Raw genomic sequence first — 65,301 nt, 5'->3', positions numbered from 1 at the left:
TCGACGAGGCGGGCGACGGAGCGGGGAGAGCGGCGGGGCGAGGCGGGCCCCTGCCCGGAGGAGGCGGCGGGTCGGACCGCGGCGCGGCGAGCGGCGGTTCGGCGGCGGCGGAGACACTGGCAGCGGCAGCCGGAGTGTGAGGGCGAGAGCGAGCCGCCGCCGCCGCGGGGGATGACGGGAGCCGTAGTCCGCCCGCCGCGCCCCGCCGCCCGCCGCGCCGCCCCGCGGACTGCAGCTCCCGGCGTGCCCCGCGCCCGCCCTGCCCGCGATGGGGGGGGCGCTGTGCGGAGCCGGCCGAGTCCGGAGAGAGGGAACGGGCGGCGGGGAGGGAGCGAGGGAGGGAGGGAGGAGGGGGCTCCGCGCCCGGCACGGCCCGCGGCGGGAGGAGGGAGGGAGGAGGGAGGGACGCGGATAAGGGGGGGGGGGGGCGGCGGGGGTTGCTCCCCGCCTGGGAGGGGCCGCTCCGCACCCACGAGCGGGTGGAGGCGCGGCGCGGGGGGGAGCGCACGCACGGCGCGCACCGCACACCCGCACCGCGCCGGGGCACCGGAGCCCGCACCCGCAGGGGGAGGGAGCGGAGAGTGGGGGGAGGGAAGAGGAGGAGAAGGAGGAGGAGGAGCGGGCGGAGGCCGGGAGCTGCACGGCGGGCAGCGCTGGACGGGCACCGCGCGGCGGAGAGCGAGCGCGGAACCCGCACCGCACCGCGCACCTCCGCTGCCCGCAGCCCCGCGGCGGAACGGGCGTGGAGTGTCCGAGCGGCCCCGCCCCGCCCCGCCCCGCCGGGCCGACGTGGGCTCGGGCAGCGCGGCCCCGGGGCGGCGGCGGACATGGCGCTCGGGTGTCGCCCCCCACCACACCCGGGGTTCGCCCCGCGGAGGTCCCCGCCGCCCCCCGGCCCCGCGCAGCGCCGTGCGGGGGAACGGCGGAAAGGACGGCGGCGCCGGGGCGGTGCGGAGCGCCTCGCGGTGTACGGGGACCGAGACAGGAGGAGGGCGGCCGAGGCCTCGGGGCTGCGCTCTGCCGCTCGGGAGGGCACTGAGCTCGGGAAGGCCCGGAGGGAGGGAACCGCTCCCGCGGAGTGGGACGATGCGGGTTCTGCCCCGCACCGCACCTCCCCACCGCCTCCGGGCTGCGCGCGGCCCCGTGCGCTGCGGCCGCACGGAGCCGGGACTCCAGGTTCGGAGGCCGGAGCTGCCCCTCGAGCTCCCGAGGCGCTGCCCTATTTGCGTAGCAGTGCCGTTAATGCCTCCCGGTTCGCGGTGCCCCATCCCGCAGCGCTCGGGGTGAGTGGTGCAGGCTCCAGCACAGCTCTGCTCCCGCTGCTGTCACTTGGAAATGGCCCACGCTTCGACATCTCCGGGCTGGGACAATCCATACCCGGGAGCTCTGAAAGGTGCTGCTAAAAAAATTCTGCGGCTCTTCCGAAAAAAAAAAAAAAAAAAAAAAAAAAAAAAACTCGTAAAAAACAGACGCTCCTTAAAAATGGGGAAATCTGAGGAATACGAAGCATCCCCCATGGGATTGAGGTGCTAAAAACTCTACGGGGCATCCTCCATTGGGTGAAACATGAGATCCTGACAGTTCCACGGGACAGCTCCCCCAGGCCCCACCGCGAGCCCCGCTCCCCTCCCGCAGCCCCCCGCTGCTCTGTGCTCCCTGTGCTGTGCACGGGGTTCATCCCACCCCACGTGTCCCCACTGCACAGCACTGCCCGAGGTGGAGCCGTGGCGGCTGGAGCGGCGCTGGGGCTCTGTGCTCGGGGGGCCATTGCTGCGGGGGCTGCTGGGCTTTCTGTGGGGCAATTCCTACAGCTTCAAAGAGTGAGGCTGCATCCACAGCCGGGCAGACGGCTCAGCTCGGTTTTATTGGCGTGCGACAGCAATAAAAGGTGTCAGCTCCCACCGCAGACCCCGCCGTGCCGTTTTCCATCCCAGCTACAGCTACAGAATTATGACTTCTCCCACTGAAACGGCTGCCGCCGCCTCCTCCTCCTCCCTGCATCCCAACCCCTTCATGGCTCTGTGCTGGGAAGGGTGATCCCTGCTCCCAGCTGTGGGCTGTGCTGCTTTGTGCCATCCACGACTACTGCAGGGAGCTCAGACCAGGGCTCGTCCCTGCTGTGTCCTGCAGGAGGTTCATTGCAGGAGGCCGAGGTGACAGTCACTGCACTGCCATATCCATCCTTCTTCCTTGGCCTTAGAAGACACTGCAAAGCAATAGAGGTTTGGGATGCCTGGGACGTGGCACAGCTCTGAGCCTCTCCCTGCTGCAGCTCAGCTGTCTGCTGTCCCATCCCCAGGTCTGGCTTCAAGAGGCACCGAGCGCTCCTAATTGTGATCGCAGACAAAGAGAGCCGGCCTTTGAAGGCTGCACACGCGGCGTCTGGCAGCACGTGCCTGCAGATCTGCCACGCTGCCGGCAGCCCCGGGGACACGGGGAGCTGGAGGTAGGAGCACTGCTGGTGCCCGGCTGTGGGATTTGCCCCGGGCTCTGGGAGCAGCTCCCAGCCCAGTGCCGTGCCCAAAGGCTGACGGCACCCAGCAACGAGCTCCGTGTCGGCCACCATTCACAGTGCTGGCAGCGTGTGGCTGCATGCAGCTTTGTGTCCAGCCTTTGTCTTTAGGGGACATTCGGCCCCATGGGAGGTTTTGGGACCAGCCATGCGTCGGTATCACACTGCTATCCCAGGACTGTCACCCTCATCCCTGCTGGCAAGCATCTCTGTGGATGCAGAGCCCCGAGAGGTACAGGTGGCAGCTGGGGTGCACTTACTGGGGGGATGCAGGGGCTTTCCCCTAACTGCTCAGCTGCCTGGGGACACACGGGGACAAGGGGACATGGGGACACGGGGACACTCGGGGTGTGGGGACAGTTGGATATCTGTCACCTCCAGGACACCCAGCGAGTGACACTGCGGCGCAACCCAAGTGACCCGAGCAGCAGTGACAAGTCTGGTGGCCAGCAGCCCGCATCCCCCCGCCTGCTACCGACCTCCATGAGGAAGCACATTGCCACCACAGGAGCCACACGGGTGGCGGCCGCCTGTCCTCAGGGGGATCGGCACCACTGCAGGCACCAGGGTCCCGGCTCCGGCATCGCAGCGGCAATCTCTCGCGCAGGTTGTGCCGTGCTGGATACGGCATCTCCATGGAAACCCTCCCGCTCAGGCTGTGCGGGCTCGGGAGATGCCATCTCCACGGAAACGCGGGGCTGTGCAGGCCGGGATGCGCGGACCGTGCCTGGATGCTGCGGATAGGGGCTGTCCTGAGCTATGGGGTGACGTGGGATGAGCGGTGCCGCTGCTGCGGCTGGAGGGAGCCCGGGGAGGAGGGGACAGGGATGGCACTGCGGACCCCAGCATGGGGGAGCTCCGCCGTGAGAGGGAGCGGTGCGGGACCGGCTGATGGCCACGGGGGCCCCGTTACAGCCGGGGGGACCCGGGGTTGATGCCGGCAATGCCATAGCATGGGAAGCCGGGGGGCCTCCGGCGGGGGCTGAAATTTCACCCTGAGGAATAGCCCGGATGAAGTACTTTGCAGGTTATTTATAGCCTCCCCTAAAAAAAAAAAAAAAAAAAAAAAAAAGAAAGAAAGAGAGAAAACAACAACAAAACCCCCTTTATTTCTTGACTTTAAATCTGCCTTTTCCATTCATTCCGTTCTCGAGGGACACGCGCAGCCCCGGCACCGGATGGCCAAATCCCCCCCCTCCCCAATCCCTCCAGGAGCTCCCCATGGGGTCTCCACGCCGGGCACGGCCGCTCCGGGCTCGGCTCAGCTCGGCTCGCTCCCTCCGGCCCCGCTGGCAGCTCGGCCGCCCTCACCCGGGCTCCGCGCGCTGTAAACCTGGCTTTGACGTCGCCCGGAAAGTAGGCCAGTAAGAGCAAACTGCAGCCGCTCGCAGCAGCCCTCTCCGGGGACGGCGTGCGCATTAGCAACACCGCTGCTCTCCGGGGGTTCCGCGCTTGGTGGAGGACCGCGGTGTTCTCTCGTCTCGGTGCGTTCGGACTCGCCCGAGCTCCTGGGGCGCTGTGCGGTACCGGCAGCTGCCCGGAGGGATCCCCAGCAGCCCCTTCCTGCAGCGCCTTTGCAGCTCCTGATTTATTTTTTTTTTAATTAAAAAGCGAGCACCGATGTGGCTGCGCTCTGTAGCCTTATTTCTGTGGGGGTGTCGGGGTGATGTGATCTACCCTCGGCACGGGGGCAGCCCGGGGGGGGCTGCACGGGGCACAGTGTCCTCAGCAGTGTCCCCTGCTGCTGCTGGGTCCTCCTGTGACCTCCCCCCCGTCACTCATAGCAATGCTTTCTCCATTTATTTTGGAAGTATTTCCGGATACTGGAAGCCTCAGCCCAACTCCTATCTGGCCATTCCTGGATTAGGCACCGGCAGCCAAAACTCAGCATTGAAGCTGCCTTCAGACTGAGGAGCTGAACGCCAGCAGGTCTGTGTCACTTGCTCAGGTGGGCACAGCCTGTGACAGCCTTTAACTCTGCTCTTCTGCAGGGATCTGAGCACCCTTCAGTCTGGATGGCCTCAGTGCTCCCTGAGACCAGCACCCAGAGGCCCTAACAGTGCCACCATCACCACAGTGCCTCTGCCATGGGGGAGCTGAGAAGGCCCCACGGCCTCTGTGTCCCAGGCAAGACACCCCACCAGGGAGGCTGAGCTGGCTGCAGAGGGGCTGCAAACACCTCAGCCCAGGCACTGCCTTCCCCCTGGCTCCAGGGCATTTCAGGTTTTACTAAAACAAACAAATCCTGTGACATCCCCAGGGGCTGTCAGCAAAGGTTTCCAACAGCATCTGGGGCAGAAAGAAGCTGGGGTTGGACCTGGGGGCACCAGCCCTGCAACAGGATCCTTGGCATCGTGGTATGGAAACAATTGCCTTTTCCTTTCATTTTTTTTTTTTTTTTTCAGCCCTGTGCTGTGTTTCCCAACAACACAACTGCATTCCTGCCCATAGTGAGCTTTAACTAGCAGCCCCAGGGCACTGCATGGGGCTGGTGATGCCCCAGCAAGGGCAGAAGGGCAGCATCCACTCTGTATCCCTCTTACTCCCACATCAGCCCAAAGTGAAGCAGCTTCTCCTTTGCAGTGTGAGACAGCCCAGCATACGCAGGAGTATGGAATGCCACAAGTTGGGTGGACTGCCCCAGGGGACAAGGATATGCCCTCACCCCCACACAGCTGTAGAGGACATGGGGGGAGCCAGCCTGGCTGCAGCACCCAGGCAGGAGGATGTTGCTCCAGTGCCAGGGATGTGGTTCCTCAGAACAGCAGCAGCTCCAGCAGCAGTCCCTCCTTTGCTTGGGACAGGGAGTGTTTCTCCAGCTGGCACAAACAAAGCACACGTGGGAAGAGATAGGAAGGCTCCCAGCCTGCTCCCATTTCATTGTACTGCTGCAGCACAGTGCATGGCCAGCCTCAGGCCTGCAGGGACAACCCTAAGTGCCCCCATTTGAGGAAGACACACATAGCTTAGCTGTGGGGAAGATGGCTATGCTGGGGCAGAGACCCCCACAGAGACCCACTGCTCACCAAACCACTGAAGTCATGAGAGGAGGCAGAAGGCACACAGAGCAAGCTGGAAGTCAATTTAGCCAAGATGAAATTATATATGTAATAAACAAGGTATTAAAGACAAAAACTAGAGGCAGATGAGATCCAGTCTAGCACTGACAGTGCTGCGGCAGTGGCTCCACCTTCTTGCCACGCTCCCCCCCACTCCCAAGCTGCATCCCAGCAGCCTGACCCACAGCAAGCCATTCCCATTACCATGGGATACAGAGGCCTGCCCTGCATCAGGCCCCAAGGACAGGCAGCAGAGCACCAGCTGTTCTGTCCCCAGGGCAGCCACATAGACTGCACACACACGGCAGCCCAGCACTTTTATTGCAGAGTTAAAAAGCCCTAAGACAGAACCAGGAACCTGGGCAGCCCTGGAACACGGCCCCCACCTGCTCCCCAGTGCCACGGGTGTCAGGCCTGGCGCCCACAAGCTATCGAGCTCTCTTGCGGGGGCGGCCAGAGAGCTGCTTATGCTCTTCAGGTGGGGTTTTGAGTGCCAGCTTGGTTCCACTGTCAGTTGTGGCAGCCACGGAGGGGACATCCTCAGCAGAGAGAGGCTGGATGATGTGGCCCGCCCGTGTGACAACACGGGGAGCAGTGAGCTTCTGGAAGGCACGCTGCGTGTTCCATGTGGAGCCCACGGGCGTCCGGATGCACTTCTCAAATTGCTGGTGCCTCTCGAAGGGGAAGGGCAGCTCGCTGACCTGCAGGGAAACAGCAGAGAGGGTGATGCTGCCAGGGACCCGGCCCTGCACTCCGGGGCTGCTTTCGTCCCATGTGGACATTGACTTCCATCGCTCCACGACCTGCTCAGCCCCTCCTCCCTGAAGTCCAATGTTTGGTAAGCCTCAGGACAGCTGATACAAGAGCGCTCAAGGGAATAGGGCTGTAAATTCCACCTCACCCACTGCGTCCGGGGCTGTCAAAACTAAATGGCCCTTTTACAAGCAGGGAAGTTTTGGAAAAGGTTCTGCTCAAAGCCCAGGCCAGCTCCAGCACCCACCTGATGTGCTGCTGCATGGATGTTGCGCTGCTCACTAATGATAACGTGGGGCAAATGCTGGTCCTTCCTGGGAGGGGCTGGGGCTGGCTTGATCAGAAACCTGCCAGACAGGTGAGGACATCAGATGCCGGAGCAGGGCTGAGGCACGTTGCTGCAGCAGCCCATCCACACATACCGTTTTATTTTCTTGTTGCTGGGCTTCAGGCCGGTGCCTCCCCACTCGCCCCAGCCTGGCAGAACCAAGTTCAGCGGCTGTGGCTTCGCAGCCTCCTCTGCTTTGTGCTTCTCCCGATTGAAGTCGGCAACCACGTCATCTCCAGCAAAGGCCTCTGTGATCACTCCTCGCTGGTCAAAGCCACCCTCCTGCAGAGAGGGGAGTTACAGCCCCGCAGCCAGAACGGCCCCCAGCCCAGGACAGCCCCACACTGCTCACCTCCTCCACCATGACTGCAGGTAGGCTGGGGCACTGAGCCTCCCGGAGCTTTCCAGACAGCACAGATTGCAAGCTGATTATTTTCTTCTTGGTTTTTGGCTTCTTGGCAGGCTTGGGTGTAGTTCTGCCTTCCTGCCGACTGCGTGCTGGCTTCTCTGTGCCCACAGTCACTGGCTTCTCCTGCTCTGCTGCAAGCTCCTCAGAGGCCAAAGCCTCAATGTCCTCCATTGTCTGCACATGGTGCAGCTGCTCTGACAGCAAGGGCTCCTCCTGGGCCTGGGGAGGCAGCTCGATCACTGGGCTCACCTGCTCCTCGACACTGACTGGGTGGATGGAGGCATCCCCTGGCAGTTGTTCAGAAACTTCTTCTGTCTCATCAACACCTGCGCATCAAGGGAACAGTGGAGGAACAGCCACCCCATGAACAGGAGAGGGAAGAAAAGGACAGCTGAGTGAAAACACAAACCTAACGACCCATTTTGCTCTGTGACACTGCAGACACCAGGCAGGACTGTGAGCTCCTCACTGTGCTGCTCAGGACTCCCTGGCTGCCGCTGCCGTGCTTGCCGCTTCTGCTGAAAGTCTTGCAGCAGCGCCTCCTCCTCTGACAGCTCCTCCTCATCCTCAGACATCTCCTCCTTGTTCTCTACAGCAACTGGCACTGAAGCATTTCCAAGGTCTTCTGGCACATCAGGCTCCTGGGCTGGGTCACTGGGTTTGCCCAGCATCCAGGGATTTGCTCTGCTCGCTCCCACAGAGACAGGAGGGATGGCTGTGGAAGTGAGGTCCTCCTCGGGCACATCAGCTGGCTCCTCCTCTGGCAATTCCACCCGCACCTTTTGTGTCAGCTCCTTGTTCCTGGCCAGCTGCTCTTGCATAGCCTTGCGGGCCTGGGATGGGATTGAGATGTTTCTAACACAAGCCAGAAACAACGGCCCCCCTTCCTTGCCCAGCTCTCAGCTGTCCTCCCCTTTCCCAAGCTGCATCTCACCTCCAGGTCATACTTGGCCATAATGGCTCGTGAGCGGGCCCATTTCCCCTTGTTCTGGTGCTTGAGACTCATCCGCTCCTAGGGCAGAGGCAAAAAGAAGCATCAGAAAGAACGCTCCCAGGATTAGGGACGTCCAAAGGACGAAGGAGAAGCAAGCAAGCAGCACCTCCATCCGGAGCTGATCCAACTCCTCCAGCTTTGCCAAGGCAGCCTCGGGGTCTGACTTCTGCAGCATCTCAAACTCCTTTAAGGCCTTGCGTCTCTTGCTTTTCTTCAGCACACGATGGTACCTGCAGCACAAGAGCAGACAGCTGAGGAGTGAGATCTGGTACAGGCATGCAGCTTCTGCTTCGGCAAGGGAGCACTGTTTTGTGCAGGAAGAAGCACAGCTTCTCTCCGCTTTCCTCCACCACTCCCAAGCACTGAGCCCCAGATCACTGAGCTCAGCAATGCTATAGCCTTACTTCTTGCTCTTGATCTTCTTCTCTCGACGAGCCTTGGCTTCATAGTAGGACTGCAGGACTCGAGCCTTCTGCAGCTCTGCTCGCCGCCGCTTGGCCTGCCAGGAAACACAGTGCAAGGAAAAGCATGACGGAAGAGGCCTTCAGAGCCAGAGCGCAGCAGAAAGAACCACTCACCTCCTCCAAGCTCATTGCCTGCAGCGAGGCTTTCTCCTGAGGTGTCAGGAGTGGGTCTGTGATGGGCTGCTGTGTTTTGTGGAGCAGACCAAAGATCTCCTGCTCCAGGGGAGTTCGGGGCTGTTGGTGGGACAGAACAGGCAGTGAGACTGGATGAGGCAGAAAAGACTGCAGGAACAAACACCCACACACACCTTCCCATCCTTCCTGATGCCAGAGCAGTCCCCTAGAAGGGCACAAAGAAGCCGAAGTCCCAGGCCCCACGAGAGACAAGGAGAAACCTCTATGCAGACAGAAGGTGTTTGTTGAGCTGGGAGCTTGATAAAGACTGCCCTGACCTGGGAAAGCTCTCCAAGGATGAGTAACTGAGGAGCAACGCAAACTACAAGGGAACTTGTGTTCAACACTAGAATAACCAGAATTTATAGGCACACAGCATTTTGTGAACCAAACCCTTTAACTCGAAGACAAGCAGCTGAGTGCTACTAGCAGGCACCTAGGTCAGGAGAGGGACTAGGAAGCAGGAGGCTTAGCTGATGTGCTGAGCACTAAATAAAAGCAGGGGGGAGAACTTGAACTGCGTCCAAGAGGTGGCAGTGTTGGGCATGTGAGAGCACCCACCTTCCATGCCGAAACCACTTGCTCCAGGGGGGCAACTGCCACAATCTCCTCCTTCAGAGGGAAAACCAACTGCTCTGCACGGCGGTTCTGCAGGACCACTGGTTGCCACTTGCCAACATCTTTAGAGCTCTTGACATAGGCAGCCTCCCTCACAACCTGCAGGTGGGAGCAGGAAGGAAAAAACTTGAGCAGAGAAGCTGATTTGTGGAACAAGACAAGCCAGACAGAATCAGAGAGACACGAAGGGGCTAAAGGGTGCCCCTTAAGGCTGGAATGCCCACAGTGTGCTGCCTGCAGCAGCCCCACATACCCGCTCTGCCTCCTCCTTGCTGAGCGGCAGCTCCACTGCCTTCTTCTGCTTCACTCTGTTGAGCTCCTTCTTCACACCACTCAGGGCAGACCGGGCACGAATGGGCTGCAGGAGCTCAGACAAGACAAGTTTCTCCCCGGCACCTACACGAGACCCTCTGCATCAGCACCACCACGGTGCCACCAAGTAGGGCAGCACCAGGAAGAGGCGCCTTCAGCCCCAAAGCCCAGCACAGCACACCCTGAGAGCTCTCCCTAGCAGACGGGGAGCACCCTCCTCAACAGAGGAGCTAGGAAGGGATCCCACCTTTACAGCTAACGTTGAACTCTGACACCTGTGCACTGGCCTCGGAGCGCTCGGCCAGCTTCCGCCTGTCAGGACGATAAAGTAGGAAAAGTGAAATAACCGCGTGGGAGCGCAGCGTGCCGCCACGTGCTCCTCCCGCCGGGCTGCAGCGGGAGCTCAAAGCCTCACACTCACCGCTTCCGCCCCGTGAGGGCGCTGACCGCCTCCAGGAGCTGCTGGTGCCGCCGCTCGCCATCCTCCTGCTCCCGCCGCACCGGGCACACGGTCAGCGGGGCCGGGCCTAAGCGGATGAGGCCCGGCCCCGACCCCGACTCCGCTCGGTGCCCCTACCGGAGCCCGCGGGGCAGCGGAGCGCCCGGTGCCGTGGAGCACAGCCCCGCGCCACGCCAGCCCCGCGGATCCCGCTCACCTCCTCCTCCTCGCTACCGCTACCCGCCGCCTCGGCGCCCAGCCACTCCTCCGCCATGGCGTCGCAAAGTGCCGTACAGCGCGACGCTTCCGCCCCGCATGAGGCGCCGCATTTCCGCCCGGACCGTGACGTCACGATTGCCATGGCAGCGGGGCACGGGCACCGCCTCGCGGCGGGCGGAGCCGCGGCCGAACGGTGGCGGAAGGCCCGCGCCGCGGGTGGGGCGGACCGCGGGGAGGTGCTCGGTGCAGCGGCTCGACACGACCGCGCGAGAGTGGATTGCCCGTTTCCTTTCTATCCCGTTCTCCTTCGTCTCCTTCCCCGCCCCTCCGAAGGACCCCGGCAGCGCCCGACCCGGCCCCGCCCCCGCCACGTGCCGTGCTCCGCCCTCATCCCCGCCTCCCCTTGTTCGCACGGGAGCGTTGGTAATGGCCAGAGACCGGCACCGCTCCCGACCAATGGGAGAGCGAAGAGGGGAGCGGAGGGGCGGGGCGCCGAGCGGCGGCGGACCAATGGCGGGCGCGGCCGCTCCCACAGCGGCGTCGCGGGGCGTGGCGGCCCCTCCCGCGGCGCTGAGCAGCGATCGGCGCGGCCCGCTCTGGCGCTGCCGACACCGCCTGGGGGTGAGAGGCGGCCGCGCGCTCCCCTCCCTGCTCCCTTCCCTCCTCCCGATCCCTCCGTCCCCATCCCCGTCCCCTATTCCCGCGGGGCGGGAGCCGCGCTCGGTGTGCCCGGGGCTTTCCGCGGCCGCGCCCTCTCCCCCCCAGCACACACCCAACCGCGGGTTGCCATAGCGACAGCCTGAAAAAAGGGGAGGGGGTGGGGTGGGGATGGGGGGGGATGAGGGGTGTCGTCATGGCAACATCCCCCCCCCACCCCTCCGTGCTGAGCCGCCCTCTCCCCGCAGCGCACGGCCCAGCCCAGCCCGGCCCAGGCGGGCCCGAGGATGCCGGGGGCGGCGGAGCGGCAGCGCCCGGCCGAGCGGCGGCCCCGTTGACGGCCCCGCCATGTCGGTGATGGTGGCGAGGAAGAAGGTGGTACGGAAATGGGAGAAACTGCCGGGCAGGAACACCTTCTGCTGCGATGGCCGCATCATGATGGCCCGGCAGAAGGGCATCTTCTACCTGACGCTATTCCTCATCCTCGGCACCTGCGCCCTCTTCTTCGCCTTCGAGTGAGTGCTGGGGGGGAGGAGCAGGGTGGGACCTCCCGACGCCGCGCTGCTGTGCTGGGGGGGCAGGAGGGGCCCCGATGGGGCTTCGTGCCCTTCTTCCCATCGCCGCGACGGGCCCTTGGCTTTGGCTTAGTGGGATGGGTTGGGACCCAACGAGGCATCGATGCAATCTGACAGCAGGGGGGTCAGCGCCCATCCCACCGTCCCGGAGCTGCCGGCAGCGTGTGGTCCGGCCCTGCGGCCCCTACTGGTGGGCTCTGCCCAAGGGATGGGGCCTCCCACCTCCCCAGAGCCCTCTCCTGGGGGGGCAGCCCAAGCTGAGTGCTGATCCCCCTGAAAAATAGACTGTGGCATTTGTTTGGCTGAGTGCTGCTGTAGTGTGAGGGAGCAGGACGGCTCTTTGGCCTGATCAGGAGATGTCAGCTTCAACAACAACAGAACTTTCTTTCTTTGGCCTCCGTTGGCGTGTTTTTGTTGGTCTCAGAGCGGTGAAGTCTTGGTGTTGGGTAACACAAAAGCTCTTTAAGGTAGCAAGGTGAACGGAGAAACCTGTTTGTTCTTCTGGTTGTTCCTCCAAATCAATAGCCTCGGTGCCAGGCTGCCCAGCCCAGGGAAATGGCCTCGGCTTCCTCTGGCCAGGCATTGCCTTCTGTGTTGGAAGCCCCAGGGAGGCTCTCTCACGTCCCAGCCAACGGGCAGTGCCTGCTGTCAGGCCCCAGTTGGGTACCAGATTGGCTTTTCTGCTTAGTCGCCGTGTGGCTTTGGGACGAGCATCACACAGCTGTAACACAAGGTGCTGGGCTCCTGAAATGACTCCTGACTCAGTGTCACAGGTAAGCAATGGCACTGCTTCCTGATGATGTCCTATCTAAAAAAATGGGGCTCAGACTTCCTGCCTTGCAGGAACAATTACTAAGTGTTACTACTCCTGAAACACTTAGTGGCAGAGATAATTGCTCCCGCTCCCTGCAGAGCCTGTCCCCAGTCTGTCCCCTGCTGCAGCTCGTAAAGGAGTTGTGCCCTATGTCCACAGCCCTGCACGTGCTGGCAGTGACAGCGGTGCAGCCGGGAGCAGAATGGTGTGGGGTTGTGCAGGTGAGGGAGAGGTGGAAAAACCCCAAACACCGATGTGATGATCTCAAAGCACCTCAGAGCACGAAGCCTTAACGCTCTCTGCTTGAGTGAGGTGGTTTTGTTATGAAAACGTTGGTGGCTTTTTGAATTTGGGAGTGGAATGAAACGTTGTCTTCCAAACCAGAAACACTCCACAGCCCAGAGAGGTTGAGGATGCCTGGAGGTGTTCAAGGCCAGATTGGATGAGATCCTGGGCAGCCTGGTCTAGTATTGAATGTGGAGGTTGGTGGCCCTGTATGTTGCAGGGGGGCTGGAGATTCATGATCCTTGAGGTCCCTTCCAACCCTGGCCATTCTGTGATTCTGTGTTTCTGTTTTGCTTAGCTGTGCTGTGAAGGCTGTCAGTGTAGTGCTGGAGCCCTGCTTACCCTTTGTGTTATCTGTGTGCATTAGGGTGCTCTACCCGGAGGGCCTTGGCTTTCATCTGTCTGTTTGCTGGGTGTGTTACTCATTCCTTTCAGATCAGATTCTTTGGCATTTGCACTGAAATTCACCATTCCCTCCCCCCCCAAGTTTGTTGTACAATGGACCAATCGGGGTCGGTGGGGTTCGGTTGCAAAGACGAGCAGCCTGCTGCGTGGAGGAGTCCTTTCAGTCCTTGTGTGCTGACTGCAGGGTGCCTCTTTGGAGCGCTTGTTCCATTCAGCTGAATCACTTGCGCAGTCACACCTTGGCTGAGCGAGGCTGGAGGTGCCTGCAGCCAGCCAGCACCGCAGCTCAGTGCTCACGCCGTGCCGCGCTGGCTCCGGTTACAAACGCCGTGCTGTGGATCCGTTTCTGACTGGCATCCCACGTCACGAGATAAGCTGCTCGCAGGAGGAGTTCTCCCCAGCCACCAAATGACAGCCTTTCTGCTTTGGCTGCTGCTGGTGGCTTTTTTTTTTTTTTTTCTCCCCCCAATCTGCCGCATCTCCGCTTCAACAGAGCCAGTGAGCGGGCGTTCCGCTGTTTTTCTTCCCTTGACCTCAAAGCTGCAGATAGGAATGCTGTTAGAGGGGGAGAGGAGGAGGCCCGGAAGATGGATCCAGCTGCTGTACCCAGAGGTTGGCCCCTCCATCCCGATGGAGCAAAGGCACGGGAGCACTGGGCAGCGAGCCCAAGGGCAGATGGCAGCTCCTACTGCTCCCAGGCTGAGCTGCTCCCCGTGGAGTCGATCCCTGATCCATCAGGCCTGCTTCACAGCCGTAACGTGCCGCATAAAACTGTGTTTAATTGGTGTTATTTGAGGCATTGATTGGGTGTGCAGGCTGCTCGGTGTCCAGCTGTGCCCGTGGGGTTGGATGCAATGGGAGGGACAGGTGAAACCCTGCTGGAATGGCTTTGGGAAGGACGGAGGCATAGAGCGTCCCCTCTGACTGTGCAGCTTTCTCTGCTGTTTGCTGGTGCCCTTGCAAGGGCTGTCCTGCAGTAACAGGCACCCACTTCTCTTTTTCTTTTGTCTTGAGCTGTTCAGCACAAGCAGTCACCGGTTGTAAATGTTACAGCAAGATAGTGCCCGCCATGCCAGGCTCCTGTCTGTGGGAAGGGGCTGCTGTTTGCTTTTCTGATAACCAAGCTCGTTTATCTTTATGGCTTTTTTCTACATTCTTAGCTATGTAGAGATTAAAACGTCTTTGTTTTTTGATAAGTTGAGAAACCTGAGCTGACCCTTCGTGTGACTTTGCCTTCCGCTTATTTTTCTGTCGTAAACCCCACAGATTCAGGATTTTGTGCTGCTCAGAGGCGCAGCTGAGATGCCTTTCCTCCATGCTCAGAGCCTTGTTAAGCATTGTCTAAAGCTGCACAGGAGCTGTTTGGTGTTTGTGAGTGTTGTCATGCTCTCTGTACTCTGAACTCGATGGCACGCAGAGCTCGGTTCGTGCTGCTCACAAGGACACGTGGAGCTGCCCCTGTGTTTTTTTGCATTACCTGCCCTTTTTCTTGCACTCTGCAGGTCACTCCTCTGCTCCACCAGCATTCCCCACCAGACCCTGGTGCTGCCTTACTGCTGATGTGGGTTTGGGCAGCTCGGGAGCACTGTGTGCTCACAGTGTGCCTGCACTCCAACATGTGGTTCTGCTGTCCCTGCTGACTGATGGGGATGGTTTCTCCCAACAGCTCCAGCTGTGCCTGAGCGTGGTGAACGACCCCCAGCCTGAATTGCTGTGCTGCAGACAGTGCTCAGGTTTTCCCCTTCCTCTAGGCTGTGCTGGCCACAGCTCAGCTTCCCAAGTGGCCTCAATGTCACCAGGACAGCGAGCCTTAAACTCGTAGCACCTCCATCTGTTGCTTCTGGCTGCTCCCCCCTCCCCTTTCTAATGGTCTCTTTGTTTCAGTCTTTCTCATCCCCCTCCCATGGCACATTGTAATAGTGCTGTTATTGTCTGGTATTAGATGACAAAACGCTCCAGAACACAGATACTGCTCTGGGAGGGGAGGAGGAGCCGTATCCTGACATCCCAACAGTGTGTCTCTGTTGGCACTCAGCTTTCCCAAACAAAAGATCTTTAAAATGTCTGTTACTTAGCAGTGTAAATGAATTACCAAGCTTAATCACGCTGCAAAGCATGAACTGAAGAATCCCAGCACAGTGAGTACCTGGCTGCCTCCTCCTTCCTGCTGAGCCAGGGCCCAGCCTGCTCTGCATGGTGCTGTTTCCCTTGCTGCAGCGGAGAGGACGGTCGTGCACTCATCTTCCATCTCCCAAAATCACAGCCTTCTTCCCATTCCCATGCCACGTGCTGTGGTAGCAGCATGGTGCAGGCTCGGCTCTGCCACCCTGCTCTGCTGCTTTCCTTGCAGAGGTTCCCAGGAGGTGCTCAGCCAGCAGCAGGTCCTATCCGTGCTGGTGCTTGTGCACAGGACCTCTGCTGTAAAGCTTCACTCTGTGCCTCAGGAGCACGCCTAGCACACATCATGTGCTTGCAGGTAGTAAATCTCGGTGCTGACAGCACGCTGAAGAAACTTGTGAAGGTGTCGGTGTGTGGCTGAGGCTGGGAGCTCTGGCCCTGTTTCAGCTCAGCTTAATGCAGTTCATGAGTCCTCTCCCTAAGCCCATAACGTGTTCCTGTTGTTACAGCAGCGATAAAAGCTGTCCTGTCAGCTGGACAAGGGTCACGCTGCAGCCCTTTGGGACAGACCGTGTGCAGCCCTTGCAGGAGCAAATGTATTCCTTCCCAAAACAGGACCCAAGGTTGCTGTTTAATTGCGAGTTGACTTGCAGCTCTCTCTCTCTAGACTTTGTCCTTCCGAAGGGAAGGCACAGTTATCTCGAGCTGCATGGAGGCAGTAAGCCCAGCCCTCCCACTGCTCCCTCTGCCTTTGCAAACGAGGAGCTCCTCACTCCAAGGGCTGTGCTGTTTAGAGTAACAGCAGAGTTGGTAGTGTCTAAAATTAACGATGTTGGTTTTGGGGATGGGCCCGACGTGTCCCTGCGGCCAAAGCGTGCCGTGCTGTGTGGTCTGTCTGTGCTGTGCTGCACACAGGGGACAGGCACCAGAGCCGAGCAGCAGCACGTGGAAATCTGTTGAGCCTTCCTGCAGTGGAGGGTGAGTTTGCAGAATTTGTTGCTGCAAAGGAAGCAGAACTTCACCCCAACACAAGCAGGCTTTTGTGAAGGAAGCAAGGTACAAATGTATATTTTATCAGCCCGACGCCAGTCCAAACTGTGATTTCTGTACACACCTCCTGCATGGCCTGTGCTGAATCACCCGTGGAGACATTTGCAGGTGTCCAGAAGAATCATGAGGCATAATGAGATTATTTTCCTTTGTCCTTTTGCACTGCCTCAATCAATAGGATTATCAACACAGATTTCTGCTTGGCCTTTCTGTATGTGTAAAGCAAACAAACCTCAGGCCGTGTTTCCTCTCTCAGAAGCACACATGGGAGAGCCTTCCTACTTCATTTGGGACTTCTTTTGAGTTCCTTGCCTCAGAAAAGTCAGGAGAAGCCAGGTGTCTTGTTGTACAGGGGCACTGCAACTGTATGTGAATCTGTCCTGAGAAGGAAAAGTGGTGCTGGCAGCTGCCTGTATGTGGTACAGCCAGAGATTCCTATTGCTCCAGTGCATGTCGGTGCCTGTGGGCTTTCAGAAAGGGCTTTGGTGCTTCTCCTGTAAGGTATGCCCTCGTGGCAGTGGCTGCCATGGATGTCCTCTAGGCAGGATCCCTCAAGCTGCAGTTTGTTTCTGTTGTTGTCGCCTGTGACTGAGCAAAACAGGAGCTGGAAACAAAGCAAAGTGCTCAGAAGCACACTGCGTTCTGCCTGGTTAAATGCATGGTGCATTCTGGTCGTAGTTGCCTCTTTGGTGATGGGATCAGAAGGAAGTGCTGAACAGAAGTGTCTGCATTTCGATGATGTGCCAGAATTGGAGGTCCTGGCCTGGACAGACCTTACTGTGATCCAATTCACTGCTTCCTGCCCTCTGTTGCAGGTGTCGGTACCTGGCAGTCCAGCTCTCTCCAGCCATCCCTGTGTTTGCAGCAGTTCTCTTCCTGTTTGCCATGGCCACGCTCCTGCGGACGAGCTTCAGTGATCCTGGGGTGATCCCAAGAGCCCTGCCTGATGAAGCAGCCTTCATTGAGATGGAGATTGGTGAGTGCTGCACACCAGCTCAGCTGGTGATGGCTGGAAAAGCTTCGGTGTTTCTGGCATGCTTTAAGTTCTCTGCACAGCTTTATTCCCTCTTGAGCCTCCAAAAGTCCCAGACTGGGCATCTTACAACCTGAGGGCTAATCCTGCTTGGCTGAGTCTCAGAGAGATGGTGCAATGTTCCTTTCTGGCAGCCTTTACATGCACAGTTTTCTCTGTCAGTTGCTGTGTACATTAGCTCAGTTTGCTCTTGGTAAGGAGTGCAGGAAGCTCGATGCAGGACCTGTAATTCTTCAAGAAAAAAGGAGATTTGGTGGATGAAGGTCTGTTTATGGTTTGTTTGGGGTTTTTTTGTTATGTTTTTTTACTTTCCCCATACACTCATGAAAGCTCTGGCATCTCTTCTTCCAGCTCCAGGCTGGCAGATTGGCTCTGGAGCGTGTGAGCAGTGCTATATCCACTGTCTCTAGACCCAGCAGGTTCTGAGCCAGCAGGTAGAAAAAGCAGGGAGGAGATTTTGTTGCTCTAGCCTTGTGTCATAGCAGCAGTCTGATCTCTGCTTGGTTCTTGCTCTCAGAGGCCACCAATGGGACCGTGCCACAGGGTCAGCGCCCGCCCCCACGGATTAAAAACTTCCAAATCAACAACCAGATAGTGAAGCTGAAGTACTGCTACACGTGTAAGATCTTCCGTCCACCCCGTGCCTCTCACTGCAGCATCTGCGACAACTGTGTGGGTGAGTAGAAGAGGCTGCTCCTGCATCTGGGTGCCAGGTGAGAGCCTTTGGAAGGCAGCAGGGAAGATCTGCACTCGGTCTCTTTCTGCGTCCCGTCTCATGCTGCACATGCTTCCAGCAGTGATGGAGGAGGTCCAGCTTGGTGTTGTCTGAACAGATGGGGACAGTCTGCCTCATCTTAAGACTGAGGAGCTCGAGATTTGCTCAGAAACCTGAAGCCAGATGGTTTGTCTTTGCCAGCATCTCTTTGGCAATAACTATTCTTATATAAGTCTCAGTTATCCATGTAAACACACAATCCATTTTTGAGTTTCACTGAACTGCTGGGCCAGAGGAAGAGCTGCAACTTGTGTGAAAACAACTAATGGTACTAGCTTGGAGACCGTGCTTTTCCAACAAGTACCCTTGTTTTGTCTTGTCCCCTTCCTGTTGCCACAGCAGCTCTCTTAGTCCTCATACGTGCCATAATTAGCTCATATTCCCCTTTTGAATCCATCTCCTGTGCAGCCCCTGGAATGTTTATGCAGTCTCTTCACCCCTGTTGTAATGATCCCAGTAGGAGTAAAGCAGCGTGTGGGTTAAATGAGAACTGCTGAACCCCCAGACCCTCAGCCAAGCTGGGTGCTGTAAAAGCCATTATACCACAGGTCTCTGGGAGAGAAGACACGCGTGGGGCTGAGCTCTTAAATCCTAGCTTAAGGTGCAAACTGGCTCAGTAGAACAGTTTCACACTCTTTTACCTGGCCTCCACTGCTCCCTCTGGAAAGGAGCATGATACAGAGCCTTGAGTTAGCAGGGAGGTCACCTTTGGCTGAGGTCACCTTGTCAGGCCCAAGAGTCCCTGTCAGCCGTGTCGATTTTTGAGTTCAGGGCACAGAAATAAGCACCTGGAGGCAGACGGAATTGCATCGGAGCAGCACTGATTTCCATCTTTGCTTTCACAGAGCGCTTTGACCATCACTGTCCATGGGTGGGCAACTGCGTGGGGAAGAGGAACTACCGCTATTTCTACCTCTTCATCCTCTCGCTGTCACTCCTCACCATCTACATCTTCACCTTTGACATAGTCTACGTAGCACTGAGTGAGTCTGGCTGGGCTGGCTGAGGGTGAGGGAAGATGCTGGTGATGAACCCAGAATTAACAGACTTTGAAAGGGAGCTGCACTCGGTGTGACGTCCCAGAGACCAAATACCTCTTTCTTTATATTGCCAGAATCTCTGAAGATTGGGTTCCTGAACACACTGAAGGAAACCCCAGGGACATATCCTTCCTGCAGCGCAGGGGGGTTGGCTTCTCCTAAGCTGGTGGGGGAAGTGTGGGCTGCATTATAGAGGGACTGAGATCCTGATGCCTAGGCTTCTCGAAGGAGTTTTTCAGGGCATCCCCCCCATTGCTCCTTGATTTACAAGGTAATGAGCAATTCTAGTGGCTTTTGGGAGGGTATAAAACAGAAAACTGAGTGAAAAAAAGTGCTTGAGTGAAAAAAAGAAACTGGACCAGTGCACCGGGGTGGTGTGACGACTCATCTAGGGCTTGACTGTCTGCCTGATTCCCAGTCCTTAACTGTTCTCACTGTACTGGAGGTGCTCATCTGTTTCTTTACCCTGTGGTCGGTGGTGGGGTTAACTGGGTTCCACACCTTCCTGGTGGCACTGAATCAGACGACCAACGAAGATGTAAGTAGAGTCTGTTCCTCCTGAGTCACCCCTGTTTCACTTTGCTTCCTCTACGTGTCAACCATTGCATCCACCTTGCTAAGTTGCCCTACTCATGCTGCAGCTGGGGACAGGTGTGGATGGAGCATACCTGAGCTTGTGTCCTGTCTGTTGCAGATCAAGGGTTCCTGGACTGGAAAGAACCGTGTGCAGAATCCCTACAGCCATGGCAACATGGTGAAGAACTGCTGTGAGGTGCTCTGTGGGCCTCTGCCCCCCAGGTACGTTCCTGAGGGACAACCTTGCTGTTGCTGTTCCAGATCCTGGGACCCTGAGGAGTTCTCCTTGCTTGGGTGCAGGACCCAGCTGCCTTTCTCCACTGTGTGCTGAGGGCTTCTAGAGTTCCTTTGGGCTACTGCCAGATGCTCCAAGGAGGAAGGTCTTGTGTTGCCTTCTTTGCATGTTTCCAGTGATGTACTCCTAATAATTGGTTTGGGAAGCAGGGGAGGGGTGAATTCCCTCTCTCTGGGCCAGCACATGGAGAGGAGGCTGTTTCCAGGGCACTTGTTTCGGTGGACTCCCACTCTGAACTGGGCTGCTTTACAGTGGGCTTGGTTTTCCTAGCAGAAACATAGGCACTGTAAACTAGGATGATGCTGTACATAGCCTGTTTTGGAGTCAGGGAGCCTCTTCCCTTGACTTTTGTCTTCTTCTATCAGCAGTTTTCCTGCTAGGAAGAGAAGCTGATGCAGGTGAGGTGCAGATCTCTTAACAGTGCGATTCTGTTCTCGCAGCGTCTTGGACAGACGGGGCATTTTGCAGCAAGAGGAGAATGCAGCTCAGGAGGAGACGTGCACACGGGGACCCAGTGCTCAAGAGCCCACTGCTGCTCAGGGCCCTGGTGGGCAGGCAGAAGAGAGCAGCACTCAGCAGGATGGCAGCCTTCCTCACCAGAGTGCCGTGAGTGATCCCTTCTGCATGGACTGGTGTTACTCCTGCTTGGGTGCGAGCTGCTTCTTTCTCTAGCAGAAAGAGTCCAGACTGCTCCTCCTGGAGCAATCCTGTGCTCCAGATCTTCCCGGAGCTGATGTTCTGCCTCTGTGGTAGATCCTTGCTTCCCATTTTCTGAAGCACAGCTGAGAGCTCTGCCTGGCAGGGCTGCAGGGCCACATCTCTGCACTGGTACGGAGGTGCCTTCATGCAAGTCACTGCTGTTTTCTCTCTCCAGGTCCCTGTACCATCCCTGAGCAACGCTGAGATGCCAGAGGAGAAGCAGCCAACAACTGGGGAGCTCCCAGCCCTATCCCAGGATGCTGGGCAAGCAGAGCACTAGCCTCTGCTTGAAAGGGAGAACTTTCTTGTATTGTCGAATCAAAGCTGGAAGTGATTGAGGAGAGGAGGAGATGGGCTGGATGGCAGGCAAATGATTCCTCACGGCCGTTTTGCTTTAGTCATTATTCATCTGGATGTGCAGGCAGTGTGGGCTGGTGCTGGCCTTGCGTGGCGGCCAAGGATAACGAGCACGAGCGGCCCACCGTGATCACTGAGGGACTCTCCCCACCACTGAGGCTGGTCTCCCTGCAGGCCGAGGCAGGAACTCTTGCTCTGCAGGTTGTCTTCAATGCTAAATACCGGCTCGGTGGTCTGAGCTGTCCCCACGTCTGGCTCTGACTGAGCGGATGACTTGTGGTCACGCAGCTTGGATGCGACGTTAGGGCCGGCCTGCGCCCTGCTGCTGAGGAATCCTGGTGGGAAGGGGAAAGCAATTTATGGCAGTAACGTCCTCTCTCCCCTCCTCCCTCCTTCCTCTAATCTGTGGCATTGTTTTATTGGTGAACGTGGCAGGCGTTGTCAGGAGACGTTGCGGTGCCAAAAGGGCCCAAAAAACTGGGAAGGTGTTCTGCTGGCAGTGGTTTCTCAAGTCGTTTCCTTCCTGTGTTCCCTCCTCACACGACTCAGCAGGTGTGAGAGCGGTGGTGGTGTGGGCCCTCCTTGGCATCTTCCCCTGCAGCTCATGGGCGGGGGTAAGGAGCAGAGCAGCCTTCCTGCTGCCTGTCTTGGCGTGCACCGTGTGCCCGGCCGCCTCCCGGCCTCGTGCCAGGGCTGAAGCTGCTGCTGGGTGCCTGCGCCCTTCCCTGCAGGGCTGGGTCACACCGCTCAGCTGCTGCTCTGTGCAACCTCAGCCCCGATTCTGTGTGGTGGTGTCGTGTCCCCGTGCCCCCGCCCTGCATTTCTCAGACATCTCTGACCGGCGTTCAGAGCCGTCGCACTGCCCTGCTGCACGAGGAAGCAGGAGAGGTGGTGAAGGCCCTGATACCCATTTCCAATTGTAGCTCTCTCTTTCTGGGGCCCTGCAGAGGCTGGAGCTGGAGGGAAGGTGTCTTTGTGTCCCAGCAGCTCGCCCTCCCTCCCATGTGGGTGTGCTCCGTGCTGCAGTCCCCCCTCATCCCCTGTCCTCCCGCATCGTGCTGCTTCCAGCAGTGATGTGAGACAGAAAGGAGGGCAGCCTGGTCCCTGCAGCAGCCTGGAAGGAGCTCTGAGTCCTTCCCTGCATATCTGGAGCGGCCCCACTGCCCTTACACACCTCTCCTGCCTGCACCAATGCTCTTACTGGGCAAATCTCATTGCAAAAAAAAAAAAAAAAGTGTATTTTGGGGGGTGTGCTAATCTATTTTCTAACTCAGTGTGTCAAGTGCTGCCTGCTAGGCTGTCACGGATGCTGCCTGCACCTGTGGTTCCTGTCTGCTCTGTTCAGGTTCTTGTGAAGGAAGTGGGGGTAGGGTGAGGGTTGTTTTTTCTTCTTCTTCTTTTTTTTTTTTTTTTTAACAACAAAGGAAACTTAATTGCTTTGGAAAATGGCTGAGCTGTAGCCTCTGCCTCTGTTTGTCTGTGCTTCACCCAGCGAGCTGCTTCCTTCCTCGTCCCCCCGTGCACCTCACACATCCATGCAGTGCTGGAGCCAGCCCTTGTCTTACCTGCGTCCTGCTGTTCCCCTGAACGTGGCCACCAGTGCAGCAGGAGCTGGTCCTGGGAAGATAAATTGCCTGCAGCCTCACTGAACAGGCACTGCTCGGTCCCCATCTCTCTCCCCAAGCCTTTGGGGTAGGTAGGAAGCAGGCTGAAGGCCAGAGCATGCATTTATTGGGATCAAGCGTAAAGGAACAAACTTGAGGCTCAGAGATCCACCACAGTGGTCCCACAGTGTGGGAGCTGGAGGTGACTGAACGCAGCTGTGAAGGCCTGAGCTGTCTGAATGCTGCAGTCCCCACAACCCCAGGGTTTGGTTACAGGTGATACACATTCCTCATCAGCTCATTGCCCCGGTGGTGCTGCAGCTCCTCCACCCCTTTGCAGGGATGCCTGGAGCAGCTGATGCTGGGAGGGACCAGCCTGTCGCGTCCTGCAGGGCTGTGGGAAGTGTGGGGACCTGCGTGGGGTCACCTTCAGGCAGCACAGTGCTCAGCCCCCTTCCTCACAGCCCCTCTGAAACATGGGCTGCCTCCTGGTACCCTGCTGGGCTGCTCACAGGGCTCGGCTGAAGCTCCTGCACACCTTCCTCCGTCTGCTTTGGCTGTGTGAGGATGGTGGTTGGGGAAAGCCAAGTCCTGCTGGTAGAAATGCTGCCTCGATGCCTCTGCTTGCTTGCTTGATTTGCTCAGTGCTGTGCTTGCTCTGTCCATGCTATCCCTGTCCTTACAGGCTCTTCTGCGCTGCTGTTTTTTTGGCCTGGCAGATGTGAGCTCCCAGAGGAGCTCTTGAAGCTGTGGATGAAATGGGGCAGCGCAGCCCTGGCAAACAGACCTGCAGCATCTCTGGCACTCTCCCGCAGTGCCTGGAGCACCTGCAGCGTGGGATGGTGGCGTGAGGCAGCACAGAACGTCCTGGAGCAGCACACCTGAGTCACACAGAGTCCTGCAGTGTGGCTTCATCCCTGGGGCTCACCCACACCCCACCGAGTTCTCCCCTCTGTCCACTGCCACACCAGAGCCTGTAAAGCACGGCGGGGGCTCAGGAGGACTCTGCCAGGGACAGAGCCTGCAGCTGCCCCTCAGGGCTCGGCAGCTCGGCCTCCTCACGGCTGCTATCCAGGGTCTCGGATCCCTCGAAGCAGCCCGAGTCCCGGGGAATGTCCCCCTTGGGCTCCGAGGGCGAATGCTGCTCAGTGGTGCCGTCCCCTTCCTCCGCATCACTGCTTGCTGCTGGGGGACAGGACAAAACATCAAGCCATCAGCTTGCTCCTCGCCACCAAGGCTAGAGCTAGCGTGGAACATCCCTGCCCAGCCCTTACTGTCATAATCCAGGAGGAGCTCAGCAGCTGTGAGCAGCTTGGCGCGGTGCTGGGGGTCGGTGATGTTCAGCTCGTTGAGGTGGGTCTCCCGCAGCTCCTTGAAGTCCTCCAGAGTCTGGTAGCCGTTCAGCAGCAGCGTGGAGGTGTGCTCCTGGAGCAGGGAGCAGCACGATGGAGAACCCAGCCCTGATCCAGCCTCACGCATCCCCTCTGTCCTCAGCCACGCTCAGGCACGAAGCAGAGGGACCCAGAGGATGGGAGAGTGCGGGAGCAGAACGGAGGCTCCTCTTTTCCTTCCTATGGTGCTCCGATTCTTATCCCATCCCATCCCTACTGCTCTCTTGGGCTACCCATGTAATCCCCTACCATCCCCCATGGGCTGGGTGGGCTCTGCCCCTGCCCCACTGCAGTCCCTGTCCCCCCCCCAGCCCTCACCTGCAGGTTGATGCGCTCCAGCAGCTCATGGAGGGTCTTGGGCTTGAGCCGCTTGCTCTTGGCCTGGCCTCGGCTCTTGCGGGTGGGGGCTGCCTCCTCAGGGATGACATCCACGTAGATGAACTTGAAGGAGCCCACTTTGTTGTTAAGCAGCCCCGTCCAGGTGCCCACAGGTGGCTTTTCGATGATGCCGATGATATCCCCTTTCTGATCCAAGGAATCACAGCATCATTTGGGTTGGAAAAGCCCTCTCAGATCCCCAGCCCACCCCACCGTGCCCATCACTGCGTCCCTCAGTGCCACATCCCCACAATCTGGAGCACACCGGTGATGGTGACCCCACCGCAGCTTCGGCAGCGTGACATCCAACCTGAGCCCCCCACCACCGTGCCCACCTCACTTTAGACATCCCCAGACACCCCCTGGCCCTCACCCGCAGCTTCAGAGAGTCCTTGTCGTAAGGGCTGGGTGTGAAGTCGGTGTGTACGCGGGCTCTGCCGCAGAAGGGCCCGGTGTAGGCTGGGCTGCTGTCCTCCAAGCGCAGGCTGTCCTGGCTGGTGAAGCTGGGGCTGAGCCCCTCACTGCCTGCAAGGGGATGGGAGGGCTCAGCATTGGTGCTGATCTCGGGGCCACGCTTGGGGCCTGGGCTGTGCTCACCGCTGGACAGCTGGCGGCTGACAGACGGGTGCGCGTCCTCCTCCATCTCCACGTAGGACAGCGGCATCTTCTCGTGGCTCGGCTCCTCTGCGCCAGCTGAGGGCAGGGGAGATGGACACCCCTCTTCCTCCACCTCCGCCTGCTGTGGGGAGCGGGCTTGGTGCTGGGGAGCGGGGACGGCTGCCCCACAGCCCCAAGCCCCGCTCTCACCTTCCCTTCAGCCAGCGCCCGCACGGCCATGCGGCCCATCTTGCGGTTCATGGTGCGGGAGATGACGGCCCGCCACTTCTTGCCCAGCTTCATCCCACCGCTGCTGCCCCGAGCCGCCTCTTCAGAGCCTGCACCGCTGGGCTCATCCTCGGGGATCTGCGGGGAGACAGAGAGGGGAGGGCATGGGGGGCTCCCAAGGCTCCAGACTAGGGCAATGCCTGGCCCCTGGGTGCCCCATGGCACGTGGGACTTGGAGAAGGACTGCGGGTGGGGACAGACGCTTACATTCTCCTCCAGGTTGAACTCCTTCTCGCTTGTCACCGGGGAGCTGACTTTGGATTTGGCAAAGTCCTTGAAGCTGCTGGAACGCTGCAGGGAGAGCTGGGGGCGTGGGGAGGGGGTGAGGGCTCTTTGTGCTGCTGGGAGAGGCTCTCTGCTCACCCCCAGCGTGGCAGCATTGCCCTCAACCATGGCATTGCAACTTCCCCACACGGTTCTTCTTTTTGCCAGCTCCACTAGGCACCCATTTTATTTTCTCTCTGCTCCTGCACTGTGAGCTCTCAGTGTCTCCTCCGCATCCCTGTGTGACAGCAGCTCCCGGCACTGCAGTTGGCACTACGGCCTCACTGCACAGCCGGCCCCACGCTGGGGAGGAGCCGGTGTTGCAACAGCACTGGCACAGCGTTGGCAAACCGCGAGCTCCGGGCCGGGGCCGGGGCCCCACAGGGGGGCCCCCTGCCCTGTGCTGCACCCTCAGCAGCATTGCAGCCAAGGAGCGAGAGGGAAGTGAGAGCGGTGGGGATGCCCAGCGGGGCTCTGCAGGGCAGCCCTGCTCCGTCGGATGCTGCGCACTCCGCTCTGCCGGGGAGCGCCCTGCAACGGAGACTAACAAAGAGCAACGGTGCTGCTGCTGCTGCTGCTGCTGCAGGCCCTGCCCGCAGGCGGAGGGCTCCGTGCCGGTGCAGAGCTGCCGGAGGAAGCGGCGGATGCACGTGATGGGGCTGCAACCTCGCGCTGCCTCGACCGCAGACACCTTGCTGGGAGCCGTGCCCGGCAGCCCCGCCATCCCCCCGGCAGGAAACGGCAGCGGCCGCCCACATTGCAGAGAACGGCGAAGAGAGGGAGCTGCTGCTTCCCCAGCACGACCCCACGGGTGCCCGCAGTCGTTTAGGGGTCTGAGCATCCCCAGCCCCGCATCACAGCTGCGCCCCGAGGATGCAGCCCTGCTGCCGCCCCGCGTTGTGCGGGCGCTGGTTGGTGGCGGCTGCACGTTCAGCTCCCAGCCCGAGCCGTGCGTTCGCGGGGCTGCGTGTCGTTGGCGGCTGCTGGCAGTGCCACCTCTGCCCCACTCCATCCCATCCTCCCGGACGCGCAGACCGCATCACCCGGTGCTCTCAGCCCTCAGTCCCATCGGTGAAGGACGGCCATCCCCGGGCCGGTCCCGGTGCTCACCTTCCTGTGGCCCGGCTCCTTCTCGCCGGCGTTGGAGGGCTTTCGGCGCAGCATGGTGCTGGGTGCCGGAGCACGGCGCAGCGCCTGGCGGGGCACAGACCGAAGCGTCGGCACCGCAGCTGGGAAGCGCACAGGAAGCCGGCGGTCACATGAGAGCTCCGAGCCGCTCAGCTTCGGGGCGCGCAGCCTGGGCCGGGAGGAAGGAAGCTCTCCTCGAAGCGGCTGCCCTGCCCAGAGCCCCGGAGCGGCGCCGTTTTCACACCCTCGCACCCATCCCCACCGCTGCTGTTGGGCTCCGCGCGTCCCCGAGAGGGCGAGGTTCCCACCGTGCCCATCACGTCCCATTGCCGGGCACTTTGGCCAGCCCCTGCATGGGGCACAGGGTTGGGTCACGCTCAGACAGCCCCGGCGCACTGATGCACACACCCAGCATTGACACCGTTTAAGTGCAAAGAACAAATATTAAAAGAAAAAAAAAAAAAAGACATAACAAGGAAATGAGCAACAGGGAGAAGAATCGTCCCTGGCTGTTGTGGCAGGATCAGGCCTGCAGCTCGGCCAGCAGCACGGAGATGAGGGAGGTGATGGCCAGCATGGCGGTGGTGGTGGAGGCAGCGCTGCTCAGTGGGAAGGGTTCAGTGTTTCTCTGCAGCCAGCTGTACTCCTCCTCCAGCTGCTGCCGCTGCAGCTCCGGCCCCACACGTGCACGGATGGTCTCATAGTAGGCGTTCAGGTACTGGATCTGCAGGCAGACACATCTCCATCTCAGTGTCCGTCCCCACCCCAGCCCCGTGCGCCCACCTCAGCTCTGCCTGTCCTGGTTCCCGTACGTGCTCCTGTGACAGGAGGCTGACGTCGATGAGGTTGCGGTCGTAGGGCACCAGGGACACCACCTCAAAGGTCAGGAAGGGCTTCTCCCCTGTAAGGTGCTGCCGGGGAAGGTCAGAAAGTGGCTGCAGCCCCCGTGGCACTGCCAGCCCCTTGCCATGCCCGAGCCCCCCAGCCCCATGCAGAGTCCTGGAAGGGGTACAGCAGTACCTTGGTCTGTGCCTCCACCACCAGCACGATGTCCTCGATGCGGATGCCGAACTCTCCGTCCTGGTAGTAGCCAGGCTCTGGGGACAGTGCCCAGCACATCCTGAGCCCCGGCAGCACCTCCACCCCATCCCACCCCTGGGCAGAAAGCTGTGGACCCTTGGCACTGCCCCACAACCATCCCCACAACCCCAAGGCAGCAGGAGCCGGCTGGACGCACGCACCGATGGATGTGAACATGCCTGCAGTCAGCGGCACGTTGTTGGACTGGAAGCCCACCGGCCCTGTGAGGGACACAAGGTGGGTTACGGCTCACTGGGACACTGCGTGCCCCCTTCCCCCCCCCCCACCCCCTCCCACCCCCAGTGCTCACACTCATGCACTGAGAGGAAGTTGCCGATGCCATGCCCGGTTCCATGGCCATAGTTGAGCCCCACTTCCCAGAGCGCCCGGCGGGCAAAGGTCTCCACTGTTCTCCCTGGAGGATGAGGAGGTGGAACAGAGCTGGGAGCAGCAATGGGACCCCTGCTCTGCTCCCACCACACCGAGCTGCACACCCACCAGCTGTGTCAGATGGGAAGACGAGGCGGGAGAGGTCAATATTGCCCATCAGCACACGGGTGTAGGCTTCCTAGAAGGGAATCGGGGGCTGAGCACGATGGTGTGTGGGGCATCCCTCTGCCCCCACGGCACGGGGACCATCCCACAGCGCCAGCACCTTCTGCAGCGAGGTCGGTGTGCCCCAGTGCACAGTGCGTGTGATGTCCGTGGTGCCATCCCTGCAAAGGGGGATGCGAGTGGGTCCCCATCACCCCACAGCTCTGCGGGTACAGAGGGGACAGGGAGCTCTACGCACAGATACTGCCCGCCGGTGTCCGCCAGGTACATCTCATCCACTGACAGCTGCCGGCTGCTGCCGTTGGCTGGGCTGGGGAAAAGGGAGAGGTGAGAACCCATCCGAAGCGTCCCCACACAGCGCATCTCCCTCCCCATCCCCACACCTGTAGTGTGCCAGCGCCGCGTTGAGCCCGCTGGCAGAGATGGACTCAAAGCTGGGCCCGTGGCTGTGCTGCTGTGCCCTGGAAGGCAGCGGAAGGGGGACGTGGCGGGGGGGTCCCTGCTGCCCCATGCCGGCTGCTCCCCCAGGTAGGCACCGACCAGCGGAGGGCATCGATGTGGCGGGCACCCGAAAACTCATCCACCAGCCCTTGTGGCACCATCTTCTCCAGCCACAGCAGGTATTGGATGACAGCCACCGCATCCCGAACCTGTGGGCAGCTCCGTGGTACCGGCAGGTGTCACCATCCCCCCCCCGAGCAGCTGGCTGAAGGGATGGGCACAGCCTTACGTGGGCTGCTCGCAGCAGTTCCTGCTCCTTGGCGTTCTTCACAGCCTTGGCGTGCATCACCGGAGAGTAGCTGTCCTCCAGCAGCTTCTCCTGCACAGGTGACAACGGTGGGACACGGCCAACCCATCCCCTGCCCCCAGCCCCACCGGCAGGATTTCGTGGTGAACCTCACCTGGGGGATGATGCTGTAGAGGCCGTAGGTGGTGTATTCAGTGCCCAGCCAGATGGTGATGTTGCCCTGAGCGTAGTGATGGAGGTGGGTGCTCACCTGCCCGTAGTCCCACAGCTCCACACAGAGTGGCCCCGGGCAGCCGGAGCGCAACGACTGCTGAGCCTCCGCTGTCAGCCGTGCAGAGTCCACAAACAGGCTGGGAAAGGGGTATGGTGATGGGGGGGAGGGGTTGGGGGGCTTGGGGGGGAACCGCTGGGTTTTACTGGGAGGGGTGAGATTGATTCTGGGAAAGATGTAGGACTTGGAGGTGGGATGCGATGGGGTGGGCGCTGCAGGATGTGAGGAGCGCGTGGGGAACGGGTGGAGGGGGGGGGGAATCTAATGGGATAAGGGAGGAGGGTTGGGGTGAGATCCACAGCAGCCACTGCCCACCTGATGTTGGTGGTGGTCAGGAGGGTGTAGGAGTAGAAGACGGGGTTGTAGGGGATGTCGTCTCCGCGGAGGTTGAAGAGCCCTGCCAGGGGTGAGACATCAGAGCTGTGCCCACCCTGATGCCCCTGGGGCAGTGCCACAACCTTGGTGCTCTACTCACAGGCCGTCTCCTCCAGCCCTGAGAGCAGCAGAGCTGTGGGACTCCGCGTGTGCTCCTCCATCTGCTGCCGGATCCCAGCCACCTTCTCCTGCCAGCTGCTCCCTGGGGTGAGGTGGGGGGGGCTCAGTGCATGGCCCTCCTCTGAGCGAGCAGAGATGGGTGGGAGGCGTACCTGTGAACTCCTCTGGGAGGCTGTAGATGTTGCCGGAAGGTAAAGGGGGTCTCTGGCTGCCCCACACTTGGTCCACAAGGTTGGTCTCCATGGGCAGCAGGGTGATGCCGGAGCCCTGCAGGGCCTCCTGGTAGCTCTTCCATGTGTCTGCAGGGAGAGTGGCCCACGGGGCTGCATCACCCAGCAACCACCCTATGAGGAAGCATCCCCTCGGTGCCAGCCTGCCGTACCGATGGAGAAGAGGAAGGGGTCCAGGCTGACGTTCCCCCCTGCAGGAACCAACTCCATGATCCACGTCCCGATGGACTCAATCCACGCTGCAAGGCAGAGCTGTGTGGGGGGGGGGGTTCTGGCAGTGGGCAGCCCCTCACCCCCACCTCCCTGCACTGACTGGTCCTCTGCAGCTCCCAGTTGCAGTCCAGCTGCCTTTCTGCCTGCGTCCAGTAGCGGCTGTCGGTCCACAGGGCTGCTCTGTCCTCCGTCACCACGCCGGTGCCTGGGGGGCAGCAGGTCTCAGGCATCGTTTCTCCCCCAGTCCCACTCCCCAGCAGTTCACATCCCCCCACGGCTGGGCACAGAGCCCAGCAGAGATGCTCCCACCTGCAGAGCCGGTGAAGCCGGTGAGCCAGCCCAGGCGGGCGTCCCTGTCTGCAATGTACTCACTCTGGGGATGGGATGGAGAGGTGAGAGGAGATCCGAGAGCCAGCACGGCGTGTGTGGGGATGGCACCTCACCATGTGAGCATCCGTGGAGGGCACGACGTAGGCGTGGATGTTATGGGCACGCATGGCGTCCCGCAGAGCGCTGAGCTGTGCCGAGCTGTTGGTGGCCGTGGGAGGCAGGTACTGGTGGCACAAAGGGACAGGCAGGAGTGGGGCTGGGCAGGGGGCCGTCGAAGCACCCCAGGGTGGGCGCAGGCTGTGCGCGAGGGGCTCACCGGGGGGTCCACGGAGCAGTCCCTGATGTCGGTCCTGGGGGAGACGGCGAGCTGCGAGCGTCCCACGGAGCAACCTGAGGGGTTCTGAGCCTCAGCGGGAGCTCGGGCTCCTGCTCAGCCCCAGCCCGGCCCGCAGCGATGCGTGCCCCGTACCCTGCAGCAGGAGCAGCCAGGCTGCTGTCCAGCGGGAGGGCGGCATGGCTGTCCCCGCACTGCGGGACGCGGAGGGGACGTTTGGTGCCGTGGAGCGAGCGACCGGTCCCTCCTCCTGCGCCTTTGCCCCTTGGGCGGAGGGATGCCGAGGCCCCGGGCAGAGACCGGGGGTCGTTGTCCTCTTCACAGAGCGCTTCTGCTCTCTAGATAACCAGATAAGAGCAAACAGCTCAATCAGCACCGAGTCCAAAGATCTCCCGGAAGCAGAGGTGCGGCTGTGCCAGCTCAGCCTGGCACGTCCCTGCTGGCCACGGGCGAACCAGGGGGGGCTGCACTGCCCCAAAACCACCTGCCAGGGGGAGAGGGATGGAACGCACGGCCGCTCACGGCTGCATCCCGCTCAGCCCGCCCGTGCCGTCGGCCTGGAGGGAAGTGACATTGAGCAGCACGGGGTGAGGGTACGGTGCTGCCGTCCTCCGGCCCCGCTATGGAGAAGGGCAGAGCTCGGCTCCCCAGGTCACATCCAGCGAAAGGACGAATCCTGCCGCGCCGGTGGGGCGCGATGTCCTCCCGCTATGGGGACACCCCTGCGGGACGGGTTCTGCGCAGCGCGACTGCGGGGGTGATGGGGATCTTCGGGTGGGGATGCGGCTCCAACCGGGGTCGAAGAACGGCGGGATGCCGGGTGGGTCCTACAGGAAATGAACAACGAACCGCTTTATGAGCAGCCCGCCCTGCCGATGCACCGTCCCGCAGTGTCAGTGCGAAGCTGTCGGCCACGAGATGGCACCACGACCGCATCGCAGGTCCCGGCCGTGTCCCCGCGCTGCGCGGAGGCGAGGCGACAGCGGGACCCGGAGGCATCACAGCCATCCTGCCCCTGTGAACGGCACCGAGCCGAGGCCGGGCATATGCATGTCACCGATGCTCCCGGCCAGGCCGCTGTCACCCCGGAGACCCTCTGTTGGTCCTCCCGTGCAGTTGGGCTGTGCAGGAGCCCCTGCACGGGGCTGGGTGGGGGCACACGGTGACCACGAGGTCCCTGCAATCATCACAGCAACCAAAGTTTCTCAAGGATGCGCCATGCGGTTGCCACGGTGACCATCAGGCATCGCTTCGCTTCCGTCCTGCTAATTAACAAAACGTGCTAACGATGCTGCACATCCTCCTCCTCCTCTTCCTCCAGCCATCCCCAGGGACTCCGACCCGCTCACCGGGGGCTGCTCTGAGCTCTAGAGCGGCCTCGACCGGACGAAGCCCATCCACTGTGCGTCCGGTGGGGCCCGGCCCTCCCCCCCCCGGGAGCTTTCCTCGACGACGGGCCCAGAGGAAGGCTTGGGGGAGACATCCTCCCTTTGTGGGCTATTGTTAGCCTTCCGCCACCTGCGGGGCTGTGGGGTGACTCAGGCCGGGGTGATGCACCCGAGCAAACAGGACGTGGGGTGGGAGGGAGGGAGGGAACCCCTGGGACCCCAGGAATGCGGAAGGTGGTGTAGGAGCATTGGGGTCCAGGGGAAATCCCCTGTGAAGGGGGCTGGGGATCCATCGGTGATGCGGAGCGCTGCGGAAGAGCACAGGGCACCCACCTCCAGCTGAACCCACAGCAGCTCTGGAGCACTGCAGCTCTGTTGGGATGCAAAGCTGTTGCTTTATCTGCCAGCAAAATCCCATCTGTGTCCAGCTGCACATCAGTGGTCACCACACCAGTGATGGTGCAGAGGTGGTTTTGGGAGGCCCTGTGCAGACATCTCGCACCTCCACAGCCCTCACTGGCACGGAGCACCTGAAGCTGGAAAGGTCCCACTGCAGGACACCCCAAGCAGCATGCCAGGAGCTCACCCTGATGGAGCTCACCTCCAAGAACAGACACCCACCATCCCCTCTGTGTGCTGTGCCCCACACTGCTCTGCCCCACACACAGCAAAGGAATGCTTCCTGCAGGCAGGGGAGCCTTTGGTGCTGCTGTTTGTGCCCTCTGCCATGTTCCAGGGGCTGCCTACAGCCCCCCCCCTTCCCTCCTCCTGAGCAAAGCATTTCCACCTTACCTCTGATGCAAAATCCCCCTTTCAGCTGAACCTCTCACCCACCAGCCCCCAGGGCTCCTCTCCAGGAACTTTTCTTTCTCCTCTTTACCCACCTCTGGGTTTGACCTGACACAGGTGCAGCCCATTGGCCTCATTAAAACCTCATTAGATTCACAAGGGCCCACATGAGGCCCACAGAACCCCTTGGATGGCATCCATCTCCTCCAGTTCCTCCACTGCACCACTCAGCTGTGTGACATCTGCAGCACTGCTGAGGGTGTGCTCAGCCTCCTGTCCTTGTCACAGAGCTGTTAAATCACTCTGGTCCCCCCAGGAGCCCTGGACACCACTGGTTGCTGCTCCTCACTTGCACACAGAGTTGTGGAGCTCTCTGGGTGCAACCCAATCAAGTCCTTATCCACTGAGCAGTTCTCCATCTGCCACATCCACATCTCTGTCGTGCAGAGGCAGCAGGACATCCCCAAAGCTCTGGGTGAGCCGCATCAGTCCGTGCCCACCAGCACCGTGAGCGCTGGGGATCAGCAGCTCCTGTCCTTCCCCCATCACTTCTGGGCTCTCCGAGCACCTCGTACAGCTTCCAGGAGGATCTGCTCCGTGAGCAGCACACCGGGCACAGCAGTGACACCGCCCGGCCTGCAGCTTCCTGGCTCTTCCTTTTTCTTTCCCCCTTTTTCAGACAGCGCGACCCCGTCGGGCCGCCACGACTCCTCACTCAGTGGTTTGGCACCGGCACCCCCAGCTCCCCCCGGCTTCCACCCCCGGCCGCACTGCGGGCTGATGCGGGGGGCGTGGGGGGGGGGGGGAGGGTGGGCTCAGAGCTCTTTGCCGACCTCAGTCATTCTGAAGTCCCTCCCTTTGCTCCCCGGCAGATCGCGGGGCCGACCCTCCCCACGAGCATCCTCGGCGCTCCCCGCGTCCCTTCGGATGCCACCCCCTGGGCACCCCGGGGGGCTGCAGCGCTGAGAGGGCGGAGCGGGGCGGGGCGAGCTGCGGACCCCCCTCCCCCGTACCGGCGGCCACATGACCGGGCGGGAGCGGGGCCGGGCCGGGTTCTCACCGCCTACAAATGCGGCGATCCCGGAGCGGGGCCACCGCCTCCTGCGTGTCCGTGTCCTCGCGTGTCTGTGTCCCCGCGCAGGGCGGAGCATGGCGGCGCGCCGCTGGCTGCTGGCGCTGCTGCTGCTCTTCTGCCTCGCGCTGAGCGCCGCGTCCGCGGGTGAGTGCGGGGCTGAGAGCCGTGCGGGGTCGGGGAGGGCGGGGGGAGGCAGAGCCGTCGATCCCCGGGAGTGGGGGGGGGGAGAGGACAAAGCGCTTTTCACGGTGGCAACAAACCGCGGACTGTCCCGAAGGCAGGGAGGCCGAACGACGGCCGGGAGCCGCCTGTGCCACCGGGTGCCGGGGGGCGGCCGCGCCGTCTCTGGTGCCATCCACGTGCTGGAGGTACCGGAGCATCTCCGCCGTCACCCCGAGCTGTGTGGCTCCGCGGTGGGGGGCTGAGATCGAAGCCTGATCGGGGTTTTGCCGTGCCCTGTGGTGACAGCGGTGGCACCGTGCAGGTGACCCGGCCATCTGGCTGCAGGAAGCGCTCGCTCTCTGGGCGCGTGGCTCCTGCCGGGAGGGTGATTGAGGAGATGCTGCCCAGCTCCTGGAGCATCCCCACCCCACGGGTGGGCAGGGCATCCGCTCACGCTGCTCTGCCATCCCCAGGGCCTCTGGGAGCGGGGCTGGACGGGATGGATCCTGAGGACGGCCTCATCCGAACGCTGGTGCGGCCACGGGGTGCGCGGCGTGGGAACGTGCGGCGGCCAGGAGGGTGGAGGAGGCTCCGCCGTCCCCGGCCACGGCTGTCCCATAAGGGCCCCATGCCCTTCTGATGGAGGTGAGTGACGTGGAGGGGACACGCGTGGCGCTGCCCACAGCTCGCTCATCCTGACGGCCTTTGCTCTCCTTGCAGGACCGCCGCCAGCGCTCCAAGGATGCATCCCCACTGCCTGCTCTGCTCGTCCCTGAGCCGGCATCACCTCCCTGCAGCTGTCCCTGGTGGCTCTGGCACCGTGTTCTCTCAGTGCCCCGTGCCCCGATCCTGGTGTGCCGGGTCCAGGGGCTCTGCGTAAAGCACTTTGTCTGGCGGAGGAGCTCTCCGTGGGGCCCTGCCCCATCCCCTCCTGGAGGGGTCTATTTATTCCTGTGATGCTGACCCCGTGTGAGCTGCCCTGTGGGGTTCCCACCCCCTGGGGCTCCGCAGGAAGCACTGATGTACCCTAAAAGGGCCGCAGCGGTGCCGGGCCCTGCTGGTCACCGCGTCTGTCACGTCTGTAAAGAATTGTTCTGTGTAAATACATCTTTATTATAAAGAGCTATGATGACAGTAAGCACTTGTGGTGATGGTGTGGTGGGAGACTGAATGAAGGGCTGGGGGATGTTCTGCAGCCTGTGGGGCTGGGGTGCTCTGTGGCCTGAGTAGGGACGCATCCCATCACTGCTCCCATGGTGCTGATTTTGGTATCAGTGCTGTGACAGCAGCCAGGCTGGGGTCTCATGCATCTCTTTAGCCAGAAGTGGTTTGTAACTCAGGGTGTGAGCACCACGATGCTGATGTTGCCGTGGTTACCGGCTGCTGGGTGCAGCACCCGTGTCTGGGGTTGGGCTGCCTGGTCCTGGGCACCTCTGGTTGCTGCCATCCTCTGGTGGCCGCTGGACACCCAGCCTGCCTCAGCCCTGCACCGTGTGCTCTAGGTCCCTTCGTCCCCCCGTCTGCTGTCCCTATTCCCAGTCTGTGCTCCTGGTGTCCTCCTCCCTGCCATCTCTATTCTTGGTGTCCCTATTCCTGGTGTCCCTGTCTCTGGTATCCACGTCCCTGGTGATCCTATTGCTGATGTCCCTGACAGCCCTGCCCTTGCCGTTCCACTTCCCAGTGTCCCTGTCGCCGTGGGTCCTGGTAGGCAAGCAGCTGCAGGCACCTCTCCCTGGTGTCCCTCCAGGCCCACGCAGGAGGGTGGCAGCTTGGGGCTCAGCAAGCAAATCTTACACTTGGATGGGGGCTGAGCTGTGCAAAGGGACGGGACCACCCCAGAAATCTCCAAGCCAGGGCAGTGCAGTGCATGCGGGGCTCCCGAGGCCTCCATCCCCTGCAGGAGGGGTGCAGGAGGGAGAGTGAGGAGGGCACAGTGGTGGGGGTCCCACAGGCAACACAGGGCTGCAGCACTGGAGGGGAGGGGTTAATGGGGCTGTGGAAGAGCGGAAAGTCTGCAGCTGCGGGGCTGCAAGCAGGGGCCTGGGGGAAGCGGGGCTGGGCCCAGCTGGCCTCCATGAGCTCATCCTCGGGGACCGGGAGGGATGCACTCCTGGCCACGTGCCAGCGCGATCCCGACACGCCGCATGCCTGCGCCCGCCCTGCAGAGACGCGGCTGGGTTCTTCCCTTCTGCAGGGTTTGAAGGCTGCAGCGCCGCTGGGTACCTCAGTACGGGGGTTAGGATGCGCTGCCCCCACCCAGTGGCCTCGTGGCTGCCCTGGAAGGGGGAGGCCGGGGAGGTCCCCCCGGTTGGGCCGTGGCCAGCGGTGCTGGAGGAAAAGGCTCCTGGGCCAGGAGACCGAAGGAATCTCTGGCTTTTCCTGGCCTGGCTGGCTGCCCGCGGGCAGGTGGGGGCTGCTGGGCTGCACCGCTCTCCCCGTGCTGTGTGCTGTGCCAACACTGTGCCGTGCCAGCCGTTCACCTGCTGCAGGAGGGCTGAGAGGGTGGGTGCACGAGGGTGGCACCCGAGTGCCTGGCTGTGTGTGGGGTCCTGTCAGCACAGTGATAACTGGGTGCCAGAAAGCCCAACAGGGACATGCAGATGCCACCAACTGCGCTGCTCCCACTGCACAGACATCACCGCTAGGAGCACGGGCTGTACTCAATCCCCAAACTTTGCAGGGCTCAGAGCTGTGTGCTGCCAGCTCCCAAGGAGCCGCACAGCCTCGAGGACACGCAGGCCAGGCCTCATTCTGTCCCTGGGGATCCACGGGGCTTCGCGCCCTCTCTGGCATTTCCGCCGGCAGTGGCAGGAATGCGGCGGCCGTAGGAACAATGCGGCACCTTGCGCCCATCCTCTCCGTGACGAGGTCGGGAGCAGCTGCCTGGGCTCAGCCCCGCGCTCAAGGAGCAGGCAGGATGCAGATGGAGATGACACCGGTCGCAGTTTCCTGCGGCAGGATGAGGCCAGCTTTCTCCAGCTCTGCTCCAGATGCTGAGCCAGGAGCGCTGGGGGGCTCAGTGCTGTGCCCGCTCCCCATCGCCTGACGTGGCATCGGGGCCATGGCTGGTAGCAGCACTTGGCACAGCTCTGTGCCACGGGATGCTGCAGCCCCTGTGATGGGACGGGCAGCAGGCTTGGTCTGAGCCCCAGCCTGGCCAAAGCACTGCTCGCACAACTGAGGTTTATTTGGAACAGACAGATTTCCAATAAATTATGTAATTTAAAAATTAAAAACAAAAACAAAAAAACTACAATAAGAGCCTCAAGGTCCTGGATCCTTGGCTGCAGGGGAACACAGGCAGTGAGATGTGGTTGGGTTCGTGGGTCTCAGGCTGAACATTGGCACCCACAGCTCCCAGTGCAGGCAGGGCTCAGCGTAGTGTTTGAGCAGGGTCAGGCTCCCCCCTTTCCAGCCCCCCAGCACCAGAGGCCCCCAGCTCCTTTCCTGCTACACTTGAGGCCCATTCTCACCCCTCACCCTCTCCCCCTCAGGACAGACAGGAAGGCACCCAACATTGCCCGCACCCCCAGCTTCCTCAGGCAGGGTCGGGGTCCAGGAGCTGGGTCCTGCTCTGTGCCATGCCTCAGAGAAACCATGTGCAGCCCACAGTGCTGCTTGATGCAGGCTCCTCCACCCAGCCACCAGCACCACTGGCTCACAAGGAAGCCAGGGCACAAGGGAACAGAGAGGGGAGAGCAGGCAGCGCTCTGGTGCCAGAAACCCAGGGGCCACAGCAGGGGCCAGGAATGACAAAGCCTTACCCACAGACAGGGAAGCAGGAAAGAGGATACTGCACTAATGGAGGGAAGGGAGGAGGCCACGCGCCCAGATAACCCTCCTGGCACAGTTCTTTCATAGCACAGTGACGGTGTGTTGGGTTGAATCTGCTGCATGGCCGAGGGTGGCACGTGCCCAACACCTGTAACAGCACAGAGCTCCCACCAGCACCGCAGGGACAACAGCACCAGCAGTCTCCACCCTTCCCTGCAACGACTCCAGGGGGTGACAAGGAGAGAGAAGCGCGGTGCAGGGAAGTGGTGGCACTAAGGAATGGCTGCTGGCAGCGTGCTCAGCTATCAGCAGATCCAGCCGGATCCGGGGGAGAAAGCAGGAAGCTCCCGTCATGGATGGCAGTGCAATGAGTGAGCAGGTCCTCTGCAGTGTGGGGTACAGCAGCGGGAAGGAGGGCACAACGCTTCCCTCGCAACTGTAAACACGGCACTTGGAGTAGCTTAGAGCCTTCTGCCCTTCAGGAGCCACCAGCGGCACGGGGCCCAGTTTGGCAAGAGGCAGGAGTCACTCCTCATCCCCGGCAAGCAAGAAACCATAGAGGAAGTTGATGGCACGCTGGCGGTCCTGCTGGGTCTGCTTGGTCATCAGATTGGGGGGAGGCCGCAGGAGGAGGCTGGTGAACAAGGTGGCTGCAGAGGCAAAGTTACAGATCAGGAACGGAGACCTGAGAGGTGCCAAGAAGGGGATGTGCTCCAGGGAGAAGGCAGAGATGACAGCCTTACCGATCATGGTAGCACTGACATTGTTGTCTTCAGAGTATTTGAGCAGCTCTCGGAGGAACGAAATCAGGTACCGAAACACACTGCGATGGCAGCGAGGCAGCTGAGAAATCACCTGCAAACAAAACAGACACGGCGCACCTTGCTCCAGCCAGGCCGAGCTGTGCAGGTCTGGACTGCAGGCAGGCAGCATTCCCCTTCTGCTGCACAACCAGTGAGCCACCAGCTGCAACCCATGGCTGATGGCACCGCTTCAGCTCCTGCCTAACTCTCCCTCTAGGAGAACCACACCACCAGGTAAAACCTGACACTGCCCTGAGGCTCCTTCCCTCTCATCTTCTGCTGGGATCCAGTTGCGTGCAGCAGCACGAGGACCAGGATGAGAGGCTTCCTGAGGCCAGCTCTGAAACATGCCTGATTTCTTCCTCTGCCTGAGGACATTCCTAGCTTTGCTCGTGGCCCCAACAGCTGCTTCTAGGAGTTGCTCAGTCACAGTCCTTAGAGGAAGCACAGGAACGGTGGTGCTCTGCAGGTGCTTAAGCCCTTGAGACCAGGGGAGGCTGTTTCAATCCCTGGGGCCACTCCGCATGCGCTCAGGGTGACACTGTGCACACTGGGGGTCTCTTTGGAAGCCCCCAGCTCCCCTGGGATGGCAGCGACAGCCTTCTGACAGGAGAGCACACCCAGCTCACTGCACTCACGCCATGAACTCCCCAGAGCACACCTCCCAAAGCTCCACGCCAGCCCATAGGAACACAGTGAGCCCCAGCACCGAGCCAGAGCAGCAGGGAAGTCTCCTCACCTGTCGGCAGAGCCGGCTGTCATGAGAACAGTCGAGGCACCTCTGATACAGCTCATAGCAGATCACCGGCTCTGGCAGAGCCTCCAGGAAGATGAGGAGTGCTTCAGCCACAGAGTGGTTGCTGCCCGCTGGGCAGAGGCAGTCAAGGGACACACAGAGCTGATGGATCACCCCCCTGCCTCTCTGCTTTCCTGTCTGCTCAGCTGCTGCTTCCTCCCTGCAGGCTGCACCGGAGCCCTGCCTAACTAATTGCTCCCCAACACCACAGCCTTCCCTCTCTGCTCTCCCCCAACCACACAAAATGCTGTTACATGCACCTTGCACTGCGTTTGCCCACCCCTGAGACCCTCTGTTCCAGCAGCCCCTTCCCCAGGCCACGTTCCCCAGAACCCAACTGCCAGTTCCTGCTCTCGGCACAGCCTCACAGCAGCTTCCCTGCAGCTGTACTAGCCAGAGGGCACCTCTGGGTGCAGAGCAGAGCCAGACCTCCCAATGGGATCCTACCACAAAAGCTCTCCCAAGGGAGATTTCACAGCAGAACTGAGATCCAGCAGGCTCCTGGGAATGCCATGTGCAGCAAGGATACGGATTGTCTCAGGGATACTGGTGTCCAGGCAGTCAATGATCTGCTGCAGCTCCTCTTGCATGCCTGGAGTCTGAAACAGATCCTCCTGCCAAAGACAGTGGTGTCAGCACAGAGATGAGAAAAAGTCACCTTCCTCATGGAAGCTGAGGCACACAGTGAGGGCAGGGTGAGAACTGGTACCCAGGCAGCACCTCAAGCAGAGGAGAAAAGCTTTATAAACACCAAACTGGAGCTAATCTGCAGGTGCTGTGATGAACCGAGTCACCAAGCTCTCAAAAGCTTCCCACTGCAGGCAGAAGCCCTCTTCCTCACCTGGTGGCAAGCATGCTTGTACAGGTGGTCCACCAAGAGCCAGATCTCCTTTGGCATCTGCAGTGGCATCTCGCTTGCATCCTCACTGTTCAGGAAGCCGATCTGCAGCACAGACTTCTCCTGGTGGCAAAGAGCACACAAGGTTACAGGGAAACTCCAGTCTCTCCAGAAGGGTCTTGGTAAAGAAAGCCTGGAGGAGGGAAGCAGCAGAACCCAGGACTCACCTGGTCCACCTCCTGCAGCACAGAGACATCAGAACCCTGCCCCACTCCCTCCCACCACCCCACACAACAACCTGCTGGCCGTCACGAACCAGCAGATGACAGTCCCCAGAGCCAGCAGCTCTCAGAGGACAAGATGACCTGTCCAAGCCATCGTTCCCACCATCATCAGAGGATCAGAGCATAATGAGTCCTGCTGGTGCATTAGCTTCCATGTTTTAGTTTAAGCCCAGCTGCTCTCTGGATGTCCAGTCAAGGACGTGTCTTTACTGGCTCCGGTGTACTCTGATGACAAGTGACTCTCAAACAGCTCAGTTTTCTGAAGTGTTTCCTGATTTTCCTAAAGAAAGGCGCCTGCTGAACACAGGCTACACTGACACCACTCTCATGTTTTCCTGCTGTACTCACGCGAGGCTGCTGAGGAGCTCAACTGCTTACAAATCTCCATACACCCATCTTTAACAAGATTTTCTTGCTTCATTTTATTCTCACTTTATGATTGCTCGTGATCCTGTGTGCTCACAAGGAAATACCACACGCTGCTCTCCCAAAGCACAATCAGCAAAACCAGCCAGAAGAGACCAACACAAGCAGGAACGCATCTGAAGGACACCAGCAGAGGAGCACCACAAGCCCAACATAAAGCACTTCATTTTTGCTGCTAGCTTCCACGACAACTTTGATCTCTGTCCCTGTGCAGTGCACACAATCACCCACGGCCAATTTGGGCTGGGTTTGCATGGCCCTGATTCGAGCCCCAGCAACACAGGCACTAGCCACCTTTGACACACAGCACAGCACAGGTTTGCCCCGCACACCATTCGGTTTCGCCCTGCTGGGTCATGGCTGCACACCTACCTCACCCATCCAAGCACACACAGGGAAGCTTCAGAAGCAGTTAAGCAAGCACATTACTCACTACTTCCTTTTAAGAGAAAAAAGGCAAGAGCTGTGGACCTTCCTTGAGAGCTAAAGGCTCTTCACCAAAGAAGTCCCCACTGCAGGGCATCGTAGCGCTGGGGCCGAGCAGCAGAGCAGCCCACGCTCTGCCAGGCTGCCCTCCCGAGCGCTGCAGAGCCCTCCCCAGCTGCTGGAGCACAGGCACAGGAGGCTCGGGCTGTCCTTGAGCATCGGCTGGGCACCGAGCGCCCTCTCCTGCCGTGTGCGAGGAACAGAAGGCATCTCCGCCTCCTCTCCGCAGGAAGCAAGATGCTCTGCAAAAGGATGCTCCCAGGAGGCACCCAAATCCTCCCTTCCCTGCTGCTAGGAAGGAGTGGCAGCTCAAGCTGCCGCTGGAGGAAGCAGAGGAACATCTGCCTCCTGCAGGAGGGCACGTCAAGATGGAAAGGACAGAAGATTGCAGTCGATTAGTTCAGCCCTTTCCCCACATCTGGTAAGGCTGCTGTGGTGAATCCATCTGGTACGTGTGGTCAGAGCTAATTCACACGTGTGACAGCTCGCCAGTCTTTGCCGGAAGCATTCACCACTGCTGCCTGGATCAGGAGGTGCTTTGGTTGGTTGGTTTTGCCCATAGCATATTTGGTGAGGTTTAAGCAGCTCAGTCGGGCTGGCCCCATCTTTCTGTGGGGTCACTTTGTGCTCCTATGTGCTCTCTTCTATTCTGGGCCCACGGCTGAGCTAAGAGGCTTTGCTGGAAAAAGCACTCCCTCTGCTCCCACCTCCCCTCCCCTCTTCAGCAGAAAACCAACTCTCATCCTTTACAAACAAGTCACCAAGAAGCAGACTTTCCCAGCAATTGATTGCGTTACCTTTTCTAAGAAGCTGTCTTCTCCCTGAGAGCAGTGGGAAAGAGAGGAAAAAGTATCATTAAGAGAGAGAACGTGATCTCAAATTAAGCAGACACACAGTAGGCATTAGGAGAACCCACCGAACGGCAGCTCCTTCACACGTCTTGCTGACATGGCCAAAGCTAAACCTACAGGGGGAGATTTGCCTGTCAGTTAGCAGAAATCCTGCTCACATGATGCACGGCTTCACCAGGATTTCTGCAAACTCCTCAAAGCAGCCTGGCAGCAGCGCTGCTCACTGCTGAGCCACAGGCAGATGAGAAATCTCTGCCAGCAAGAAGTTCCCTTTTTTGAATCTGCCCTGTTGGAAATAGATGTCCCTGTATTATTTCAGCCATCCTGCCCTGCGACCAGGCCAGAGAGAAAACAGACACCAGGCTAAATCTGTATTTCTGAGTGTGTGGCAGCTGTGGAGCTAGCAGGCCCCCTAAGCAGCTTTGTGTACAGTCAGGGAAACGAGTGTTTGTGCTCAAAACCCCAGGCTGCTCGTCTGTCTCAACCTAATAGCATTAGCACACTGCACTGAGGAGCATGCCAAAGCCCCTCCAGGCTGCATGTCCAATCCCTCAGCCAATGCTGAAGCAGTGTCTGCTTGACAGTGCCATGCTGGCTGGCTGCTTAAGACACTGCTCAGCGAAGAGCATGAGAGGAAGCAAGCTAAATTTTGGCAGATCGACCTCTCAGGTTAGGAGCAAGCAAACAATTCAAGGGCTGAGCAAGACACAAAGCTACAGCAGCCAAGGTGCAGGACATGCCTGGGGGGAGCAGCCCCTTTGCTCCCCTGTCACCTGTGCTGCGCCTGCTTCCTTTGGAGGCTCGCTGTGTTCGAACACAACTGGGACAGGGCAGCCCCTGCAGAGAGCACTTGGCTCCAAAGATGAAACAGCACAGGTTCTTCTTCCAAGGCACCGGGGGAGCGACTGCAGTCACAGGCTCAGGACAGCAGAGCCACACTGCACAGAAGCATGGCTTCTTTGGTGGGTGGGTGAGGCATGGCAAAGGCCTCACTGCCACCTCCTTGCCTGCCTGTCCTGCTCCTTGCCTCTCCTTCCTGGGCCATTCAGCACCATTGGCTCCATGATAATAACACACACCCGAGAAAGACTTTTCAAGAGGCTTCTTAAAGCCTACAGTAGGACCCCAAGATAAAAAAAAAAAAAGAGATGAAGAGAGGTTAATACTGAAATTCCAAAAGCAGGATGCTCAGGTGGCTGCAGCTTCTGCTGAGAAAAGCAGGAGAATCATTTCCAAACACTCCCACCTGCACTTTGCTATCCTGCACCAGACTGCTCTCACACCCTCACTGAGCTCCAAATCTCCCAAATTCCAAATCAGTTTTGCCAGGCCAAGAAAAATGCTTGATGCAGTGAAGCCCTCACACCATGTAAGTGCAATAGACAGCATGCTTCATATACAGACACACTGCCTGCTTTGCATGGTCTCAACATTTGCTAAATAGGTGTAACTGCAGCAGAACAGCCCTGGGCTGTGCAGGGTTAACACACTCACTGCTCTCCCTTGTAGAAAGCGCTCGTCTTTTCCTGTCTCCAGGAATTTCTCAACTCACAGGTATGATCAAAGACAGCAGGCCTGAAATAGCTCTAACGTGACACTAGCTTTATAATCCAAGTGACTACACTTGGCTTTGGGCTGTGACACATTTTATTCCTTCAGCCTGCTTTCCAAGTTCCAGCTGAAGTACTGCAGTCAAAGTGACCTCACTGACTGAAGAGACTGCTGCTCTCCCACAGATACTGGGACAGAGTGCTCTCATGTTTTGCTCTTCTCTGGTTGTTTTGCTTCCTGTACTTCTCTACGTTTCTCTGAGTAACACAAGAAAGAAATCTGGAGGTAATGGAAGCTGAAGAGGTTTCAAAGAACAGATTACTCAGACAGAAAAGCAATAGTGTGCATCCAAGAGGACAGAAAGGCCAGGCCTGATTCCTATCCATCAAGCAAGCAGTCAGCAGTGAGCACTGAGAAGCTAAGGAAGTCACCAAGACTGACAAAATGCTCCAAGTCTGACACATTTCTAAAACAAGGAGGATGATAAACAGCTGAATCCTGAACAGCCTGAGGAGCTTGAGGCCTGCATTAGTTGCTAGAATTGAGGAGGCAAAAAACCTACAAACCTGAATCTTGCCACCTGGATTCTTCTTAGCCTAATCTTGTGATTACAAAAAACGTAATTGTAGTGTAACAAGTGGTCTTTCTGCATGTTGGGCCAATGAGAAAAGTGGATGTTTACTAGAAAGGGAGGGAACTGGAAGAGTCAGCAAGGGTAGGGCAGCTACTAAAGGGAAGAGAAAGGAGCTTAAGCCAGCAGGAGTGGAAGCTGTCAGATCTACAGATGTGAGTAAGCAGCAGCTCATCAGACAAAGAAATGAATGGAAGGACAAGACTGTAAAGTATGAGAAGAGAGGACAGCTGTAACACATCAGAGAGACCGAAAGAACTGGCCTAACTGTTCATGTGAACAGAACACAAATGGCCTTCCTGCCTGAACAGGAATGGGTAAGGGGACTAAAACTCAGCAACTGTGAAACTGTGTCAAAGCGAGGCCAGGAAAGGCCATAGGAAAACAGGAATGAAAGCAGGCTGAAAACAAGAATGAATGCCCCCAAAACAGGATGGAAACCCAGAAACAGCCACAAGGTACCAAAAAGGCAAAAGATGATGAGGGCACAAACATCTTGTAGGCATAAAAGTGGTTTTGGAAGTATGTATATTAACATACTAGGGACCGGTGAAATTTGGAGTTAAGAGTTATCTCTGCACTGCAGAAGAGCTTGCTCACAGTGGTTAGTGTGACAGGAAGTGACTGGAGAGGCTGCAGGACCGGCCATTTGCTGAGCTGTAGCCATCAGCATACTGAACAGCACCAAGTTCCTTTCTTTGGTCCCACTCCTGCCTGTTCCTCTCCATAAGCAATGCAAATACCACAGCAGCCCAGAAGGAAATGGATCCTGTAGCCCTCCACGCCATCTCAGAAGAGAGTATTTCAGTCACACTGCTTATGGCACCTCAGTGCCACTCAATCTGAGCATGCCAGCACCAACAGGCAGCAATGCACACACAGGGAGATGGGATCACTGCTCTGTCTCAACGCCATGGAGTGTTTAGTCAAAGAAACTGCAGATAAAATACGGGCTACCAAAAGGCATTGGTGGTGGAAGGAAATCACAAACAACAATCTCACACTCTGGAAGAAGTAAATCAGCTTAGAGGCAGCACAGCTGACCCAAGCAGAAGGCATTACTCCTGCTTTTAGAAGGGAATATGTTCTCTCCCTGCTAAGAGAACCGCAGGGTAAATACAACATGCCCACTGACAGCAGCCTGTGCTCCAGGAATAATGCTGCTTACCAGGTCAATGAGTTTGGTGACTGGAACTTCCCGGATGGGTTGTCTCATTCGGCACAGGGCCTCCAGGGAGGTGCCAAAGCAGCTGGGCAGGTAGCTGCCACTGATGGTGAGGAAATAGTCCTTCCCTCTGTCCAAGTGAAGGACGAGAATATCCTCAATTTTATCCTCGCCTGAGTTCAGCAGGGTTACGGAGTCCTTACTGACATACACGTCCAAGGAGATGTCCACGCTCTCATCTGCAACAAGCAGCAGCTCTCATCAACAGAGACACACTCCTCACAGTGACAAAGAGAGACACAGCAGGGACAATGGCCACAAAACAGAGCAGACAAACAAGGATGATGGTGGGAAGGGAAAGAAGGGAAGGACTGAGCAGAGATGGGATGCCAATCTGCACCAACGTGCTACGACAGCAGCAAAACTCACTTGGCTCCAGGTAACCTCCACAAGGCTCAGCCCGAAGCCAGGGCTTACAGTACTGCTTGTCACTGAGCTTTGGGATGAAGGAGAAGTGACAGGGAACCTGTCCATTGTTGGTTATCTGGAACTTCTGCTTCTGCAGCTGTCGGAACTTCACGTTCTCAAAGTGAAACTGCAATGAGAGCAGAGGACACAGATCACATTAGTGGCAATCACAGAACACACAGACAGTCACCCTTCCATCATGGCAACCCACGAGCCCACACAATGCAGAACTTCTAAGGGAAGATCTGTCATGAAGACAAGGGAATCACAGAATCACAGAATTGTAGGGGTTGGAAGGGACCTCCAGAGATCATCAAGTCCAACCCCCCTGCCAAAGCAGGTTCCCTACACCAGGTGACGGTGAGAAGATGTTCCTTCTAATCCTTCTGATCACACAGTAACAGACAAATTTCCTACAATTCAGTTTGGTGAATCAAATCTAGCACTTCTGAAGCTGACGTGTTTGGGAAGTGGGCAGCGATTTGGATTTCATCCTCACTTCTCTCCTGCTCAGCTCCAGCGAAGGAAGAAAGTCATTCTCCATTCTGTCCATCATGCGGACGATATCTTCAAACACCTTCCGGTATCTCTGCTCATCCACAACCTTTACCTGTGGAAAATCAGAAAATGCCCAGCTAAGCTTCTGATCAGCTTCACAAGAACTCTTTTGGGAGTGTTTCTGGGCAACGGGTCACACTGCTGGGGGTGATCTCTGTAGGACAGCAGTAACATCTCGCAGCACTACTCATCGCTCTTCAGGCTATAGCCCAGAAGATAAGCAGCATTAAAGCAGCCAGCAAGACTGCTTTCCTCCCTGTTACATACCTACATCTGCAGGGTAAAGGACAGCAAACACTGCAGCACTTTGCTGTAACACTGCCCCGGCACTACACACCTGGGCTACACAGCAGCCACATGAAGACCACAGCTGCCATTTGCTCTGCAGAGGCTGGCACGGCTGCCAAGTAGCAGCACCCCCTACCAAGTGGTGTGACACACTTCACTTTTTCTTTTCTCTGTCCTCTTGTCACAGCGTTCACAGCTGTGCCTTGGCTACAAGACCACCTCCTGAAGGAATGAGAGACAACACAGATGTCCTGCTCTTCCACAGAAGAAAGGAGGCCTTACCCCAATGTGGAAAAGCGCGCTGACTGGCTTGTGGTCACTGGTCTTCAGGTCCATATGGCTGCGATAGTGGAGCTGGTTGATATTCCCACCCCTCCAGAGGATTCTGTCACACCACGCTGGCACACGACACTTCCCACTACAAGGAAACTCAGCTTAACAAGGGAATCCAACAGTTCTAACCAACGTCCAAAGCTGTTCCTCTTCCTGGCCAGGCAGCTCCCCCCACCCCTACCACCAATGAGCACAGCAGCAGTGATGGAATGAACTCCCACACTTCCCATGGCTGGGATGTTATGGGATTTCTTCTGCTTTCTTCCCCTTCCCTCTACGGTAGCTAAAATCCCTTCCAGCATCAGGAAACTATGACCACAAACAGCACTGTTTCCACAGTCTGAGTCCACGTGCAGCAGGTCCCAAACTGCTCTAGTTTCTTCTGCTGCCCTTCTGCACATTATTGCTTGATCCACCACCCACCGTTTCCATTAGGAAAAGCCTACTCAGCTATTACTATTATGTTACAAAGTCTGAATCCTGGGTTTTCCTTCTCCAGATTAACTGCAGCGTTGGTTCATAAACACAAGCAGAGTAAAATCTGATTGCTGTATGGTTCAGAACACCTTGAGAGTTTCTCAAGTCACAGCAAGTTTCTGCAGCTGATACACAAACGTCCATGGGAGGCACGAAGCAGACAGCAACAGGAGGAACCCCTGCTGCTATGCCAAGGTAGCCATCCCTGGGGGTGTGCAAGTCAGGGGACAGCATGACTCACAGAGAGCATTTCTTCCTCTCCAGCTCCTTTTATGCTGTTTGTCTCTGATAGCAATAAAAACCCTTCCAGTGCACAGGCATCTGTGAGCTCAGTTTACCTCCCTTCATGTATTGAAATCACAACAACTGAGGGTCAAGGCACACGTTTGCTCAGTGTGCACAGGATATGCCTATTCAAAGTGGTAGGGAAAACAAAGGAGCACAACTTGCCTGTGCCCTCTAGCCACCAAAGTAACACTGAGAGGCATTTCTACCTTTAAGAAGCAGGAAATCACCTTTTGCAAGAAAATGTCAATTAGCAACAAGTTTACCTGGAATCCCAGCGATCTGTTTTAGAGTCATATTTATATGTGGGGATGAACTTAATCTCTCCCTCAATGAAATCTGCAAATGCTTTCTTATGAATACGTTGGATGTTCAGCTAGAAGCAGAAAAAGGTCATTTTCCGAAATCAAACCAAAACAAAAAGCCAGATGAACAAAAACAAACCCCAAACCAAACCGCCCCAAACACCCCCCCCCCCCCCAGCAGAGTCAGAGAACAGAACTGCAGACAGAGCAACTGCAACTTGTGAGCACGGGATTTACCAGAGACATCCCCAAAACTGCCTCTCAGATGTTACACCTTCAGCAAAGGTCGAGACTCAACACACAGTGGGGTGTTTTCCAAACAGACTGAGCACAACCAGGCACAGTGCTGCTCACCAAACCACGCAGAGAAATATTAATTGTTCCACTTGTGCTAAATGCCTTCATCAGTTTTCAGGCTTAAGCATCCCCATCATTAATATTTCACTGTCATTTGCTTATCAAAAGCATCCAGAACTGTGCTCAGATGACAACCTGACACTGCCTCCCTTTCCTCTTTTACTCTGCTGCAAAGCTTCCCAGATTTGGTCCTCACAAAAAATCTAAGCTGCAGTTGTTTGCTGCCTGAAGCTCTGTAGTACAGCACAAATGATCTACAGAACAGAAACAATCAGATTTACTGTTAAACTGTGGGTCAGAGACGCCACTACATTCATTCACATTTCAGAGGTACAATCCTTCATCTTAAAGACACATCTGGTGCTGTCTTGCATTCCAGCACGCTGCAAAGAAACACTAAGTGGGGAAGACCACAGCACAGAATTTAGGTCAAACTGTGAGCTGCCAAGTCATGGTCTCTAAATCAATACCTTTTCCAGGACACTTGACTACAGCAGCTGTTGTTGCTGTTACAAACTCCCGTGTTCCAGCTTACAGCATGTCCTTACAAGAAAAATCTTCCAGCGAGACTCAAAGACACTTCCATAGCAATTGCCTGAGTCACAGCTAAGCCCAGCATTGCCTACAAGCTGGTTTGGTTCAGGGGGCTGATGTCACCAAGACACTCAGAGCTCTGTCTATGCTCTAGCATCACTGCCTACAGGCACTTATTGCAGAGAGCCTGCCAGCTCCTCCCAAAGCACAACGTGAGCCAAGATGACTTCACACAAGTATGGAGCAAACAAAGGTGGAGTTCACTGACCTGGTCGTACATCAACAACTTCTGAAGCTCGTTCTTACTGATAAGGCTTTTCACTTCGTTGGCATCAGGGATACAAAGCCTGTAGTTCAAGTCTCCTAGCCAGATGACAACACTGAAAACAAACACGGAAAAGAAGAGGCAGCAGTCAGTATTGTAAACCACACAGGGAAGAAGGGGTGGATAGAATTGGCTGCTGGTGATTAACACTGAAACACACAGAAGACAACAGAGACCTGGAAGACTGAACTTGAAAGTAGAAATTTCTAGTGGCATCTGTCCCAGCCCTCCTGTTGGTCCTTTACAGCATCTCCTTTGGAACCTCACATGAGACTGAAGACTCGGTTTAATGAGAAACATTAAGAGTTTGCCTCAGGCTGAAAATAGCCTTGAGACCCCCACCAAATCTCAAACAAAGCAAAACCCACGTGTCCCACCAAGGCTTCGAATCCTCCCAAGCTACACAAAGTCCACCTGGCACTCAGACTCCTCCTGCATACAGAATGTGACAACCACAGAACTCTCTCCTGCTTGCTGACCAGTTACATGGGCTTACCTACATGCATCTGCACGCTTGCAGCCTGTGTCATCCCAGGTTTTACCAGCTGGTTTCCCACTGCCTTTCTTTCAGCTCAGAACCCCACCTTATCACCTACCCAGCACACACTGGCTGATTTGCAAAAGCATGGGTATGCTCCCTTTAATCTTATGATCTCTAGAACGTTTCTATCTCATCAGTACCTGTTCTTACTCTGCTCCTCTCTGGGTTTCCAAACAGACCTACATCCTGCTGATATTCTCTCTTTAGCCCATAAAGGTTTCATTCCAAGATTAAAATCTAACCCTTCCTTTAGTACCAAAGCTCTTCCTGCTTATAACCAAACCTCAACTTTTCCATTAGAGAATTATCAAGGACAATCTAACGCGTGACATTTTTAATGGCTTAATAATTAACTACAGAACTATCGTTAGTTTGTAGCAGGTTTATGAAAGGTTAATTTATATGCTTTGCTGTACACGTGATGGGGCTTGGTTTGGATCATACAGCACCATAACAACAACAAAAAATCAAGCAATGCCTGTATGCCACCTCACTGTAAACGCTCATTAAACACAAGAAGTCTAAAAAGCACAAACTCTGCCCATCCTGCTATCCCTTTTCTTCCCATATCCACACTCCACTTACCACCACAATGCAACCCACCACATTCTCGAGCCCTGTAATGCTCAGCCACTGACTCACAAATGCTGTTTGAAATGAGAGCATTATATGTGAGGAAAATGCCATTACAGAGTGCCTGAGTGACTGCAGAGAAAGGTGACCTGGCAGCTTGGCTGCAGGTGCTACAGCGCACCAGGTGCCTTGGCATTTTTAATTACACTGTTAATTAAGTCAAAAAACAGAGCAAAACCTCTCGTTGCTGTGATTTTGGCTCGATCTCTATTATTTAACACCGCTTCGAGAAAGGAAGGCAGCCAAACTCACTCGTGTTTCATGATGTTGTGCTGAGGTAGGGTCCCATCAGGGGTGACAAAGCTCATCCGGGCACAGATGTCCTTGTAGTCCTGATTGCGGCGCTCAAAGTCCTCCACGTGAGCGGCCAGGTGGGAGTTGACAATGCAGAAGGTGGTGTTGTGGAACACGAAGCGCACCGCCACGCCGCCCTTGTTGCCCTGGGCAGGACAGGTACCAGAGGATAGAGGAGATCACACACACAGGGCACCAGGGAGAACACAGGGATGGCACGGAGATGAGAACAGGATCGGACTGTGCCATTTCTTGCGTGGGTACATGGAAGCAATAGACTGGCCTTGGTGACTCACCATCTTTCCGATGATTCCGGTGCCCACAGACTCTGTCACCACCTCCCTGATGTTGCTCAGCTGATCCTTCCTAGCGAACACAAGCAGCATCATCCCAACCAAACGGACCATTTGCACCTGCAAAGATAAAAGCAATCCTAAATTTCCAGAAGGGCAGTGCCCAGTTTGCCTGCTCTGTGCTCTGCCTGACATCTCCGTCCCTCTCAGTCCCTCATTATGTTTTGTACTCAATCCACGCTTGCAACAGCACCCAAGGATTCTCCTGTCCCAAAGTTAGCTTCTGGAAGACGACCCATCATCTCCCAACAGCCATCAGCAGTGCTGAGCTTACCACATTTCCCACTGTGGTGTTTCCCCACAAACATTGCTGTCTTGCAAGGTAACAGAAACTTCACAAATGCACAGCAGTTTTTTTTTCTCTGATGCAAAGAGTTTCTTTCTGGAGCCAAGAAGTTCTTCCCAGCTGCAGAGCTAAACTCACAGGTGTTAACACAGTGCTGATGTGCACACCCCAGCAGGGATCACAGGTCTGCCAATGATTCTCTGGGCACTTTGTGACCCACAGCCTCCCTGAACCCTCCAAACACACCCTGCATCATCATCTTGAAAGCCAATGCTGAGGCCTTCAGCCTGAGCACAGCCTGCATGCTCACTTGAGAGGCATTAAGATGTGCTGGGATTAAGCTTAGTGAAAGAAGAAGCTGAAACCACAGAAATAAATGGGAAGAGCCAGAAAACTCAGCACTCTCCACAGGAGTGACATTTGCCTGCAACCACAAAGGCTTATCTATGGTGTCAGTCACTGCTCTCTGCCTGCAGACAAACCCTCCCCCCCTTGCAGAGTGGAAGAAGTTTGCCTGCGCTACTCATGTAACACAAAGGCAGAAGCACATCAGCCCCTCTGCAGTTCCCATCGTGATCCCTGGCTCCTTCACCACAAACTTCAGTTCAGTGAGGTATTCCATTCTCCTGCTGTTACCTACAACCCACGGCTCTGAGCTCAACCCAGAACAAGCAGCACAGGGGTGTGACAGCGAACACACGGCCAACAAGGAGGGGAAAGCAGCTCATGCAAAACAGTTTCCTATAGAGAGATGAAAAACAATGGCTTGTTTCAAAGCAAGCAGAGCGAGGAGCAGGTGCCACAACTGAAGCAATTCTGCCTCAAGGTAGCAGCCTGCAGAACATTCCTCCTCACAAATTATTCCATTCCTTCAGGGAGAAACTATTCATTTCGTTTAACAGCTCAAGACACACCTTGTTTCTGTACAATGGTGAGAAAGTAACACAGAGAAGGAACTTGAACCTGCTGCTATGGTTTTATTGAGCATATTAATTTCTTGAAATCTGCCTCTTATTTTATAGCTGCTTTCATCTCTATCTTTACTAATTTCTGCTTCAAAGTGCAACATTCCCCTACAACAGCAGGATGAGTAGACCTTCCAGACTCAGTTCAGCACATCTGACACACAGACTGATAGACACATGCTAAGCAACAGCCTTCATTCCTCCAGTCTGCTTTGTGGGTCAAGTGAGAAAAGGGGAAACCCATTCCTATGCTCTTTCCAGTAATTCCAACCCTGACAAGCCCCCGTACCACCCAACAGAACTCACTTTCTTATACTTAGCCTGAGGGTGCAGGGACCTCTCCACAGCAGCCAGCCATTCCTGCTCCTTTGCAGAATCAAAGTAGAAAAAAGCCTCCGTGCTGAGGTCCAGCTCCTGGAATCTAAAACCAAGCCAACTTAGCAGAAGTGGAATGTGCTACAGATCACTCTCTTGCTACAGGAAGGTCCAACGTGAAACCTCCATGAATATCTCTTCTTGGTAGAAAAACCTCATTCTCTCTTCCTAAAGCAGCAGCAGTGCCTCTGAGACACTACTGCAATACAGCCCAGGAAACTCCTCTCTGCTGGAAGTATGACTTCTGATTGAGGACAGCCAGGGAGCTCTGCAGACACCTCAAGTAAAATCTCTCTTCTGCTACACCACAGTAAACCCTCGTTTAACTTGATAGCCCACCTCAACCAAAGGGCAATTCTCCTTTAGACATAGCTCAGCTTTGTGGAACCTCTGAGAGCACGACAGGAGCTTCAGATAAGCACAGTACACCAGTACCAAGCACAAACCTGGCACCATAAGCAAATACAAGGCAATTGCTTCTCACCCAATGCAGTAGAAGTCGGGAGGCTCTGTGTCACATGCCAGCCAGGGTTCCAAGCCACTGTCTGGAGACTGCCCATTCACATTCCACGTTCCCACAAAAAATCTACAATACAAAAGCAGTTGAACTGTAAGAAAACACAATAACCAGTGCACCAGCCCAGTATTTCCAGTGCACACAGAACAGCATCCAGGCTGGGAGAAGGGAACACACGAGCAATCCGTGCACAGGGTAATGCCAACTATGGGGTAACTGAAAATATTCCTTAGCTTGGCTCATCTTCAGTGACACCAATTTTGCAGAATGCTACAAAAACAAAGACATTTTACTGGGGCCAGCAAACATCTGGCTCTGTTAAAATCACGTTGTGTGGGATGATGCTAAGGCTGTGCTGTGGGACAGCTCCCTTTTTCCTCCTTCTGCCAATTGCTTTCAGTCTTACTTGAAGGTCCAGAGATCTGACACTCATAAAGAAAATGACGCAAAAGGAGAAGCTGTACTGCAGACATTTCTTTCCCTTTCAGTCTGCACAAATCCCTGTTTAGCCACCCAAGCTGGCAACGCATCAGCAGCTGCCAGATTTCAAACCTGGCCTGGATTGGAGCTCACTGAAGGGGTTACAAAGTCCTGTCACTCTCTCTGCGCGGTGTTGCCTGGTCACAGCTCTAACCTGAAGTTCTCAAGGTTGACATATTCCTTCTCTCTCTTTCCAAGCACGTGTTTGATGAGGCCTTCTCTTTGTCCTGACTGGTTGCTGGGTAAAAACATTTTGCGCATGGTGTCGGTTACTTTTGGCTGGTCTCTTGATGGCCCTTCTCTCTCTCGGTGAAACCTCAGAAGGAAGCAAGAGCAGAATTAAAACTGGTCCTGCTGTCGAGGAAGAGAAGGAAAAAAGGGAAGAGATTCACCATGCTACTTACTGCCTACTTGGAGGCACAGGAGGAGGTGGGGGTTCCCGGCGAGAGCCTGCTTGGTGGTTTTGCATGTTTCTCTTCTTCTCTAGGCTTAGAGCATTGAAGTCATCCTCAAACCCCAGAGCTCCTGTAAAGAAAAAGCCAAGCACAATTTAATGCAGCTCAGAACAAAGAAAGGAAGGAACGTAGCTCCTCGGGAATTGAAAGAGCAAGTGATAACAGCAATACACCAGCTCTGATAACACAGAGAGTGAGGGACAGGGTCAAGGCAAAACAGAACTTAACAAGGCACTGAGAGGAGCCAGCTCAGATGATGAAGATGTTTTGTTTTGCATGGGATATGGTGAGCAAAGGAAATGGGTCAGAAGGCAGTGTCGAATGCAGCATCCTTGCCACCAAGGGCCCAGTTCTGCACACACCACAGAGAGTGCAAAGGTGACAGCCACTTCAATACCTGGAGAAGAGGCCTGCAATAGACTTGGGAGGTTTTTCTCCATCTGATGCCAGCTGTCTGAGTCCTTATGTCCAGGCAGAGAGTCCTTTAACTGAGCTGGAAACAGAGTGAGCCCTATCAGATACTGCTGGTGGCCTGAGGGTTTCAGGATTACAGTGACAGCTCTGCTTACCTTCCTGTATGCTCTGCACTTCTGCGAGGAACCCCAGGCAATGCTCCTCATCAGGGATTTCAAAGAGCCTCTCAGCTGTCTTGTCACCTTGTATCCGGATCTTGCAGCCTGCTTCAGACATAAACACAAACTCACAGTCAAACCTGCCTGACAGATGTTACACCCTCAGAGCCAGTAGAATTACTACATATCCTCTGAGCTCTGCAAGGGAAGGCAACATCCAGCTACTCCTTCCGATGGCAATGTGCACCTAACCAAGTTTCACAGCACTTCAGAGCTTATCCCACTTGGGATAGCACCAGTCACATTTTCCTGTTTTTAGGAAACCTTTTCCCCACTGCTACCTCACAGAGAAGAGCTCTAAAAGTAGTAAGAAAGCACTGAAAGGGAAAGCAGAATGAGTGAGTAGGGAGAGTTGTCATATGCATGGTATTAAAGGCAGATAGTAACCAGGGGTCAGGTCAAAGAAATGGAAGGGAAATGAGAATGGTTCTGAAGCCAATTCAGGGCCTTGAGAAGAGATTTAAGAAGTTAAAGTTTAACCAATTGCCAACACTTTTATTTGGACAACCGGATGCCTATAAGAGCCAGAAAACATTTGACAAAATACAACTCCAGCCTGGTCCAACAACACTACGTACAGAGGCAAGTAAAAGCAGCACTCATCAGCACCCAAAACAGGGCAGTTTCCTGGAAGGAGCTTAACACACAACTGTCCATAGTTATAAAACTTACTGTTTGTAGCTATATCAATCAGCAGAGTTTCTTCTGCCTCTGGAAGAGAAAAGAAAAAGCACTGAGACTTCACCTTGAACACCGTGGGAAGCACACAGTCAAAAAAGCACATTGCCTGCTTCTAGCCACAGGAGTCCTAGGAAAGGAAGAAACCTCTCTGCTACTAATACCAGCTCCAGCAGAAAGAACGGCACATGTGGACGGCTCGGACAATCAGAATGTCACAGAGGAGACTGCTAACATTCAGAGCTCTCACATATCTGGACAGGCACAGGGCCTTTGTGAAACACCAGTCTGGCAATGAACCCGAGAGCTTATCTTACACAGCAGAAATGATGGCCAGAACTACACCAAATTACACAGAAGGTTATAAACTAAAATAAACAAGCATTTCCCCAAAGGGCATCCACTGCTATTTAAGTTCCTCCTAGACAACACCTCGAGTTATTTCCTACTCCACGTGCAGCTCTTTGGAGCTGGCAGCTTAGGGAGCTTTTGAACGGTCCCTGCAGGTTTGCTGAGACAAGGCGGCCCCACTCAGGTGTGGAAGGCACAGGAGCCCATAAACCGCAAGTTTTACTTCTGGTGGAAGCACGCAGTCTACACAGAGGCTGAGGTCAAGAAAAACCACGAAATTCCGTTTTTGCCAGCGAACGGCAGTGGATTCCGGCTGCCACGAGAGAGCCCGCTGCAGGAGGCCGTACCTTGCACGCACTTAAAGCGGCCGTTGATGGGAATGTAATCCGGCTCCGAGTTTTCTCTCTCTTGTGAGTGGATAAGGACCCTGCAGACAGAGCGAAGCCGTGTAAAATCGCCGGGCCGGCTCCTTCCCGGACGCACGGCCGATAGCGCAGCAATGAGCGCTGCCGGGAGCAGCACCGCCACCGCCCGAGGGACGCCGTCCTGCCCCGGCCAGCCCTGCACACCGGACAGGACAGACAGACACCGACAGACAACAGGACGGCTCGGCTCGGCTCGGCTCGGTCCCAGTCCCGCCCCGCCGCCGCCCCGCACTCACCCGTATCGGCCGCCCCGCTGGGCCAAGCTCAGCGCGCACGGCTCCCGTCGCCCCGCCCGCACCTCAGCTCCGAGCAGACCCCGCGCCGCCGCCTGCCCTCCCCGCCGGCACCGCCCCCCGCCCGGCCGGCCCCTCCCCGCCGGCCCCGGGCGACTCCCGGTGCGTTCGGCGAGGCCCCAGGCCGCGGCGGGCGGCTCCATGGCGGCGGCGGCGCCTCCGTCTCCCGGCGACCCCGCGCCGCCCCTCCGGCGGAGAGCGGCGCTCCGAGCAACATCGCCCCCTTGCGGCAGGAGGACCGCTCGGCGCGCACCGCGGGGAGCTTTCGGGCCCCGGCCCCGCCCCCGGGCGCTGATTGGCCGAGCGCGGCTCTCCTGTGCGGGGCAGGGCGGGAAGGGTCAGGTTTGAAACGCGGGGCGGCGGCGCGGCGTCATGGCGGACAGCGAGGAGGAGCGGTACCGGCGGTGAGCGCGGGGAGGGGCTGCAGGGGGCGGGGAGCGAGGGCGATGGGGACTGAGGGGGTTACTGGGACTGGAGAACTGGAAGTTATAGGGGCCTGTAGGGCCCAGAGGTCTGGGGAGCATTAAAAAGAGCGTGGCCAAGGAGGTCGAGGGAGGTGATCCTCCCCCTCTACTGCGCCCTGGTAAGGCCTCATCTGGAGCACTGCGTCCAGTTCTGGGCTCCCCAGTACGAAAAAGACAGGGACCTCTTGGAAAGAGTCCAGCGGAGGGCCACAAAGATGGTGAAGGGCCTGGAGCATCTCTGCTATGGAGAAAGGCTGAGTGAACCGGGTCTGTTCAGCCTTGAGAAAAGAAGGCTGAGAGGGGACCTGATCCAGGTCTGTAAATATCTGAGGTGCGGGGGGCAGAGCGGCGAGGCTGGGCTGTTTTCAGCAGTGTGTGGAGACAGGATGAGGGGAAGCGGACAGAAACTGCAGCATAGGAAGTTTTTTCATAGGAACTTCTGTATGGTGAGGTGGCAGCGCTGGAACAGGCTGCCCAGGGAGGTGGTGGAGTCTCCTTCTCTGGAGATGTTCAAGACCCGCCTGGACACCTACTTGTATGAGCTGCTGTAGGGAACTGCTTTGGCAGGGGGTTGGACTCGATGATCTCCGGAGGTCCCTTCCAACCCCTATGAGTCTGTGATTCTGTGAAGGGTTATGGGGATGTTGGGGGACTGCGGGCAGGAGCGGGGCTGGGGCTCAACCTCAGTGCTAACGGTGCTCCTGCAGGCTGGTGATCGACGCCAAGGAGGCAGCGGGCAGTGGGGACCTGGAGCTGGCCCTGCAGCTGTTCCGGCAGGCGGCCGCCATCCGCCCCAGTGAGAAGCTACAGGGCCGCATGCAACGACTGGAGGCAGCGTTGGCAGAGCTAGCGGCCACGGCAGAGGAGGAAGACGATGATGGCAACTTTGTGGATGTGTGCGGCAGCGGCCTGCTGCTCTATGGGGAGATGCACGGGAAGCTCTTCCAGCACCAGCGGGAGGGAGTTGCCTTCCTGTACCGCCTGCACCGGGAGGGTCGACCTGGAGGGATCCTGGCTGATGATATGGGCCTGGGGAAGACCATCCAGATCATCGCCTTCCTCTCAGGCATGTTTGACAGTGAGCTCATCCGGCACGTCCTGCTCATCATGCCCACCACCCTGATCAGCAGCTGGCTGGCTGAGTTTGCTCGCTGGACCCCTGGTCTGCGTGTCAAGGAGTTCCATGGCACGAGCAAGACAGAGCGCACCAGGAACCTGGAGAAGATCCAGAGGAAGAATGGCATTGTCATCACAAGCTACCAGATGCTCGTTAACAACTGGAAGCAACTTGCCAGCTGCCACGGGCAGGACTTTATCTGGGACTACATCATCCTTGACGAAGCACACAAAATCAAGTGCCCGTCTAACAAAACAACAAAGTGTGTGTATGCAATTCCTGCCAAGCATCGTCTCCTCCTCACAGGCACGCCGCTGCAGAACAACCTGCAGGAAATGTGGTCCTTGTTTGACTTTGCATGCCAGGGTTCTCTCTTAGGAACAGCCAAAACGTTTAGAATGGAGTACGAAAATCCTATTACTAGGGCCAGGGAGAAGGATGCAACTGCAGGCGAGAAAGCGCTGGGACTTAAGATATCTGAGAACCTAATGACAATTATAAAGCCATATTTCCTCAGAAGGACTAAAGATGATATTAAAAAAAATCACGCTGAGAAATCAGACACTCCTCTTCCTGAGGATCCACGTGAGCCTAGTGCCCCTGTCATGCCATCTCTTACTAGGAAAAATGACTTTGTTGTGTGGGTGTACTTGGCACCAGTGCAGGAAAAAATCTACAGGAACTTTCTCTGTCTAGATCACGTGAAAGAATTGCTGACAACAACCCGATCACCTTTGGCTGAGCTGACTGTCCTGAAGAAGCTGTGTGACCATCCCAGGCTTCTGTCTGCAAGAGCATGTACCCAGCTGGACTTAGATGGACAGGAGCACTTGGAGCAGGATCACGGGAGTGAAGCAGCTGTACTTTCAGGTGCCAACAAAATAGATCATCTGTCTGATGAGACCCTGATCCAGGAGTCTGGGAAAATGCTATTTCTTTTAGGACTCTTAGAGAGACTGCGGGAGGAGGGGCACCGAACGCTGGTGTTCTCGCAGTCGAGGAAAATGCTGGATATCATCGAGCGAGTTTTGTCTAGCAGACGATTTAAGATCATGCGCATTGATGGAACAGTGAGCCACCTAACAGAACGGGAGAAGCGCATCAGTGCCTTCCAGAGTAACAGAGACTACTCTGTGTTTCTGCTGACGACACAGGTTGGTGGCGTTGGTATCACCTTAACAGCAGCCAACCGAGTGGTGATCTTTGATCCCAGCTGGAATCCAGCTACAGATGCTCAGGCTGTAGATAGAGCTTATAGGATTGGGCAGAAAGAGAACGTGGTGATTTACAGGCTAATTACCTGTGGTACAGTGGAAGAGAAAATATATAGGCGGCAAGTATTTAAGGATTCATTAATAAGACAGACTACAGGTGACAAAAAGAACCCATTCAGGTATTTCTCCAAACAGGAACTAAGGGAGCTTTTCACATTAGAAGATACACGAACATCCACAACTCAGATCCAGCTGCAGTCTTTGCATGCCACCCAAAGACAGACCGATGTGCAGCTGGATGAGCACATTGCTTATTTGCACTCTCTGGAAATGTTTGGCATATCCGATCATGACTTAATATTTACAAGGGAAGTGACCCACGAGGAGCAGGCTGAGAGTGAGGAAGCCCATCAGTACATCCGACAGAGGGTGCAGAAGGCCCACGAACTGGTTCAGTTAGAGTCTCAGCTTAGAGATGTGAGGATGGAAGGGATCCGAAATGCTGCTGAGGAGACGTGGTCAAGACCACCAGAACTGGCTTCCCAGTCAAAGAAGAGATCTCCTGGGTTGAACAATATCAATAACTTTGTTTCACCGCCAGCAGCTGACAAAGGTGAAAATGACAAAGTTATTGATCTTACAGAGGACATGGAAGTCCAGGTTCTTGATGTCAGCTCTAAGATGACAAATCTGACTATTGAGTTAGGTGAAGAGAAACTGGCACAAGAGACATCTGGTATGGACTTAGAGCTAGTTACTAGCAGCAAGAAAATGGAACAGCCCAATATACAAGAATCTGAACAAAATCTGGACTTGAACAGTGTACCACTATCACCTGGACTTGGTCCACTTGATAAAGAGACTCAAATTCTTAAACAGAAACGATGTTCTCTTTATCACATAAATTCTGATAGCTTGACTGAGGCTGGGAATGGCCTGTCTGAGCCTTCTCAGCATTCTTCTAACCAATCTGCTATGGCTGATGATCTCAAAAGGTTACGAGATACAGAAATGGCAGATCAGGCACTTGACTCATTTGCTGTCTCAGACACAGAGAAGAATGATGTTTCTGAGCTAGCTTTGTCTGCCCCACCACCAGATTTATCAGATGTTTTACCAGAAGTCCATGCTGAGGTCCAGAAGTATCATGTGGTGGAAACCAGTTTGGAGGATATGTCTGTGCCTTCTCTCCAGGATCAAGTTGACTTCAATCTGGTCCTGGAAGAGTCTGAAGGTGGATTGCAGGATGCCTCAAATGGGGAGAGATCAATGGAGCACCCAGAAGATGAGGGCTTCCAACTAAAAGCAGAAAGTCTGTGTAAATCACCAGCAAAAACCTGCTTAAGTGAGAATGGCAACTCTGGAAACCCCTGTCACACAGCTGAAGAAGATCCAAATAATTCTTTGCAAGGGAGCAAAGCGTCAGAGGAAGGCAGCGCCATCCTCGTTTCAGGTAGAAAGAAGCACAAGAGAAGGATTGTTTCAGATAGTGAGGACGAGGACTGTTTTGCTATAAACCTGGAGGAAGAGCAGTTTGATAAAAGGTCCTCTCCCCTGAACAGCCCTCTGCATCAATTTATAGAAGGAATTAGTGCATCTACTCCTAAGGATGACAGAAGTATAGCAAAAGCCATCTTTTCTCCCAAATTAACTAACAGCAGTAACAGGTCTACAGCTTCCAGGAGATCTCTCATCAACAAGGTGGTGGATGAAGTTGAGGATATTGGTGAAATCATGGGAAGCACAGATGAAGAAGAAAACAGCGATGAGGAGCAAGAAGGCTTTGCAGAAGAAGCAGCAGAAGAGTGTAGTGGGGAGTCTGCTGAGCCTGAAGAAGAACCTGCTGGAGAAACACTTAATTCAACTGGAGAGTCCTTCCGTACAGAGGGTACGCAGTCTGAAGATGAGACCAACTCATCTCAGGAGGAATCCACTGGTGATGCAGAGCTTCAGTCAGGTGAGCAGCTGGAGTACTGCACCCAGGAAAGCGTCCCTGTCGATCAGAGTTTCTGTGCCCCCTCAGGTAATTACAGTACCTTGGTGGACAGAGGGAAGAACCTGAAGGACAATGGAAAACTACAAGAGGCACTGAACTGTTTCCTGCAAGCTCTTGACATAAAAAGTGGAGATCCTGAAATTATGCTTATGACTCTAAACTTGTATAGACAGCTAGCCCAGAAATGAAACGTAAACCTTTGAACAGTCTTATGAAATATGTGTACCTCTGTTAAGTAGTTTAACTTTTTTCACAAAATACTTGTCTGAACTACAGTGATTGTTTTTTTAACTTAAGACTGATGGCTGCAATTTATATTTCTTTCATGTTGTGAAACTTTCAGTCGTGCTTAGTGAGCAAATCCAGCAACTCCTCCTGTCGTGTAAGAAACAGTCACATTTTAGGTGCTGGGAAAGGGGTTTCACTGTGGACTCAGTTCACTAAGATGAAAGTTCACATTCCTGTTTACTTAATTAAAATGCATATCTTTATACCCAAATGCAGCTCTGGATTTGTGTTTCCAGCCTTCGGTTTCTCTTCTGGCAGGAGAGAATCTCACAAAGCTGAAGGTGTGGTTCCACAGCAGCTTACTGCAGTCTAAATTCCAAATGCTGCAGTCCCTCCCCTTCTCAATGTAAAATAAAGTCCATTTCCCTACCTGAACCATGCCCTGCTTTTTGAGCACACCGAGTGCTTGGTGTAAAGCAGAGAACAGAACTGCCACCACCTGGATTTATCTGGTCTGAGAATGCACATCCTGGGGTGGGGGGGAGATGGCGTGCTGGCCTCCATTACTTGGAAGATTTATAGCAGCAAACACTTACCTGGTGTCAGGTCTAGCACCAAAGCACAGCATCACAGAAAACCTTGTGCTCCAACTCCTGCCATCCCGCTATTGCTGCAGAAGAGTTACGTAGCTGGGAGATTGCAGGAGGACTGGAAATAGCTGTTAGAGCTTGACTGCTGCAAGGTGCTGAACGTTCTGAACCTTTGGGTATTTCTGGAGGAGTCAAGGGCTTCACAGGTGGCTCTGGTCCGACCTTGCAGTCTCCCTCTCATCTCTCCCTCTGAGCAGTACCATCAAAGCCTGCTCTTGCACAGAGGCAGCAGGAAAACACAACAGCTTTAAAGTTTTGCGCTGCTTTTCCTCTGGTGAGGTGGCCCTCTCACTCTCTTCCCACATTTGACTGAGGCTGTGGAAATTTTTTTAATGAGGTACTATCAGCACAATGAACCTGAAATGAGTTCCTAGTGCAGTTCAAGCTTAAAGTTACAAGAACCTCACCCTGGCTCTCAGCAATGCCTTGCTAGCCTGACTTCCCCCTCTGCCACCACAATGAGTTAAATTTGGCCTGGGTATGGGAATTTGAGTTCTTTGCACTAGATGACATGCCAAATGCAAACAGGAGATGTACCAATGTGCTTTTGCTAATAGGTGTAGAACAAAGCCTTGGTAGCCTGGAAACAAGTAGTTTATTAATAAAGCATCACTTAAATGGGGCTGCATCTGCTCTCATGCTCTAAAAAGGCCTGTCTGCCTTACATAACAAAATATTAATGAGCTAGAGCTTTGCAAACGCTGGTTGGCTCGTACAGACCTTCTGTTCTCTCAATAAAATGAAACAAATGTCCCCTAAAGCAGAGCAGGAGAAAAACCTGACCTGATTTCAGCCTCACCTCTTCATTGTCTCTGATGGGGGGAAGACCTGTTGTTCTATTTGATGTTTTGTCCTCAGCCCTCAGACACACCAGCTCACCAGCAGCAAAGACAGCACCAGTTTGTCTTTCAGCAGACAGAAGATGGGTGCAGTGGGATGTTTATTACCGAGATGCCAGAGGTAGGGATCTCATTCACATCAGTCACACTGTCATTTATCCAGTTTCACCAGAAGGACAAGGTGCACCTTACTAAGTTTTAGGCACGTACTTCATGCCTACCAGTAGGTGAACTGAGGGAGCAACAGGCATTTAGTGGCCTTCCTCTAGCTTTTTCTTCTCTCATTCAAGCCTAAGTTACACAACTTCTTCCTTGAGCTTTGAGTGGATAAGGTACAGATGAGTTTGTATTTGGAGGGGCTACTCTTACACCTTCCCCCTTCCTCCTACTGCTTTGTGCCTCCAGCCTTGGTAAAGGCTGCTGACTGAAAGAACAAGGAGCCTGCCCACAGCAGCAACCCTGAGCCCTAGCTGTAGCATTAGCTGGCCTCTACAATGGGAGGCTCTTAAGTCTGAGCTCTGGAGCTGAACCTGTAGCGTCTGAACTGCCTGCATCCTTGCTGGTGAGGATAAAAGCAATTGCTCTAGGGAACCCCCCACCCTTTCTAGGTTGACTGTATTTGCAGCCTGAGCTTTCACAGCTGTATATCATCATCTCTGTAGCAGGAAAAGCAAGGGGCTGGCCTACAAGCTGATGCAGATTTCAATACCTACACGCAACCTTTACCTTTTTCAGGGAGCACTTTACCTCTCTGTGCAGGGCCCCGTTCTCTGCTGGCTGTGATCTGCACTTCCTGCAGGGATGGCAGGCCGTCTCCAAGCACCTGCTGGTTATGACCAATGTGCTCCTACATCCACGTGCCTGGGAAACGCTCAGAATTCAAGCAGCCATGAATTCAACGGTCATTCACATTTTATTTCCTGCCTTCCACCATAATAATATGGTACCCAAACTTGGTTTTGACAGGGGGGTCCGTATACACCGGCTTGTCCATGCTGCTCACCGGCAGGGCAAATGCCGCCTCCTGGAAAGGTCCCACCATGGAGCCTCTGGTCATCCAGCCCAAGTCTCCCTGCAGGAAGGAACGGCCAGGTTAAGCTGCAGATCTCTCACCGCCGCAGGGCAGCGCTCGGCCAGGAGCAGCCTTACCCCTTGCCTGGCCTTGTCCTCGCTGTACTGCGAGGCCACCTCACTGAAGCGCACCCCGGCCTTCAGCTTCTCCATGGCTTCCATGGCTCTGCCGTGCTTCTCGCACAAGATGTGCCGGACCTGGGGGGCAGGAGGGGGCCGTGACGGGCTGCGACGGCCGCCAGCCCCGAAAGCAAGGAGGGGGAACCAGTACGCACCTTCACGGCGCTGCCGCCGCCCTTCGGGCCCCGGGCCCCTGCCTCGCCGCTCTCACCGCCTGCAAACAGCGCCATGAAACCGGGCCAGTCCTTCAAGCGCCGGTACCGGCACCCGGGCCGCTCTGCAGGCCTCCCTTCCCCGGACCCGCTCACCCTTGCCCGCCTTGCCGCCTTTCCCCTTCGGAGCCATCGCCGCAGCACCGCCACACTCAGCCCCGACCAGCACGCCTTGCGCCGCGGCCCGCCCCGGGGCCTTGGGCCCGCCTCTTGTCTCGGGCCCTGGGCCTGCCCCCGTTCCCTAGGCCTGCCCCCTCAACCTCTAGGCCTGCCCACAACCCCTAGGCCTGCCCCCCC

At 56.7% G+C, this 65,301-nt stretch overlaps 9 protein-coding genes across 14 annotated transcripts in view; 3 read left to right on the top strand and 6 right to left on the bottom strand.

The window, feature by feature from the left end:
- BCORL1 (BCL6 corepressor like 1) overlaps positions 1–55 on the bottom strand; it is a 20,829-nt gene extending 20,774 nt beyond the window's left edge. Inside the window, exon 1 of the mRNA XM_042886415.1 lies at positions 1–55. The gene's annotated coding sequence lies outside the window, so the exon portion shown is untranslated.
- A 5,819-nt stretch (positions 56–5,874) lies between these two features.
- Positions 5,875–10,423, bottom strand: UTP14A (UTP14A small subunit processome component). Its single transcript, XM_042886404.1, has 14 exons — positions 10,280–10,423; positions 10,045–10,109; positions 9,871–9,935; positions 9,565–9,707; positions 9,255–9,410; positions 8,634–8,753; positions 8,460–8,554; positions 8,162–8,285; positions 7,996–8,073; positions 7,471–7,894; positions 7,005–7,387; positions 6,747–6,934; positions 6,572–6,671; positions 5,875–6,272 (listed from the first exon to the last, which is right to left on the bottom strand). The coding sequence occupies exons 1-14, from the start codon at positions 10,421–10,423 to the stop codon at positions 6,000–6,002; spliced, it is 2,358 nt and encodes a 785-aa protein (XP_042742338.1). The 3' UTR covers positions 5,875–5,999.
- An 820-nt stretch (positions 10,424–11,243) lies between these two features.
- ZDHHC9 (zinc finger DHHC-type palmitoyltransferase 9) lies at positions 11,244–21,459 on the top strand. The gene is made up of 9 exons (XM_042886471.1): positions 11,244–11,453; positions 17,001–17,161; positions 17,736–17,894; positions 18,839–18,976; positions 19,108–19,156; positions 19,469–19,571; positions 19,728–19,831; positions 20,345–20,510; positions 20,779–21,459. The coding sequence occupies exons 1-9, from the start codon at positions 11,287–11,289 to the stop codon at positions 20,881–20,883; spliced, it is 1,152 nt and encodes a 383-aa protein (XP_042742405.1). The 5' UTR covers positions 11,244–11,286; the 3' UTR covers positions 20,884–21,459.
- A 1,210-nt stretch (positions 21,460–22,669) lies between these two features.
- Positions 22,670–26,752, bottom strand: SASH3 (SAM and SH3 domain containing 3). 3 transcript variants are annotated; one of them, XM_042886440.1, is made up of 8 exons: positions 26,593–26,752; positions 25,426–25,521; positions 25,141–25,296; positions 24,931–25,072; positions 24,707–24,858; positions 24,274–24,480; positions 23,839–23,989; positions 22,670–23,746 (listed from the first exon to the last, which is right to left on the bottom strand). In XM_042886440.1, the coding sequence occupies exons 1-8, from the start codon at positions 26,644–26,646 to the stop codon at positions 23,559–23,561; spliced, it is 1,146 nt and encodes a 381-aa protein (XP_042742374.1). In that variant the 5' UTR covers positions 26,647–26,752; the 3' UTR covers positions 22,670–23,558. The 3 variants fall into 3 exon arrangements, with proteins under 3 accessions (XP_042742374.1, XP_042742373.1, XP_042742372.1); XM_042886439.1 differs by having other exon boundaries at positions 22,670–23,749; positions 24,931–25,069; XM_042886438.1 differs by having other exon boundaries at positions 22,670–23,749; positions 26,593–26,751.
- Positions 26,753–27,033: 281 nt separating this feature from the next.
- Positions 27,034–31,802, bottom strand: XPNPEP2 (X-prolyl aminopeptidase 2). The gene is given in 23 exon segments (XM_042886364.1): positions 27,034–27,334; positions 27,423–27,521; positions 27,631–27,707; positions 27,852–27,911; positions 28,001–28,105; positions 28,189–28,258; positions 28,346–28,406; positions 28,484–28,555; positions 28,629–28,706; positions 28,786–28,895; positions 28,976–29,065; positions 29,148–29,343; positions 29,580–29,661; positions 29,740–29,841; positions 29,912–30,058; positions 30,142–30,228; positions 30,303–30,407; positions 30,512–30,575; positions 30,646–30,756; positions 30,849–30,922; positions 31,002–31,107; positions 31,109–31,204; positions 31,716–31,802. Coding segments are annotated over 23 exon segments (2,280 nt in total). The 3' UTR covers positions 27,034–27,133.
- A 2,264-nt stretch (positions 31,803–34,066) lies between these two features.
- APLN (apelin) lies at positions 34,067–35,405 on the top strand. Its single transcript, XM_042886477.1, has 3 exons — positions 34,067–34,262; positions 34,754–34,925; positions 35,001–35,405. Exons 1-2 carry the CDS (start codon positions 34,067–34,069, stop codon positions 34,918–34,920), a joined length of 363 nt encoding a protein of 120 aa, XP_042742411.1. The 3' UTR covers positions 34,921–34,925; positions 35,001–35,405.
- A 2,041-nt stretch (positions 35,406–37,446) lies between these two features.
- On the bottom strand, positions 37,447–57,236 carry OCRL (OCRL inositol polyphosphate-5-phosphatase). Of its 4 annotated transcripts, none has more exons than XM_042886388.1 (23): positions 57,037–57,236; positions 56,723–56,802; positions 56,019–56,057; positions 55,284–55,394; positions 55,112–55,207; positions 54,664–54,784; positions 54,414–54,575; positions 53,747–53,848; positions 53,194–53,308; positions 51,580–51,696; positions 51,242–51,429; positions 49,759–49,870; positions 48,561–48,670; positions 47,482–47,617; positions 46,853–46,963; positions 46,315–46,480; positions 45,889–46,124; positions 42,485–42,508; positions 40,495–40,614; positions 40,183–40,267; positions 39,597–39,724; positions 38,798–38,909; positions 37,447–38,704 (listed from the first exon to the last, which is right to left on the bottom strand). In XM_042886388.1, exons 1-23 carry the CDS (start codon positions 57,234–57,236, stop codon positions 38,580–38,582), a joined length of 2,796 nt encoding a protein of 931 aa, XP_042742322.1. In that variant the 3' UTR covers positions 37,447–38,579. The 4 variants fall into 4 exon arrangements, with proteins under 4 accessions (XP_042742322.1, XP_042742325.1, XP_042742323.1 ...); XM_042886391.1 differs by having other exon boundaries at positions 55,284–55,391; positions 57,037–57,120; XM_042886389.1 differs by lacking the exons at positions 42,485–42,508; positions 57,037–57,236 and having other exon boundaries at positions 55,284–55,391; positions 56,723–56,769.
- A 1,033-nt stretch (positions 57,237–58,269) lies between these two features.
- On the top strand, positions 58,270–62,374 carry ERCC6L (ERCC excision repair 6 like, spindle assembly checkpoint helicase). The gene has a single exon (XM_042886420.1). It carries the CDS (start codon positions 58,374–58,376, stop codon positions 62,070–62,072), a length of 3,699 nt encoding a protein of 1,232 aa, XP_042742354.1. The 5' UTR covers positions 58,270–58,373; the 3' UTR covers positions 62,073–62,374.
- A 2,121-nt stretch (positions 62,375–64,495) lies between these two features.
- Positions 64,496–65,186, bottom strand: PIN4 (peptidylprolyl cis/trans isomerase, NIMA-interacting 4). Its single transcript, XM_042886470.1, has 4 exons — positions 65,101–65,186; positions 64,948–65,006; positions 64,751–64,870; positions 64,496–64,673 (listed from the first exon to the last, which is right to left on the bottom strand). Exons 1-4 carry the CDS (start codon positions 65,135–65,137, stop codon positions 64,515–64,517), a joined length of 375 nt encoding a protein of 124 aa, XP_042742404.1. The 5' UTR covers positions 65,138–65,186; the 3' UTR covers positions 64,496–64,514.
- Between the last annotated feature and the right edge of the window lie 115 nt (positions 65,187–65,301).

Source organism: Lagopus leucura, unplaced genomic scaffold, assembly GCF_019238085.1.
Source record: "Lagopus leucura isolate 7727_CA_CO unplaced genomic scaffold, USGS_WTPT01 Super-Scaffold_100057, whole genome shotgun sequence".
NCBI lineage: Eukaryota > Metazoa > Chordata > Aves > Galliformes > Phasianidae > Lagopus > Lagopus leucura.
Note: the sequence above shows the minus strand (reverse complement) of the source record. Positions and strands in the feature narration are given on the sequence as shown.

Coding starts and splice junctions, on each gene's coding strand:
- PIN4 (XM_042886470.1), bottom strand. CDS start 65,137: ATGGCTCCGAAGGGGAAAGGCGGCAAGGCGGGCAAGG. Junction 65,007..65,100: donor AGGCGGCAAGGCGGGCAAGG/GTGAGCGGGTCC, acceptor CGCTGTTTGCAG/GCGGTGAGAGCGGCGAGGCA. Junction 64,871..64,947: donor GCGGCGGCAGCGCCGTGAAG/GTGCGTACTGGT, acceptor CCTGCCCCCCAG/GTCCGGCACATCTTGTGCGA.
- UTP14A (XM_042886404.1), bottom strand. CDS start 10,423: ATGGCAATCGTGACGTCACGGTCCGGGCGGAAATGCGGCGCCTCATGC. Junction 9,411..9,564: donor GCAAGGAGGAGGCAGAGCGG/GTATGTGGGGCT, acceptor TCCCACCTGCAG/GTTGTGAGGGAGGCTGCCTA. Junction 7,895..7,995: donor TGGCCAAGTATGACCTGGAG/GTGAGATGCAGC, acceptor ATCCCATCCCAG/GCCCGCAAGGCTATGCAAGA.
- OCRL (XM_042886388.1), bottom strand. CDS start 57,236: ATGGAGCCGCCCGCCGCGGCCTGGGGCCTCGCCGAACGCACCGGGAGT. Junction 55,395..56,018: donor GATTGATATAGCTACAAACA/GTAAGTTTTATA, acceptor TTATGTCTGAAG/CAGGCTGCAAGATCCGGATA. Junction 46,125..46,314: donor TGGAGGTTACCTGGAGCCAA/GTGAGTTTTGCT, acceptor TGCTTGTTGCAG/ATGAGAGCGTGGACATCTCC.
- ZDHHC9 (XM_042886471.1), top strand. CDS start 11,287: ATGTCGGTGATGGTGGCGAGGAAGAAGGTGGTACGGAAATGGGAGAAA. Junction 17,162..17,735: donor CTTCATTGAGATGGAGATTG/GTGAGTGCTGCA, acceptor TCTTGCTCTCAG/AGGCCACCAATGGGACCGTG. Junction 20,511..20,778: donor GCCTTCCTCACCAGAGTGCC/GTGAGTGATCCC, acceptor TTCTCTCTCCAG/GTCCCTGTACCATCCCTGAG.
- SASH3 (XM_042886438.1), bottom strand. CDS start 26,646: ATGCTGCGCCGAAAGCCCTCCAACGCCGGCGAGAAGGAGCCGGGCCAC. Junction 25,522..26,592: donor AGGAGCCGGGCCACAGGAAG/GTGAGCACCGGG, acceptor CCACGCCCCCAG/CTCTCCCTGCAGCGTTCCAG. Junction 24,481..24,706: donor AGGACTCTCTGAAGCTGCGG/GTGAGGGCCAGG, acceptor TCCTTGGATCAG/AAAGGGGATATCATCGGCAT.
- APLN (XM_042886477.1), top strand. CDS start 34,067: ATGACCGGGCGGGAGCGGGGCCGGGCCGGGTTCTCACCGCCTACAAAT. Junction 34,263..34,753: donor GCTGAGCGCCGCGTCCGCGG/GTGAGTGCGGGG, acceptor TGCCATCCCCAG/GGCCTCTGGGAGCGGGGCTG.
- ERCC6L (XM_042886420.1), top strand. CDS start 58,374: ATGCAACGACTGGAGGCAGCGTTGGCAGAGCTAGCGGCCACGGCAGAG.